The sequence below is a fragment of the Scylla paramamosain genome, chromosome 2 (assembly GCF_035594125.1).
Source record: "Scylla paramamosain isolate STU-SP2022 chromosome 2, ASM3559412v1, whole genome shotgun sequence".
Lineage (NCBI taxonomy): Eukaryota > Metazoa > Arthropoda > Malacostraca > Decapoda > Portunidae > Scylla > Scylla paramamosain.
The window spans coordinates 24,564,736-24,626,754 of NC_087152.1; the positions used below are offsets into that span (position 1 = coordinate 24,564,736).

The 62,019-nt window shown below is 43.0% G+C and overlaps 4 protein-coding genes across 4 annotated transcripts; 1 reads left to right on the forward strand and 3 right to left on the reverse strand.

Annotated features, from left to right (window-relative positions):
- Window positions 1-12,836: 12,836 nt before the first annotated feature.
- On the reverse strand, window positions 12,837-13,226 carry LOC135107279 (circumsporozoite protein-like). The gene has a single exon (XM_064016948.1). The coding sequence runs from the start codon at window positions 13,224-13,226 to the stop codon at window positions 12,837-12,839; it is 390 nt and encodes a 129-aa protein (XP_063873018.1).
- Window positions 13,227-35,932: 22,706 nt separating this feature from the next.
- On the reverse strand, window positions 35,933-42,373 carry LOC135106740 (CHRNA7-FAM7A fusion protein-like). The gene is made up of 2 exons (XM_064016009.1): window positions 41,878-42,373; window positions 35,933-36,277 (listed from the first exon to the last, which is right to left on the reverse strand). The coding sequence occupies exons 1-2, from the start codon at window positions 42,074-42,076 to the stop codon at window positions 36,234-36,236; spliced, it is 243 nt and encodes an 80-aa protein (XP_063872079.1). The 5' UTR covers window positions 42,077-42,373; the 3' UTR covers window positions 35,933-36,233.
- A 4,597-nt stretch (window positions 42,374-46,970) lies between these two features.
- LOC135107284 (uncharacterized) lies at window positions 46,971-57,898 on the forward strand. The gene is made up of 4 exons (XM_064016961.1): window positions 46,971-46,978; window positions 47,668-47,861; window positions 57,531-57,644; window positions 57,864-57,898. Exons 1-4 carry the CDS (start codon window positions 46,971-46,973, stop codon window positions 57,896-57,898), a joined length of 351 nt encoding a protein of 116 aa, XP_063873031.1.
- A 756-nt stretch (window positions 57,899-58,654) lies between these two features.
- LOC135107293 (RNA-binding protein 25-like) lies at window positions 58,655-59,804 on the reverse strand (the record flags this gene model as incomplete). Its single annotated transcript, XM_064016972.1, has 2 exons — window positions 58,655-58,732; window positions 59,049-59,804. Coding segments are annotated over 2 exons (834 nt in total), but the record flags the coding sequence as incomplete, so codon positions are not given.
- Window positions 59,805-62,019: the final 2,215 nt, after the last annotated feature.

Sequence of the window (62,019 nt, forward strand, 5' to 3'; positions counted from 1 at the left end):
TCACCATTATCTACTGCCTTGTACACCTTACTGTAAAAACTTAACAAGTTTGTCAGGCAAGACTTCCCCTTCGTGAAGCCATGCTGTGACTGATTTATCAAGTTATGTTTGTTTAAATGTTCCCTAATGTTCCTCCCTATTATTGACTCTAACATTTTACCTACAACTGAAGTTAAGCTGACAGGTCTATAATTAGACGCTAAAGTTTTATCTCCTTTCTTAAAGATGGGTACTACATTAGCCTGCCTCCACATTACTGGTACCTCACCCGACTCCAGTGATTTCCTAAAGACAGAAACTAACGGCTCACTAATAATCTCTTTACATTCCTTAAGTACTCTGGGATATATTTCATCAGGTCCTGGTGACTTAAACTTTTTTAGCCTATCTATCTCCTGTTCCACTATCTCCCTAGTTATGGAAATATCTATCAGCTTCTCATTCTCATCTGCTCTAAACACCTGTTCACTATCTGGCATATCCTGCATGTTTTCCTGGGTGAAAACAGTTAAAAAATAATCATTCAGAAGTTTACTAATCTCCTCCCCAGAACTAACCAGCTCCCCATCTGCTGCCTTTAATGGACCTACAGTATCCTTATTCTTCGTCCTGTATACCTGATAAAATCCCTTGGGGTCCGTCTTCGCCTGGCTGGCTACCTTTGATTCATAATTGTCCTTAGCTTTCCTCGTTAACTTCCTGACTGTTCTAACTAATTCATTATATTGTGTCCTTAAAACTTCTTCACCTGCCCTTAATCTCCTATATATACTTCTCTTAAGCCCTATATAATGCTTTAACCTAGCAGTCTTCCATTTAGGGTAATTTTTTTGTGATCTTATTGTTCTATACGGGATATTTGCTAACTGACCTGTATGAACTTTATCTACGAAATATTTATACAATTCATCTACATTTACTTCACCTAGTCCCCTCATCTCGTCCCCTACCATCCTCTCCACTCCCTCATCTACTCGCCTCGACCTCACCTCTTTCATTTCAGCATGACCTGACATTCCAACATACTCACACCTAGCTCCCCCCTTCCTCTTTCCTCCTTCCTTCCGGACACATCTTCCCTCCTCTTGTCCTACACCCTCACGCCTCACCTCTCCTCTCTCATCCTGCCTTATCTCTCCGAACTCCGTCCCGTATGCGCTTTAGCGTTTATGTACGAAAGAAGTTTAACAACACGCAGAAGACAGTTTTCATTAATTTGTTTTGTTTTCTAATATAGCACATTTTCCATGCTTTTGAGCGTTTTCGTAGGTAAGAATCTTAAAAGGACTCAAAAGACACGTTTTTGGTTTTGGCATAATGAACCCCTTGTGTCTGTCGGGTGATATGGGGTCGTGACACCCATTTTTGCTAATGTAAACTCCCTCTCTCTCTCTCTCTCTCTCTCTCTCTCTCTCTCTCTCTCTCTCTCTCTCTCTCTCTCTCTCTCTCTCCTCCTTCTCCTCCTCTTCCTCCTGCCTCGATTATTTCATTACTTTCTTTTAATTTTGTTTCCAGTGGAACGAGTAGGAAGGCAACCCCTTGTACTTTATTGGAGAGAGAGAGAGAGAGAGAGAGAGAGAGAGAGAGAGAGAGAGAGAGAGAGAGAGAGAGAGAGAGAGAGATTTACAGTAGGCAGGTATCTGCATTGCATATGGCACACGTCAAGTAATACATGACTGGGTTTAGCCTAGTAATATACTGAAAAAAATAAAAGTGTTGAATGTAACCTGTATGATTTATTTATTATGTAGTAGGTTAAAAAAAGCTACATTACATGGAAAATGTGTTTTCCCTTTATGTTACACCTCTGTCAGTCATTCTGGGTATCAAACATACACTTTTGTCATGGTCCAAGTTTTGGGCTGTTTCTCCGCTGTTTTTTTTTATATCGAGGTCGCGTTTTTGGGCTGGTTTTGGGACGGGATTCCGCGGGAACACACTTTACGACCTGGCAATTGAACAGCGTCTCAGGGACGCTGTTCAATTGCTGTGCTATCAAATAAAGGAAGAGACGTGTGCAGCCGTGCCTCCTTAACCTACCAGCCAAGCATCCTATATGGCGCAGTGATTCACGGACCTGCTGCAGCATCTCATCATGCCACTACCTCGCCGGTCCTCACGCTCGACACCAAGGGCATCAGCGTCAACGGTGCCCCGCAGCCTCATGCCGTTGCTCCAGCAGGCGAGGAAAACTATCACAGACCAGTAGCAGGCCATCACCACACTCCAAGTGGACACGGCTGCCCTCACCGCCCGCGCCGCCTCGGTACATACCCCGCGGGTACCTCCCTAGGCCGCCCCCGAAAAGTGCGACCTAGAAATGGCGCCAGCGGCCTTCAGGTCGTGGAGACGGTCCATGGAATGCTGGCTCTTTCTCTGCAGATGGTCACAACAGGAGGCAGTCCACCACGTACACCTCCACTGCACACCGGCATTACAGCGCGCCATCGACGCAAAATTCACCCTCGGTGAGTAAGGCGCCCTGACACAAGACGCGGCGTTAGACGCCATAAGTAAGCTAGTGCTTCGCTCCTCGAATGTAGCAGTGCAGTGGACAGAGTTCTTTGGTGATAGCCAGGGACAGGACGAGAGTGTCGGGGATTTTTTCGTTCGGTGCGCAGAGAAAAGCAGTGACTGCGCGTTTCAGTGTCCCCAGTGCAACCATGACCTCTCTGAGTACCTGCTCCTAAGAAAGTTGATGACAGGGGTCCGTGATACGGGCCTGAAACATCAAATCTATCACGTGTGATAGCATAGATAGTGTTGATACCTTAAAGGTCATGTGTTGCTCTTAAGAGGCAGCCCGCCGGTACGCTGCAAGCGGGAGCCTGTGGCGGGAAACGGGTCGTTCGTCTGGCACCGCCATCGAGCAGGAGGAAGACCAGCCATGCGACGGTGCCGCCGCTACAAAAGCTGTTAAAACACAAGCCCTCTGTGCCTGCTGGAACTGCGACGCCAAACAGGCAAGGGACAAAGCCTCTTGCCCTGCCAAGGAGGCAACTTGTCTCGGGTGCCGTAAACGAGGCCACTTCAAAAGGTGCTGCAGGAGCTCAAAGCGCTCCGACTGTACCTCACCCGGCAACGTTGTCTCAGGCTCAGTGACAACAGCGGGCACTCATCTTTCCCGCCAACCTACCGTACACGTGACGGTAACACCTGAAGGGGCCGGAGCCGAGCACCACACTGCGGCAGTCCCAGACACTGGAGCACAGGTGTGTGTCACCGGTACGACCCTGCTCTCCAGCCTCCACATCAAACCTGCTCGTGATGTGGCGGACCTTCCACTACAATGCATCGGCTCCCACCCGTGTAACATATCCTTGGGAGGCCTGGTAACGAAGCAAGACGTCTACTTCTTACCCTCAGCCAAGTCATTGTTTCTGTCACTGGGGGCGTGCGAAGAGCTGGATTTAATCCCAGAAGGCTTTCCCCGCCATCACAGGTTGGCAGTGCGGGCACTGGCCACCAACGCGGTGGCCGAGTCGTGCCCACACACCAAACCCTTAATTAAGGATGCCGTTACACCGCATGAAGAACACGCACACCGGCTGGAGGAGTGGCTTTTACAGCACTTCTCAGCCTCGACATTTAACACCGCCAGAAACCCACTACCGGCGATGGAAGGAAAACCTCATCATATCCACCTGCTAACGCCGTCCCCTACGCTTGCCACACACCAGCATCAGTGCCGAAACACTGGGAGGGCGAGGTGAAGGCTCAGCTGGAAGAGGACATCAAACGTGGCGTCATCGAGCCTGTGCCGGCAGGGGAGCCCAGTGGTCGTGGTGGCTAAGAAGTCCGGCCAGCCGCGGCGCACCGTGGATTACCAGCGTCTCAACGCCGCGTGCCAAAAGGAGACACACCACACCCCTGCCCCGTTTGATATGGTATCAAGCGTCCCCAAGCACTCCTTCAAAACTGTGGCCGACACCACAGGTGGAGCTACATGAGGAGAGCTGAAAGTTTACCACCTTCATCACTCCATGGGGAAGGTTCAGATACCCCCATGGGCCACTGCTCAGCCGGCGAAGCCTACACGAAACGCTTTGACGACGCTATTTAGGGCATAGCACGGAAACACAAGTGCGTGGAAACACAATGGCACCTTACTTTACGACAGCAGCATCGAGGAGGCCTTCTGGCATACCTACGATTTCTTAACGACGTGCACATCGAAAGGCATCACCCTAAAACCAGAGAAGTTCAAGTTCGCCCGGAGGGAAGTCAACTTCGTGGGGTTTCTGTCTCGTGTGGGACGAATACAAGCCTATAGACGAGCCTCTCGCGGTGGTTAAGAGCTTCAAGATGCCTGAAAAGTCCTCCATTTCAGACCTAAGGTCGTGGTACTTGTTTGTAAATCAGCTTGCGCCATTCCTCGCCACAGCACAGATTATGAATGACTTCAGGGAGCTCCTGAAAAAAAAAAAAAAAAAAAAAAAACAGTGGGAAGACCGTGTACTGGGACGAACAACTAAAGAAGTTTCATGAAGCTCAGGACACCATATGCCAACTCGCTCGGAAAGGCTTTGCATACTACGACAACACACGGCCCACAGCAGCCATCACAGATTGGAGCAAGGAGGGCATCTGATTCGTCATACTGCGGCAGTACTGTCACTGCTCTTCCGCTGCCGCAAGTCAGGGTGGCGCTTGGCTTTGTGCGGCAGCCGCCACCTCACCGCCGCCGAGGCCGGCTACGCTGCTGTGGAAGGAGAAATGTTGGCCCTAATGTGGTGTCTCCAAAAAGCCAGGCTGTTCCTGCTAGGATGCCCAAACCTCACCATCATCACCGATCATCGCCCGCTCACGAAACTCTTGGGGGACAGAGCTCTTATAGAAGTAATCAACCCGCGGCTCTTCCGTTTGAAGGAACGGACCCTGCAGTACCATTTCCAGGTGAAGTACTTGCCTGGAAAGAGACACACCGCAGCAGACTTCCTATCGCGATACCCAGAAGTCCCCCGGCGGACACCGACAAAATTGCACTGGCACTCCCTCAGTACCTGAAAACTCCGTTAAGGGGGATAAATAAGTCGCCCGCCCAACTCACCGCGGGGAGGCAGCTACACGACGTGGTGCCCACGGCCTGCTGGCACCTCAAGGTGAAGAGAAATACGGATGGGAGAGGAATGCAACACGCTGATGGTCAACAGTCTCGCTTCTCCTCCCTGGCATTCGTGTGCTGGTGCAAGACCAAACTTCGAAAGCGTGGGATCGGACCGGCCTGGTGGTGGAGGGGCTAGCGCACAGGCAATACACCGTCAGGCTCGATGGTAGTGGCTGTATCAGTCTCAGGAGCTGGAAGTACCTGAGGCCCGCCCTCGCCCCCACTCTACTAGCGGCAACACGCGTAGGTACGGGCCACACCGCAAGCCCTCCTCACCCCCAGTCCTCACCCTCACCAAAACCTGCAACCCACAGCCACCATGCCCCAGGAGACAAGCTAAACTCCCGAGGTAGCTGGCCGATTTTGTCTAAACACACACACACACACACACACACACACACACACACATATATTCACTGGTCACACGTCTCCAGTTTAGCGTTTTATTTCTCAGTTTTTGTTTGTCCTTGAACAGCTGCCTTTAGTTCCTTTGATATATGTACATCACCCATTCCACATGTCAGATCAATGTGTTAGTAGATACACATTCATCTTAAAGGGGAGATGTTGGAGATGTAATATGTACGATACTTTTTCCCAAGGGTGAGCGTCGCCTGAGGCGGGACGCCCCGCAGTTGCTACGTTATCAAATAAAGGAAGAGATGTGTGATGCCATGCCTCCTTGACCTACCAGCCAAGCATTCTGTTAGCAGGTTTTTTTTTTTTTTTTATTCTTCTTAAAGGAGATTTTATATGCATTTTATCGGTTTGGTCCATAACATGATGGTAATCACTAACAGTACATGTTTTTGGCAATGTCGTTCTCTTTCACTATGTAAAACAGTGGTTCCCAAACTGGGGGCCATGGCCCCCTGGGGGGCCATAATCTGAGGTTATGCATAAAATCAAAGGAGTTTAGCGGGTAGGTAGCCAGTGGAGGGAACTTACAGGTTCAGTACAGGTTTGTGCAATGCCTTGCTGCCAGACACAGTAATACGTCCCTTTTTTTTTTTTTTTTTATTTAATCTGATTCTGTGTTCTTGACATAAAACAAGACATGGGGATGTATTAGGGAAGCAAGATGATTTTAACTCAACATAATCCTAATCTAAGGCTTCCTAAGCTGTGTATTCTGTATGATGATAACCTGGTCTTGAATCTTACGTATCAGCAAGGATGTTCATATTATTCAGTTAACCAGACATTCATAGTTGCAACACTGATCACCGTGTGTGCCTCCCCATATAATCAGTTTCATCCCACCTGTGAATACTTCAGCATTATATGAACTTAAGCCAACATCAATACCACTTTAATGGTAAGTAAGCCCTGCATCATGAAGTATATTAAGAAGGTAAATAATATCTGCTGTATTTATGCACATTCTATAACTTTTTTGTAACGTAAAATCTAACTTCCTTTCAACCTCATATTTGCCATTTTATTATTCTAATCATGGGTGATGACATATGTTAGCGGTGTTAGAAATAGCAGTTTTTTGTTTGTGCATAGCAGGTACAGTGATGGCTTGTAATAAGAAACGTAACTATGATGACAACTACCTGGATTTTGGATTTACAAGTATCACTGATAAAGGTGTAGTGAAGCCTCAGTGTGTGATTTGTCACAAAATACTCACAGTTGAATCACTAAGGCCCAGTAAACTTAGATTACATCTGGAAACCAAGCATCCTCAACATGTTGGCAAAGATCGTTCCTTCTTTAGTCGACAAGAATTGAACATAAAGAGACAGCGACTTGATGCCAGTGGTTCCTTTCATCAACAAAATGCTGCCGTAGTAGAGGCATCATTTCTTGTATCCCTTGAAATAGCAAAGAAAAAGAAGCCTCACACAAATGGGGAGGAATTAATTTTGTCATGTGCCTAAACAATGGTAAAGCTTGTTTTGGGTGAGAAAAGTGCTGAAAAGCTGAATGCTATTTCACTCTCAAATAATACAGTGCAACGCCGAATCTCCCAAATATCTGATGACATCAAAGAGCAGGTGATACAGGAAATTAAAAGAGCTGGATTATTCATTATCCAACTCGATGAGTCCACTGACGCCCAGTCCTGCTCACAACTCCTGGCTTTTGTAAGGTATGTTCATGATGAGGATCTGAAGGAGGAATTCTTGTTTTGTGAGCCTCTTGAACAATCTACAAAAGGTGAAGATGTAAAGCAGAAACTTACTGAATTCTTTGAATCTGAAGGTCTTGACTGGGGCAATCTTTGTGGGATATGCACAGACGGGGCTCCAGCCATGTTGGGTTCTCAGTCAGGTTTTACATGAGTTATACAAAAAGCACCAAATGCCATCCCTCTTCACTGCATGATCCACAGGCAAGCTCTTGCATCAAAAGCGCTACCCTCAGAATTACAGGACACTCTGAATACAATTATAAAGACAGTTAACTTTGTAAAAGGTAGTGCTCTTAGCACGCCTTTTCAAGAGACTCTGCCAAGATATGGATGCAGCTCATGAGACCCTCCTATTTCATACAGCAGTTCGCTGGCTATCAAAAGGAAATGTAGTTCAGCGTGTATTTGAGCTCAGAGAAGAGATCAGCCTCTTTCTCAGAATACAGAACAAGCAAGATTTGCTGTCAGCATGGTCTGCAGATAGCTTCGAAATATGGCTAGCCTGTCTTGTTGACATATTTAGACAGTTGAACACACTGAACCTTGAACTCCAAGGGAAAGGAAGCTTGATAATCGATTTTGTGGACAAAATCAAAGTTTTCATTCGTAAGGTGGAGAATTGGAGGCACAAAGTTGGAATGGGAAACTTGGCAATGCTGGAGACAGTGTCAGAAATTGTAGAGGAGTGTGATGCTGCTACGCAGAACTTGATTACCCAACATTTTGAGGCCTTGGAAGGGGAATTTAAAAGATACTTCCCAGATATCCAAAGCCTAACTTCTCGGCTAGTAAGGGGCCCCTTCACTGTTCCAGTGACATGCATTCCTGATGACAATTATGATGGCCATACTCAGCTGTTGACACTTCAGGAGCATTCAGGAGCTAAAATGAAGTTTGAAACTGAATCTCTCACAGTATTTTGGTCATCAATGGCAGCTTCATACCCAAACTTATGTGACTTAGCTTTTCTCCACCTCCTCCCACTTTCATCAACTTATTCCTGTGAGGCTGCATTCTCTCAACGACTCCACATTAAAACGAAATATCGCAACAGAATTGAAGTGAAGTATGACCTACGGTGTGCTTTAAGTGAAACAAAACCAAGAATCAAAAAGCTTGCTGATAATCTGCAACATCACCCTTCACACTGAGTGGAATGGGGATTCAAAAGTGAAGGAAACATGAACCTGGCATGAACGTTCAGAAGCAAATGGTCTGGAAGGAGGTGGGTGTGTGGCCACTGAAGGCCATGGTTGTGGCAGTTATTTATGATTCCCTATGATAGCATTTCATTTCACAATTACAAAGTTATCAGATTTGTAAGATTCAAAGAGATCACATTGCGTGGGATTAATACACTTTTTCAATCCAGTGGAATTTGTTTGTTTGTTTGTTTCTTTTTTTTTTTTTTGCTTATTGCTGAAACAACTCTTCACAATAATGCAATCTTTAATTACTCTACGTATGAATTTTTTAATGTGCATTATATTACTTCTTTAGTATCATTTTAATAATTTTATGAGATTCAGCAAAGGCAAAATACAAATTTCTTTATTAATAATTAACAAAAGAAAAAAATAACAAATGGAATCAATAAAATTACAGGATTTGCTAGAGTGGTTTTTATGTGGACCTGAGTGTAGGACTGTAGACAGTCACGGTAGTCACGGGTTATGGTTGTGGGGGGGAGGGCATGGACAAGGATCATGTATGAAAAGTGGGTAACGACCAGAAAAAGTTTGGGAACCACTGATATAGAGTGATATTGATGTGTTTTAGCGTTTTGGTACCTATGAAGCTGAAAAAAAAAACACTCATAATACAGAAGCTCAAAAAAAACTCAAAGGACACTATTTTGATAAACATGTTTTATTTTCCAATATAGCGTTTTCCCATGTTTTTTTTTTCGATTTGGTACGTAAGAAGGTTTTTTTTTTTTTTTTTCCCACAAAGGATTTTCCCACATTAGTTTTACAACCTAACAAAAATTACAAAATTATCAAATTAGCTAAAAAGGTAAAAAAAAAAAAAAAAAACACTCTTATTACACGTTTCTGTTATTATCTATTGGTTTTCCAAATGTGACGTTTCTTGTAATAATGTCTTCCCATATGGGAAGACATTATTACATACCTAACAAGCACAAAAACACTCAAAACACACGTTTATGTTAATGTTCTTTTTTTTTTCTAGAAAAGGTGATTTGTATGCGTCTTAACGTTTTTATACGAAAGAAGCCCAAAAACACACACACACACACACACACAAATAATAATAATAAAACACTATTTTGATAAAGTTGCTTTGTTTTCCATTATAAAGTGTATTCCATGCTTTTAAGTGTTTTGTTACGTAAAACTAGATGTTTTAGAAATACAGTTTTCTTTTTCATTAAAAGTGCTTCGCATGCATGTCAACGTTTTGGTACCTAACAAGCTCAAAAACACTCATATTACAGGTTTTTAGTATTATTGTTCTGATACACTGCTTTGTATTCATTTTGCTGTTTTGGTCCCCAACATTGTGGTAATTGTTCATAATACACGATTTAAGTAAGGATATTCTGTTTATTCATATAAAATAGTATTCATGTGGTTTAGTGTTTTGGTAGCTAAGAAGGTGAAAATCACTTATAGTACATGTTTCTGTTAATATCGTTACATTTTCGAGAATGGGTACTTTGCATTCATTTCAATTTATTTATCAAAATACACGTTTCTTATAATGTTGTCCTGTTTCTTCAGAAAGGATATTTTGTATGTTTTTTAGTGCTATTCATGTCTTTTAACATTTTCATAATTAAGAATCCCAAAAACACTCATAATAGAAATTTCTGTTAAAATCTTTTCGTTTCACATATTGGTCACTTTGCATACACTTTTTTTATAGTTTTGGTGCCTAACAGGCTGTAAAACACTCAAAACACTCAGGTTTTCGATTTTTTTTTTTTTTTATATATTGTTTTTTTTTTTTTTCTTTCGTTTTGGTGCCTAATGCGCTCATAAACCCCCAAATGAAGCGTTTCAGGGATTATCGTGACTACTTCATGTGGGGAGATTTGCATGTATTTTGACGTTTTCATACCTAACAGGATAAAAAAAAAAGGTTTTTTTATATGTCTCCAGAAAAGATGTTTTGTGTGCCTTTTTTTCGTTTTTATTCAAAAGAAGCTCAAAAACACTTGAAAACACAAATAAAATTTGTTTTGTTTTTCAATATAACTCGTTTTTCATTTTTTTTAGCGTTTTGTAAGAAAATGAAAAAAAAAAAGAAATAAAACACATCTTTGGTAAGACTGTTTTCTTTTCCCATAAAAGGTGCTTTACATGCACCTTCGTGTTTTTATACATAATAAGCTCAAAAAACATTGATATTGTGCGTTGTTAGCAATGTTTTTTTTTTTTCGAATTCTTCTGATAGGGTATACTATATGCATTTTGTCGATTTGGTCCCTAAGATGGTGGTAATCGTTCATAATACACGTTTTAATGTTGTTCTATTTCTCCTTATAAGGTGGTATGTGTTTTAGCGTTGTGGTCGCTAAGAAGGTGAAAATTACTCTTATTAAACGTTTCTGGTAATATCGTTTCGTTTTCCTTAATGGATAATTTGCATATATTTCAGCGTTTTGGTAGCTGACATGGCCAAAAAACTCATATTACACGTTTTTTTTAGCATTGTTCTGAATATTTTTTATAGTGCTTTTCTATGCAATATTCCGTGCTGCTCCCAAACATTATATGTGATTACACATTATACATGTTTTTCTGTAATGTTCTCTTTCTCCACATAGAGTTACAATGATGTGTCTTAGTGTTTTGGTACCTAAGAAGCTAAAAAAAAAAAAAAAGAAAATCTTAACACGTTTCTTTTAACTTCTTTTCCTTTCCCATATTTGGCACTTTTATATGCAGTTTTACAGTTTTGGTACCTAAAAGACTATAAAACAATCATAAAGTACTTTTTTCTATAAAGCTATTTTATTTTCTGATATAAAGCCTTTTCAATGTTTTTAAGCGTTTTGGTGCCTAATGCATCGAAATTTAACGTGTTTGATAATATCGTCTCGTTACTCCATATAGAGTGATTTGGATGAATTTTCCCGTTTTGATAACTAACAAGATTAAAAACACTGAATACACTTTTTTTTTGTAATATATTTCTTTTCTCGAGTTTTTTTTTTTTTTTTTTTTACACGTTTTACAGTTTTTGTAAGATAGCATCTCAAAAACATTCAAAAGGCGATTTTTCATTAAGTTTTGTTTTTAAGTATGGAGTATTTTTCATGGAGAAAAAAAAAAAAAACACTGATAAGACACATTCCTGCTCATATCGTTTCCTTTTTCCCATATAGGGTGGTTTGCTCCCACTTTAGCTTTTTAGTACTTTTCAAGCCCAAAAACACTTGTATTAAACGATTTTTTTTGTCGTTACCATGGTCGTTCTGATTTTTCTTTTATGGTATACGTTTTGCCGTTTTGGTAAAAACAAAAACACTCAAAAGACACTTTTTCGGTAATGTTTTGTTTTCCCATATAGGATGTTTTTCATTTTTTTTTTTTTTTTTAGCTGAATATGCTCATAAGCACTGAGATGACATATCTCTGGTAATATTGTCTTGTTAGTCCATATGAATAGTTTTGCATGTAAGTTGGCGTCTTATAACCTAACAAGCTCAAGAACACTAAAAAAAAAAAAGATAATAATAATAATAAGAAGAAGAAAAATAAAAATAAAAATAAATGCTATTGTGCTTCCCTAGAAATGTATCATTGTATTGTTTCAGATTTTTGTACGAAAGCTCAAAAACATCCAAAAGACACGAATTAATTTTTTTTTTCCAATATAGCATAATTTCTATGCTTTTTAACGTTTTAATACGTAAGAAACAAAAAAAATCAAAACACACTTTTTTGGTATTTTTTTTCTTTTTCCATTTCCATACATATTAGCGTTCTGATATCTATCAATCTGAAAAACACTCAAATTACACGTTTTTAGCACTATTGTTTTGATTCTTCATATAGGGTGCTTTTGTAGCGGGACACAAGTCACCGCTCCTAGCACTCCGTTTTCTGTTATATTATCACCCTTCCGTTTTCACTCTCTCTACTGCACAGGCTTTTGTCTTTCATCTCTTCTTTCATCACTTTATACATATCTCTTACTTGTACACATTCTGTGCACGCTCTTTGACACATGTGTTACACATCTTCTCAATACATCATATTACTCCTTTCTTCACACAGACAGACATACACACACACATACACTCTCTTTTTCCATAATTTTGTATATATCATTAATTTTATTATGTTAAGTAATTTTTATATATATTGTTCATGTTTTTGCTGAATAAACAGAGAATACCCAGGCTAAGTTTCCTTTGCCAGAGCTACACTGTTATGACACTGGAAACTGTTACCCTTCAAGGACTAAACACTGCTATGACTAAGAGTCATAGTTGGGAGCCTACACTTCTCGCTTGAGCAACTTCCGGGCGGCCAAGTAGCACCTCACCTTCGCTACAATTGGTGACCCCGTTGTTTTTTTTTTCCGGAGTGAGCAGCCAAGTCCACCCTGCTGCTATCCTCCAACCACCTGGCGAAGGCGACGCGGTCGGCTACGGGCGAATCTTCCGGCAGCTGCCCCTTCGCCGGTGTCGCCGCCTCCAGCAGCAGACCCCGGCCCCCGCCCCGACCGCCGCCTCGACGCTGCCCGGCCGCCACCCCGCCGGCCGCCGCCCCCAGCCGCCCGTATGCCGCCCCCCGCCGCCCGGCCGCCCTCACGGCGCTCCCCCCCCGCGGCACTCTCCAGCTGGCCCTCGCCACTGGCCAGCAGTCTCTCCCAGTCGCGGACGCTCCTCCACGTAACTTCTGCCGGCCCCTCCAGTTTCCTGCTGTTACCTGGAGCCCTCCCACTGGCCTCGTCCCGCCTCCATCTACAGCTCTTCATTGGGGATTGCCTACGGTCCATCGCCCAGGATTAACACTGTCATCCGTGGATTACTTACAGTGCGGTGCCAAGGATAACGTACAGTTCGTTCAGTGGTGAGTGCAGTGCCAAGGATAACGTACAGTTCGTTCAGTGGTGAGTGAAGTGACATTGCCCCAATTCGGCATCTCTCACCGCTGTGGCACCCGGTCACACCGGCGCCTCACGCCTTCACTCCTCACCGCTGTGGCTCCCGGACTTTCCGGCGCCTGTAGTGTACTTTACACAGTCACGTGGTGGTCCACTCAGCACAATGCCTGATGACGTCGACTCCGTAGCCTCCATCTCAGCAGAAGACAGTACCAAGCTCGTCTCACAGCTTATACTTGAAGTGAGAGATCTTCGGAGAGAGGTCAGAGAACGCTCATGCTCACGTTCGCGTTCTTCCTCCAGACACCACTTCCGGCGCCGCCAGCGTTCAAAGAATAAGACGCCGGAGACTTCTAGTTTCTACTACTACCATGAAGAGTTCGGGAAAGACGCAAGAAATTGTAAGGCTCCCTGTACCTTCGCCAAGTCTTTAAACCCCAACAGCGAGCACTAGCGGCGCATAGTGTTCGCGACACCTCGTCTGCGCTACTGAAGTTGTATGACCCTCTCTCCCGGACCAAGTTCCTCATCGACTCTGGTGCAGACGTCAGTATCCTCCCTGCCCCTGGTGTACACCGGACGTTGCCTCCCCTCCTTCACCTTCACGCCGCCAATGGTACGGAGATTCCTGTGTACAAGCGACGCACCTTGCAACTTCACCTGAACCTCCGCCGTACCTTCGAGTGGACGTTCTACGTAGCAGCTGTCACGCAACCAATTCTAGGTGCTGACTTCCTCCGACACTTCGGTCTCCTAGTGGACATCAAGGGTCGGAAGCTGCTCGATCCTCTCACCTCAGTCACAACAAAGGGACAGGTCACTCATGGTGATAGCACACAGATCTCCCTCGTCAAGGCAGACCACCAGTTCTCCTCCCTGCTGAAGTCCTTCCCTACGCTGACGCAGCCGTACTCAGCCAGCAAGCCGGTCACACACCACGTCTCGCACCACATCGAGACCAAGGGACCTCCTACCCACGCCAAGGCCCGCCGCCTAGCTCCAGAACGCGCCAGACAAGCCAAGGCAGAGTTCGAGTCCCTCATTCAGCAAGGCATCATACGGCCCAGCTCCAGCAACTGGTCTTCCGCTCTCCACATCGTGCCTAAGAAAAATGGCGAACTACGACTATGTGGAGACTACCGCGCTCTCAACTCGCGCACCGTCGAGGACAGGTACCCAGTGCCTAACATCCAGGAGTTCTCTTCTCAGCTCTCCGGATGCACCTACTTCTCGAGGATCGACCTTGTGAAAGCTTTTCACCACATCCCCGTCCATCCAGCGGACATTCCGAAGACTACTCTCATCACACCCTTCGGATTGTTCGAGTACGTCAAGATGCCCTTTGGTTTGAGGAATGCCGCTCAAACCTTCCAACGCTTCATTGACGAAGTCCTACGAGGTCTCCCCTTCTGCTTCGCATACATCGACGACCTCCTCATCGCCAGTCCTGACGCAGAGACGCACCAACAGCACCTCCAGCAAGTACTCACCGGTTTGCAAGACTACGGGGTGCAAGTCAACGTCGACAAGTCTGTGTTTGGGGTCCCCTCCATCACCTTCCTTGGCCACACTGTCTCCTTGGAAGGCATCACTCCACTGCAAGAAAAGTGCGAGTCCATCCAGAACTTCCCCAAGCCTACAACACAGCGCCAACTCAAGCAATTCCTGGGGATGCTGAACTACTACAACCGCTTCATCCCCAGCTGCTCACTACTTCTTCAGCCCCTCTACGCGATGATCAAGCCTTGCAAGAGAGGACAGTCCATCTCCTTAGTCTGGACTCCAGCCACTGAGGAAGCTTTCACAGCAGCAAAACAAGCTCTCAGCTCCGTCTCACCTCTCAGCTTCCCAGCCCCAGATGGCATCATCTCTTTCGCCACAGACGCTTCTGACATCGGCATCGGAGCAATTCTACAGCAGTATGTCGCCGGAGGTTGGAAACCGCTCTCTCGCTCGTCCTCCTTGGCATTCGGACATCACTAAAGGAAGACCTACACCACTCCTCCGCCGAGCTCGTTTATGGTACCAAGCTCAGGTTACCTGGCGAACTCCTAACTCCTGCACCTCGCTCTACTCCTTGCAGCGTTCAGGACTTTGCTGCCAACCTCTCTGACTTCATGCAGCGTCTGCAGCCTGTCCAGCCTCGCACGTCTCCCTCCAAGACATTTGTCAGCCAGGATCTGGACACTTGTACGCACGTGTTCGTCAGGGTTGACGCTGTGAAGAAGCCCCTGCAGCAGCCCTACCAAGGCCCCTTCAAAGTCCTGAGCAGGAGGAGAAAGACGGTCACTGTGGACAAGGATGGTAAGGCTGACACCATCTCCATCGACCGAGTCAAGCCTGCCTACCTCCTTCACAGTGACCCGGCCGTCATCAACACTATCGGTCAGAACGTCGCCACCAACACCACTCGGCACCAGAAGACGGTTACGTTCCTCCTCCCTCGTCACTAGGGGGGGGAATACTGTAGCGGGACACAAGTCACCGCTCCTAGCACTCCGTTTTCTGTTATATTATCACCCTTCCGTTTTCACTCTCTCTACTGCACAGGCTTTTGTCTTTCATCTCTTCTTTCATCACTTTATACATATCTCTTACTTGTACACATTCTGTGCACGCTCTTTGACACATGTGTTACACATCTTCTCAATACATCATATTACTCCTTTCTTCACACAGACATACACACACACATACACTCTCTTTTTCCATAATTTTGTATATATCATTTATTATGTTAAGTAATTTATATATATATATATATATATATATATATATATATATATATATATATATATATATATATATATAAGCAAACTTATGCCGGCTGCATAGAGGCAACAATCTCGTTTTTGCATCCAGTCAACACCACCTCTTTTTGGCTGTATCGAGGCAGCAAGCTCTTTGTAGTTGTTTTCTGGCAACAAACTTGATCTGGCTGCAACGAGCCAACCCCCTGGTTGTGCCTGTTAGAGCGAACCTCTTCGTTGTGGCTTCATCGAGGCAACAATCTCGTTGTTTCCGCATCGAGGAGGCAATCTCGTTGTGGCTGCATTGAACCAACAAACACAATGTGACTGCATCGAGGCAAACTTTTCGTTATGGTTGCATTGAGGTAACAATATCGATGTTGCTGCATCGAGGCAGCAAGCTTGTTGTGGCTGTACCGAGGCTTCAATCTCGTTATGGCTGCATCTAACGACCTCTTTGTGGCTGCATCGATGCAACATTATCGTTGTGGCTGCATCGAGGCAACAACCTCGTTGTGGCAGTATCAATGCAACAATCTCGTTGTGTTTGCATTGAGGAAGCAATCTCGTTCTCTCTGCATCGAGGCATTAATCTCATCGTGGCTGCATGGAAATAACCTTCTTTTTGTGGCTGTATCTAGGCAACAATCTCGTTGCCAACCCCTTCCTTGTGGCAACAAATTCGTTCTAGCCTTATTGAGCCACCCCACTTGTTATGGCTGCATCGTGGCAATAATCTTTTTTGTGTCTGCATCAACCCTATCAACCCTATTGTTGTGGCTTCAAGGAGGCAACAATCTTGTTTGGCTGCATCGAACCAACAATCTCGTTGTGGCTACATAAAACCAACCCCCTCGTTGTGGTTGCATCGTAGCAGCAAATTCATTTGCCTGCATCGAGGCAACTATCTCGTTGTGGCTGCATCAAACCATTTCGTTGTGGAGTCAACAATCTCGTTGTGGCTCTACCGAGGCAGCAAGCTCATCGTGGCTGCATCGACGCAACATTCTCGTTGTGGCTGCATTGAGACAACAATCTCGTTGTGGCTGCATTGAGACAACAATCTCGTTGTTGTTGCATCGAGCCAACCTCCTCCTTGTGGTTGCGTCGATGAAACAATCTCGTTTTGGCTGCATCGAACCAACCCTTTCGTTGTTGTTGTATAGAGGCAACAATCTCGTTCTGGCTGCATCGAGGCAGCAAGCTCGTTGTGGCTGCATCGAAGAAACAATCTCCTTGTGATTTCATGAAATTAACCTCTTCGTTGTGGATATATCGAGGGAACACCCTTTTTTGTGGCTGCATCGAAGTAACACTTTTGTTCACGGTGCATCGAGGCAATAACTTCGTTGTGGCTGCATCGAGGCAAAAAATCTCATTGTGGCTGTATCGTACCAACCCCTTCATTGTTCCTGCATCGAGACAACGAGCTGGTTGTTCTTGCATCGAGGCAGGAAGCTCGTTGTGGCTGCATCGAGGCAACAATCTCTTTGTGGCTGCAATGAGCCAACCCTCTCGTTGTGGTTGCATCGTGGGAAAAATCTCCTTGTGGCTGCGTCGAGACAACCCATTCATTGTAGCTGCATCGAGATAACAATCTCAATGCAATCTCGATCACTGTAGAAAAACAAATTTTGCTACATTGAAAACACACATGTTTGTTAATGTTCTCCTGCTCTAGAAAAAGGTGTGTTTTTTTACGCTTTTGAATGTTTTAGTACGTAAGAAGCTCAAAAACAACCTAGAAATATAATTTTGATGAAGTTGTGTTTTCCTGTACAGGGTTTTTTTTTCAAGGTTTCGGTACGTAAAAACTGAAAAAAAATAAAATACTCGAAACAACGTTTTGGTATTGTATTTTTTTTTCTTTGCTTGCAGTGTTTTATTACCTGATAATACCAAAAACACCCATATTGCACGTTTTTTTTTTTTTTTTTTATCCTTATTAGGTGCTATCCATGCATTTTTGTCATTTTTGTTCCTAACATGGTAGTAATTACTCATAATAGATGCTTTTGGTAATGTCGTTCTGTTTCTCCATATTGAGTGCTATTCATGTATTTTACCGTTTTTATACCTAAGTTGAACAATACTCATTATACATGTTTTTGTTAATATCATTTCGTTTCCCATACTGGATACCTGCCATGTATTTTTTTTGCCGTTTTGGTAGCTAACGAGCTCAGTAACAATAAAAAATTTCGTTAATGTTAATTGGTTTCCCATGTAGAGTGCTTTACATGGTACTCGTATTTAGCTTTTTGGCGCCAAATACACTCATAAACACCCAAATGACACCTTCCTGGTAACATCGTTTTGTTACACTATCTCGGGTTCTTTACGTGTTTTTTTTTTTTAATGCTTGAGAAGATCAAGAACACTCAAAACACACTGTAAAGTTATTCTGTTAGGTCCAGAAAGGTGTTTAGTATTGGTTTTAACGTTTTTGTAAGTAAGATACTCAAAAGCCACGATTTACATTTTTTTTTCTTTTCTAATACAGAATTTTACATGCTTTTTAGCTTTTGGTATGTAAGAAGAAGAAAAGCACTCAATAGACATATTTTTGGTAGTTTGTTTTCTTTTAACATAAAAGATGATTTCCATGCACTTTAGAGTTTCGGTACTCTTAGACTACACGTTATTTATCATTGTTCTTTTTTTTCTTTTTCTTCTTCCAGGGTGCATTTTCTCGTTTTGGTCACTAATATTGTGGTAATCACTCAAAATACATGTTTTTGGTAATGTTGTTATAATTCTTCATATAGAATGCTATTCATGTGTTTTGGCGTTTTAGTACCAAACAAACAAAAAAATCTCATAATATACGTTCCTGTTAATAACGTCACTTTCGTTGTGGTTGCATCGAGGCAACAATCTTTTTGTGGATTTATCGAGACAGCAAGCTTATTGTGGATGCAATGAGGGAACATTCGCGTTGTGGTTGCAACCGCACTCTTTTTCGCTGCATCAAGGCATCAAGCTCGTTGTGGCTGCTTTGAGGCAACAATTTCATTTTGGCTATTTTGAGCCAACCCCCTTCTTATGGCTGCATCGAGCCAACCCTTTTGTTGGTACCAAACAAACAAAAGAAATCTCATAATATACGTTTCTGTTAATAACGTCACTTTGGTTGTGGTTGCATTGAGGCAACAATCTTTTTGTGGATTTATTGAGACAGCAAGCTTATTGTGGATGCATTGAGGGAACATTCGCGTTGTGGTTGCAACCGCACTCTTTTTCGCTGTATCAAGGCATCAAGCTCGTTGTGGCTGCTTTGAGGCAACAATTTCATTTCGGCTATTTTGAGCCAACCCCCTCCTTATGGCTGCATCGAGCCAACCCTTTTGTTGTGACCGCATCGATGCAACAATCTCGTTGTGATTGCATCAATGCAGCAATGCATTGCATCAATGCAATCGAATTAAGAATCTTGGTGTGACTGCCTAGAGGCAAATGTCTCATTTAGGCTGCATCGATGCAAAATCTCGTTGTAGCTGCATCGGGGAAGTAGGCTTGTTGTGCTTGCATCGAGGCAACATTCTAGCTGTGGCTGCAACGAGGCAACAATCTCCTCATGGCTGCATCGAGCCAACCACTTTGTTGTGGCTGCATCGGGGCAATAATCTCGTAGTAGCTACATAAAGGCAACAACCTCGTTGTGGTTGCCTCGAAGGAACTGTCTTGTTTTGGCTGCATCGAACCAACCCCTTCGATGTGGCTGCATCGAAACAACAATCTTGTTACTGCATCGAGGCAAGAACCTCGTTGTGTCTACATCGAGGCAGCAAGCTCATTATGTCTGCATCTTGTTGTGGCCGCATCGTGGCAACAATCTCGTTGTGGCTGAACCAACCAACACATTCGTTGTGTCTGTATCGAGGCAACAACCTCGTTATGGCTGCATCGAGGCAACAAAAACATTGTGTCTGTGTGTCAACATCGGGCAAACCCCTTCGTTTTTTTTTTTTTTTGCATCAAGGCAACATTCTCGTTCTGGATGCATCAAGCAAACTCATTCGCAAATTCATCGAGGTAACAATCTCTTTGTGGCTGCATCGAGACAGCAAACTCGTTGTAACTGCATCGAGGCAAGAATCTCGTTGTGTCTACATCGAGGCAGCAAGCTTATTGTGTCTTCATCGAGGCAACAACCTCGTTGTGTCTGAATTGAGCCAATCCCATATTTGTGGTTGTAGGCAAGCTTGTTGTGGCTGCAAAGACTTAACCCCCTCCTTGTGGCTGCGTGAAGGCAAAAAATTCGTTGTGGTTGCTTCAAAACAGCAAGCTTATTGTGTTTGCATCGAGGCGACAACCTCATTGTGGCTGCATGGAGCCAACCCCCTCTTTAATGATGTATATGACGGAACAATCATGTTGTGGCTGGCTCGAGTAAATCTCTTCGTTGTGGCTGCATCGAGGCAACAATCTCGTTGTGGCTGCATTTGACAAACACCCTCGTTGTGGCTGCATCGAGGCAAAAATCTCGTTTTGTCTGCATCGAGGCAACAACCTCGTTATGGGTGCATCGAGCCAACCCTCTCTTTGTGGCTGCATCGCGGAAACAATCGTTATGGCTGCATCAAAACACCAATATCGTTATAACTGCATTGAATTAAGAATGTGGCTGCATCGAGACATTAATCCATTTAAGCCGAAAAAAAATGGAAGTAAGAATTTGATGTTGCGGCTTTGATATATGCATAATGTAAACCTAAACAGCAGACATATGATGAAAAATACTCCATATGTACAATGGCTCTCATTTTATTGACGGAAATGTGTTGTTGCGTAAACGCAACGAGCAGCGTTTCGACCGCAATACATGTTGCGTAAATGCAACTATCGGCACACAAGGAGAACCATCAGAAAAAAAGAAACATACATAAATACATATATATGAGCATGATGGGAAGCAAATTTGCTCTTCTTCATATGAAAAACTAAAGGAGCCGACTAGGATAAGATTTTTAGCATGGAAGAATTTAAAAAATGCCATATGAAATTCACTTTTGATACATAATTAGAATTTCCTGACTAAAAAAGGAAACCTTGAATTTCTTGATTATAAATGAAAGAAAACCAAAAAATACAGTTCTCGAAGTGGGGAAATGTGGTGCATGTGATAATAAAAAAGAAAAATCTTGATAAAGAAATAGTACAATCTACCTTACATACATTTTCACAGGATTCTCCTGGCCTACATGGTATGGTACTGCACTGAACACTTTTGATGCAGGTATACTTTACATTTCTGGCATATAAATACAGTCTGATTGTTACACAACCTGCAACGACAGCGTTTTGGGGGATCCGATTTTACGATGTGATGCCCTACATTATCATAGCGCATTTGTGGAGATACACCTGCAACACTGAGAACTGATCGTGATCTTCCTAGATTACTTGGCTTTTTGCCGTGATTCTGTAGCCATTCAGTAGCAGCAGCACGTATCTTCTGAGAAGCAACATAGCGTTCAGCCTTCACTACTGGTGATACTTCATACTCAGATGATGCAATGGTAACAATGCCATTATCTTGCCAGCGTGCTGCAATTATCCCTGATTCAGCATCACAAAAACGTTCTTCAGATCCCCTAGGTAATTTCATAAACTTAGCAGGATTTGTAAATGGGCATTTTTCGATTCGGTTTTTTCTTAGTGTGCCAGTAGCATCATGAGCCATGCTCTTGATTTTTTTTCTACAATTTTGAGGGATGTAAAGAAGTTATCAAAGTAAAGGGATAACTTCTTTGTTGGATAATATTTTTCTATCACATCCAAAATATCAAGTACAACTTTTCCACCAAGTCCATAAGATGCATTAGCCTTATCCTTAGCACCATCTTTGCCTTGGTAAACAGATATATCAAAAACATAAGCATTTGGATCAGCTGCAACCCATGCTTTATAACCCCATCCCACAGGCTTTCCTCTGATGAACTGTTTTGTGGGATACCGACCAAAATAAGGTATCATATATTTCTTGGCCCAAATACTTCCCCGTACTTGAGGAAGTTGTCATTCAGGATTTCCATGAGGGGAGAAACTTTGCCATACTTGTCATTTTTGGGAAGCTTGAAAATACTTCATGATCTCATCAAAGCGATCCCGGCGCATGGAGTCAGCAATAAGCTCATTGTACACATCTGGTTGTCTCTGCCAATACAGTCTGCGACGTGGAACGCAACAGTAGCCTGACACTAACAAAATTCTTATGAAGGTTTTCATTTCATCACTTGTTAACGTAAATGAATGTTTACCGTTCTGTACAGCATAGTTTACAGTGATCAATAGCTAATACATCCAAGAAAAGCTCAAGGGTCTCACTAAGCTTACGTGGAATATCAGCAATTGTTGGTTTATATGGGTAACATGGAACATTTGTCTTTTCTGGGAGATCCTGTGCTTTCTTTTTCTGGGATGCTTGTCTTTCAACATTTTCATCTGCATCATCTTGCGACTCTGAGGAATCTAACACTGCAAAAGCAGTTAGTTGTGTACCGGGAAGATTAGGGATATCCACGCTTTCTTCTTCGCCAGAATCTTCATCCGTCACAGCACCATCATTTGCAGGCATGATGTAAACGTCATATGTTTCAGTTTGTTTTACCATTCCACTGGATTCATCTTCATCACCAACTTCACTCTCGTCAGACATAGTAGGTCTCTCTAGCTCGTCTAAGATGTCGTTCAAATTCATTTTTCTGAAAAAAAGGAAAATTATATATCGTAAAATGTTTGTAGACGATATGTATGCTTTCAACAAACAGGTTAGGCTACACAGATATATTCATTCACTGCAATTTTATGCGCAAAAAAAAAAAAAAAAAAAAAAAAAAATTATATATATATATATATATATATATATATATATATATATATATATATATATATATATATATATATATATATATATATATATATATATATATATATATATATATATATATATATATATATATATATATATATATATATATATATATATATATATGCGTTACAAAATAACTACTTCAATGAAGAGGCCTGTGCCGATGGTTGCGTTAGCGCAACTTTTTCTTTATAAAGTTTTTACACAACTGCTATCAGCATACTATCAAATAAAATATGGCTCAAAAGGGTTCTGTCATGAAAAGTAACACAGAAGATTCTTATGAAAAAGATATGAACAAATACTCGATGATAATTTTCCTTACTCACCTCTTTTTTTTTTTATGAAGACGTTGTATTTCAGAAAGTGGAGCTCCTTTCACTTGCTTTTCCCCTCAAATGATGAGACGTGTGACATCATATGAACCTTCCACTAGAAGTTCTAGGTGTCTACTGGCATCGGAAGCAGCTACAGGATACAGCATGCCGTCCTCTCGGTGTAGCTCGACATTATTTTGTAGCTTGTTTCACGTTGTGTTGACGCAACAAGCGGCGTAAATGGGCTAATCTCATTATGATTGCATCGAGGCAACAATTTCGTTCAAGCTTCATCGAGGCAAGAAGCTCGTTTTGTTTGCATCAAGGCAACAATATCTTTGTGCCTATATCGAACCAACCCCTTCGTTGTGGCTGCATGGAAGCGAAAATTTTGTTGTGGCTTCATCGAGTCAGCAAGCTCGTTGTGGCTGCATCAAGGCAACAATATTGTCGTGGATGCATTTAGCCAAACACTTCGTTGTGGCTGCATCGAAGCAACAATCTCGTTGTGGCTGCATCCAGCCAACCCCGTGTTGTGGCTGTATCGAGGCAGCTACCTCGTTGAGGCTCTCGTGTCTGTACTGACCCACCATATTCGATGTGGCTGCATCGAGGCAACAGTCTCGTTCTGGCTGCTTTCAGGCAACAATCTCGTTGTTGCTGTATCGATGCAACAGTATTGTTGCAATAGTCTAATTGAGACAATAGTCTAATTGTGGCTGCATCGAGGCAACAATCTCGTTGTGACTGCACCGAAGACAGGCAATGTGGATCGGGGCAACAATCTCCTTGTGGCTGTATTGAGGCAATAATATCTTGTGAATGCGTCGAGGCAGCAACCACGTTCTAGCTTCATCGATCCAACCCCCTATTTGTATCTGCATCGAAGCCGCAAGCTAGTTGTGGTAAACATCGTTATTGCTGCATCGAACCAATCCTCTCCTTGTAACTGCATCGAGCCAACAATCTAGTTGTTACTACATCGAGGCTACAGTCTCCCTGTGGCTGCATCGAGGTAACAATCTCGTTATGGTTGCATCAAGGCAAAAATCTCGTTGTGGCTGTAACAAGCTAACCCTTTCCTTATTGCTGTACGGAGGTAACAATTTCATTGTTGCTACATCAATCACACCTCCGTGTTGTGGCTGCATCAAGGAAACAATGTCGTTGTGTCTTCATCGGGGCCTGTATCGAGCCAAGCCCGTCGTTGTGGCTGCATCGGGGAACAACCTTGCTGCAGCTGCATCGTAGCACCAGTCTCGTTATAATTGCATCGAATAAAAAATCTCGTTGTGGCTGCATCGAAGCAAAAATATCATTTGGCTGAAAGGAGGGATCAATCTCTTTGTGGCTGTATCGTTGAAACAGGCTCGTTATGCTTGCTTTGAGGCAACAATTACGTTGTGGCTGCATCGAGGCAACAATACCTTTGTGGCTTCATCGAGGCAGGAAGCTTGTTGTGGTTGTATCAAGGCAACAATCTCGTTTTCGCTTCATCGACCCAACCACTTTTTTTATGGCTGCATCAGTGCAACAACCTCGTTATGGCTGCATAGAGGCAACAATCTCGTTGTGGCTGCATCGAAGGAACAGTCTCGTTGTGGCTGCATCGAGGCAATAATCTCGTTATGGCTGCATCGATACAACAATGTCGTTTTGGCTGCATCGAGACAAGAATCTCGTTTCATCGAAGAAACAGTCTCGTTGTGGATCCATCGGGGCAATAATCTCGTTTTCGTAGCATTGAGGCAACAATGTCGTTGTGGCTGCATCAAAGCAAAAACCTCATTCTGGATCCATCGAGCCAACCACCTCTTTTTGGATGCATCGAGGCTCATGGCCTCCATGCATGCAAGCAACGCAAGCAAACACAACAAAGCGAAAACCTCGTTGTGGCTACATCGAGGCAAGAAGTTCTTTTTGGTTGCATCAAATCTCGATGCAGCTACAGCGAGGCAACAATCTCACTCTGGCTCCATCGAAGCAACAATCTCATTGTGGATGTATCAAGTCAATCCCCTCGTTGTGGCTGCATCGAAGCAACAATCTTGTTGTCGCTGCATCAAGCCAATCCCTTTGGTGTGGTTACATCGAGGCAACAATCTCCTTATGGCTGCATGGGGGGAGAAAACTCGTTGTGGTTGCATCGAGGGATAAAATCTTCTTATGGCTACATCAAGCAAAGCCCCTTCGTTGTGGCTGCATCAAGGCAACAATCTCGTTGTGGCTTCATCAAGGCAAGATCGTACTGGCACTATCGGAGCAACAATCTCGTTTTTGCTGCATCGAGGTAACAATGTCGTTGCGGTTGCATCGCGGTAACAACCTATTTGCGGCTGTATCGAAGCACCAGTCTCGTTGTAAATGCAACAAGTTAAGAATCTCCTTTTGACTACATTGAAGCAAAAACCTCATTATGGCTCATTCGAGGCCAGAACAAAGTGGTTGGCTCAATGCAGTCACAACGAGATTGTTTGTTGCCTCGTTGTAGCTGCATCGAGGAAATTGGCTGGTTCTGCTTACATCGAGGAAATAATATCGTTTTCGCTGCATCGAGGCAACAAACAATCATCGAAACAACAGATTCGTTGTGGCTGCATCGAAGACACAATCTCGTTGTGGTTGCATCGAGGCATAAAGTTCGATGTGGCTGCATCGAGTCAACCGTCGCTCTGGCTGCATTAACCCAACACATTCGTTGTTGCTGCATTAAGTTAACAGCCTCATTCTAGTTGCATCGAGGCAGCAAGCACTCCATGGAGGCAACAATCTAGCTGTGGCTCCACCAAACCAACCCCCCTCGCTGTGGCTACATCAAAGCAACAATCTTGTTGTGGCTGCATCGAGGCAGCAAGCTCGTTGTGGCTGCATCGAGGCAACAAACTCGTTGTGGCTGCATCGAGGCAACAATCTCTTTGGGGCAACATCGAGGCAATAATCTCGTTGTAACTGCATCAAGACAACAATATCGAGCTAACCCCCTTGTTATGGCTGCATCAAGACCACAATCTCGTTGTGATGGCATCTAGACAACAATCTTGTTCTGCCTGCATCGATGCAAAATTCTCATTGTGGCTGAATCGAAAGAAACAATCTCATTGTGGCTTCATCGAGCCAATAGTCTCGTTGTGGCAACACTGAGGCAAAAATCTCGTTTTGGCTCTATCGAGGCAACAACCTTGTTGGCTGCATCGATCCAACCCCCTCTTTGTGGCTGCATCGAGGCAGCAAGCTCGTTGTGACTACATCGAGGTAACAATCTCTTTCTGGTTACATCGAGGCAACATCTTAGTTGTGGCTGCATCGAGGCAACAATCTCATTGTGGCTGCATTGTTTCTGCATCGAGGAGGCAATCTCGTTGTGGCTGCATTGAACCAACAAACACGATGTGACTGCATCGAGGCAAACCTTTCGTTATGGTTGCATCGAGGCAACAATATCGATGTTGCTGCATCGAGGCAGCAAACTTGTTATGGCTGTATCGAGGCTTCAATCTCGTTATGGCTGCATCTAACGCCCTCTTTGTGGCTGCATCGATGAAACATTATCGTTGTGGCTGCATCGAGGCAACAACCTCGTTCTGACTGCATCGAGGCAACAACCTCGTTGTGGATGCATCAATGCAACAATCTCGTTGTGTTTGCATCGAGGAAGCAATCCTGTTCCCTCTGCATCGAGGAATTAATCTCATCGTGGCTGCATGGAAATAACCTTTTTTTTTGTGGCTCTATCGAGGCAACAATCTCGTTTTCAACCCCTTCCTCGTGGCAACAAATTCGTTTTAGCCGTATTGAGCCACCCCACTTGTTATGGCTGCATCGTGGCAATAATCCTTTTATGTCAGCATCGAACCAACCCTATTGTTGTGGCTCCATCAAGGCAACACTCTCTATGTGGTTGCATCAGACCAACCCGTTTGTTGTAGCTTCATGGAGGCAACAAATTTGTTTGGCTGCATCGAACCAACAATCTCGTTGTGGCTACATCAGACCAACCCTCTTGTTGTTGTGGTTGCATCGTAGCAGCAAATTAATTTGCCTGCATCGAGGCAACTATCTCCTTGTGGCTGCATCAAACGAAGCATTTCGTTGTGGCTGCATCAAGGCAACAATCTCGCTGTGGCTCCACCGAGGCAGCAAGCTCATTGTGGCTGCATCGAGGCAACATCCTCGTTGTGGCTGCATTGAGGCAACAATCTCGTTGTTGCATCGAGCCAACCTCCTCCTTGTGGTTGCATCGATGAAACAATCTCGTTTTGGCTGCATCGAACCAACCCTTTCGTTGTTGCTGTATTGAGGCAACAATCTCGTTCTGGCTGCATCAAGGCAGCAAGATCGTTGTGGCTGCATCGAAGAATCGAAACAATCTTCTTGTGGCTTCATCAAATTAACCTCTTCGTTGTGGCTATATCGAGGCAACAATCTTTCTGTGGCTGCATCGAGGCAGCAAACTCGTTTTGGCTACATCAAAACAACACCCATTTTTGTGGTTGCATCGAAGTAACATTTTTGTTCACGGTGCATCGAGGCAACAACTTCGTTGTGGCTGCATCGAGGCAAAAATCTCATTGTGGCTGTACCGTACCAACCCCTTCTTTGTGCCTGCATCGAGACAACGAACTGGTTGTTCCTGCATCGAGGCAGGAAGCTCGTTGTGGCTGCATCGAGGCAACAATCTCTTTGTGGCTGCATTGAGCCAACCCTCTCGTCGTGGTTGCATCGTGGGAAAAATCTTGTGGCTGCGTCGAGACAACCCATTCGTTGTAGCTGCATCGAGATAACAGTCTCTTTGTGGTTACATCGAGGCAACAACTTAGTTGTGGCTGCATCGAGGCAACAATCTTGTTGTGTTTACATTGAGGTACCAATCTCCTTGTGGCTGCATCTAGGCAACAACCTCGTTTTTGTTCCACTGAGGCAACAATTATGTTGTGTATACATCGATGTTCCAATCTCGCTGTGGCTGCATCTAGGCAACTCCGTTGTTGCTGCATCGAGGCATCAATTTCGTTGTTGCTGCAGCGAGGCACCAAGCTCGTTGTGTCTGCATCGATGCAACAATCTCGTTGTGGTTGCATCGAGCCAACTCCTCTTTGTCGCTGCATCGAGGTTGCAAGCTCGTTTTGTCTGCTTTTAGCCAACAATCTCGTTGTGGCTTCATCGACCCAACCCCCTCATTGTTGTTGCATTGAGGCAACTATCTCCTTGTGGCTGCGTCGAGTTAACCCCTTCGTTGTAGCCAAATCGAGGTAACAATCTCTTTGTGGCTGCACAGAGGCAATAATCTCTTTATGGGTGCATCGAGGCATTCACGTCGTTGTTGCTGCATCGAGGCAATAATCTCGTTGTGGTTGCATTGAGGCTGTCTTTGCGGCTGGATCGAGGCATTTTGACGTCGTTATACCTAACAAGCTCAAAAACACTGAAAACACTTTTTTTGATAATATTGTTCTCTTTAATACCTAATTCACTCACGAAACTCCAAATGACACGTTTCTGGTAATGTCTTGTTACCCAATATATGGTGCTTTGCTTTCATTTTCGCGTTTTGCTATAGTCAAAACACACATGTTTGTTAATGTTCTGCTCCAGATGTGTTTTCCAGTACAACGTTTTGGTACTGTAGTTTTTTTTTTCTTTGCTTGCAGTGTTTTATTACCTGATATACCCAAAAACACCCATATTACACGTTTTTTGCATTTTTTATATCCTTATTAGGTGCTATCCATGCATTTTGTCATTTTTATTCCTAACATGATGATAATTACTCATAATAGATGTTTTCGGTAATGTCGTTCTGTTTCTCCATATTGAGTAGTATTCATGTATTTTACCGTTGCTTGTTGTATCTGGATCGAAGCAACAATATCTTTGTCGTTGCATCGAGCCAACCCTCTCGTTTAGACTTAATCGAGGCAACAATCTCGTTGTGTCTTAATCGAGGCACCAATCTCATTGTGGCTGCATCGAGGCATTAATCTCGTCGTGGCTGCATCGAGCCAACCTTTTCGTTGTGGTTGTATTGAGGCAAACATATCCTTGAGGTTGTCGCGTCATTCCCTTCGTTGTAGGTGCATCGACGCAACAAACTCGTTGTGGCTGCAGTGGGGCAGCAAGCTTGTTGTGCTTGCATCAAGTGAACCCCCTCGTTGTGGCTGCATAGAGGAAAAAAGTTCGTTGTAGCTGTTGTTGTGTATCGAAACAACAACAATGTTGTTGTGGCTGCTTCGAGCCAACCCTTTCGTTGTGACTGCATGGAAGCAACCACCCTCTTTTTGGCTGCATCGAGCAACAATATCGCTGTAACCGTTTTTGAGGTTGTGCCTGCATCGAGCTAACCCCCTCCTTGTGGATGCATCGAGGCAACCCGTTCGTTGTGGCTGCATTGAAGAAACAATTTCTTTGTGCATCCATCGAAAGAACCACTTCTTGTTGTGCTTGTTGTGGCTGCACTGAGGCAACAATATCATTGTTGATGCATCGAGCCAATCATCTCTTTGTAGCTGAATCTATGCAACAATCTCACTGTGTCTGCATCAATGCACCAATCTTGTTATGGCTGCATCGATGCATTAATCTCGTCGTGGCTGTATCGAAACAACCTTCTCGCTGTGGCTGCATTGCATCCCTTTAGCCTCTTCGATGTGGCTGTATTGTGGCAACAAACTCGTTGTAGCTGCTTCGGGGCAACAACCTTGTTGTGGCTACATCGAGGCAACAGTCCTGCTTTGACTGCATCGAACCAACATCTTTAAGGATTCATCAAGACAGCATGCTCGTTGTGGCTGCATAGAGCCAAAAGATTTTTTGTAGCTGAATCCTTGTGTCTGCTATGAGGCAACAGTCTCTTTGTAGCTGCATTGAGGCAACAAGAGGCATCAATGTAACAATCTCTTTGTAGCTACATCCGTGTTGTGGCTGCATCAAGGAAACGATGTCGTTTTGTCTTCATCGGGGCCTGTATCGAGCCAAATCCTTCGTTGTGGCTCCATTGGCGAACAACCTTGCTGCGGCTGTATCGTAGCACCAGTCTCGATGTAATTGCATCGAATAAAAAATCTCGTTGTGGCTGCATCGAAGCAAAAATATAATTTGGCTGAAAAGAGGGAACAATCTCTTTGTGGCTGCACCATTGAAACAGGCTCGTTATGCTTGCTTTGAGGCAACAATCCCGTAGTGGCTGCATCAAGGTAACAATACCTTTGTGGCTTCATCGAGGCAGGAAGCTTGTTGATATATATATATATATATATATATATATATATATATATATATATATATATATATATATATATATATATATATATATATATATATATATATATATATATATATATATATATCCACCTAAGCTTCCTTCACATATTGCTCACTTCGCGCTAAGGTTGCAGCTCAAATACAAATAATCTCGTTTCGGTAATAGGCGTCAAGTATGAAGAGGGGAGCATAACGCGCGTGTATTGTATTTCATTAGTAGCTTAATAGCGGGACTCAAAACCATCTTGCACTCCGCTCGTATTGAGGTCAAGCAGCGTACTTACCATCACCATCATCAGTAGTAGTAGTAGTAGTAGTAGTAGTAGTAGTAGTAATATCATTATTATTATTATTAGTAGTAGTAGTAGTAGTAGTAGTAGTAGTAGTAGTAGTAGTAGTAGTAGTAGTAGTAGTAGTAGTAGTAGTAGTAGTAGTTGTTGTTGTTGTTGTTGTAGTGAGTTTTTGTATGTAATATTTAGTAGTTTAAAACTAATATAACAGACCATTGATGAAAGGATATTTGTTTCTATTAAGTTTAATTCTCAGCATGTAATATTAAACAATTTAGAAAATTAGGATTTAGCAGTGAGTTAAAGCCTAATTAATATTGTGGCAGCAGTTGCGGTTATACTCTAAGGTTGAATGACAATATATTGTTTATTGTTAAATGAACATATATTTTTTTTAAGATAACCTGAAAAAAAAAAAAAGTGCGCAAAGGTTGTTTCTTGCCTCTTTATCAAAACATGTCTAGTTCACGATATTTAGAGTCTAGCCTACTCACTGACAAAAATGTTAAATAGCCGTGGTATCTTCACCGTGCAAAGGAGTAGTAGTAGTAGTAGTAGTAGTAGTAGTAGTAGTAGTAGTAGTAGTAGTAGTAGTAGTAGACAATAGAAGGAAGAAAACTTTCGAGAATTTTTTTTTTGTTCTTTTTTTTCTCTCTCTCTCTCTCTCTCTCTCTCTCTCTCTCTCTCTCTCTCTCTCTCTCTCTCTCTCTCTCGTCGTGTATATATTTTTGCTGTTCTTATTCTTTAGTATCTTCTATTCATGGTAACCCTTTTACTTCCAGCACGTCGTAACGCTCAGCACAAAAGCATCATTCATCCATTCCCTCTCCCTTCCCACTCACTCACTTCACTCAAACAACAACCACCAAGTCACGGACATGCTGAGCTTCGACTAATTATTCCGACCTCTCGCTTCCTAGAAAGTAAATCTACAGTGTGAATTTTCTGGTAACAAGCTTTTCTCTTTGCTCTTAATTCTCAATGAGTGTTTTGCTCCTCGCCTGCCCATGACCTTGTAATGAATGCAGGTGAGGCAGGAATGTTTAGAGACGTCGCAGTGAGCGTTTTGATACCAGATAGCGCCAGAATTTTTAATTCTCGCCGGAAAATAAATACTTTTTGGGGCAAGGTTTTACAAGCTTACAAAGGTGTATCGTTGCACAGTAATGCGTCTGAATTTTAAGTCAATTAATTTCGTGATAACTGACAGCACATGACATTGTTTGAGCCTCTATTCATAATTTCAGATGATATTCTTAAAAGAGCCTACAAGTGTATCAAGGCAGGCAATCTGTAATTTTCTACTGACCTCAATGGAAGTATACTAATATATACTTGCATTTTCATGTACTAAACAACAGGCAAATCCATTTAATGTAAAGAAAATATAATTTTGTATCAGAGACTTTATTTTTGCGGTACGATCACTATCCTCGGGTACTTGGGCAGCGAGCAAACCAAAACACAGGACCACGCTTACTCGACTACCCTGCACAATGGATACATCACCGCCACAATCATGGACTACAGCGGAATTAAGAAAATTACTGAAAGAACGAGCTATACCCTATTCTGGATATAGTAAAGCAAAGTAAAGGCCTTTGTATCGGCAAAACTGAGAGGCTATTGTTTACACTTTACACTCCTTCCTAATGGCGCGCGGCGCTTTCTTTAACTGAAGAATCATGATCAAGATAAGTACGTCGTACGTCCGCCAGTGGTGCTGTTCTTTTTTTTTATTTCACTGATTACTTTCATATACAGGACGTGTCAGTGATATCTGATATTTTTCAACATTCCCAGATAAAATGCACAAGCCGAAATCAACATCCTTTTATTTTTACTGTTCATACTTACTTAAAAAAAAAATCATTACCTATTTTTTAGTTTTATCTTATAATTCAATTAACAAAGCCTTATCATACACCAGTAAGTATGAATATTAATATTAAGGGTTATGTTTTTAATTTTAGATACACTTGTGCAGCAATTCATGCTGTACTTTTCCTGCACATCGATTTCAAATTTAGCTAAGACACCCCTTTGCCCCAGGAAATCGGAGACAATTAAAAATGCTGGCGCTGATAGGTATCAACCAGCCTCACTGCCACGTCTCTATCTGCATGGATATCTGCATGGAAATGAAATCCACGTGAGAATCGGGTGACTTCAATTTTCGGAGCCATTAATCAAGATAGGGTTAAAGCTTGATGGAGAGAGAGAGAGAGAGAGAGAGAGAGAGAGAGAGAGAGAGAGAGAGAGAGAGAGAGAGAGAGAGAGAGAGAGAGAGATTTAAATCATCCTTTTATGAGGCGAAGAGACACAAGCCTTTGTTTTTCCTTACTTGATATAGAAATAACGTTCCTGAGAGCGAGAGAGAGAGAGAGAGAGAGAGAGAGAGAGAGAGAGAGAGAGAAAGTCTGCTAAGTTGAGTATTGTTGTTACTCTTATTAGTATCCTAATAATCACTGAAATGACAAATACAAGAATAATAATCGTCATCATAACGTGCATCATTCTTTTTCATGCCTGCAATTCATGAGGCACACACACACACACACACACACACACACACACACACACACACACACACACACACACCCTCCCCTGGACCCCCACCCTCTCCCCCTCCATTCCTCCACCCGCCGTTCCTCCTCCTGGTCGGAAGCTTTCATCCTGCTAGGTAAATCCCCTATAAAGGACAAATATTAGCTTGAGAAATCTTTGCTTATAATTAGCATCGTCAAGTATCATGACAAAGAAAACAAATAATTTGGTTCAACACATCGGCAGTTCAATGACCGATATAGTTCTTGCTTTAGCTAAAATAAAAGAAAAAAATAATAACCGTAATTCTTTTGTGCCCCTTTACAATAAACTGATCTCTTGCAGCATAACAGGATACAGTACAACACAACGCTGCACAACACAAACAAACACAACACATATCACAATACAAGCCTCTTACAACACAACACAAAACAACATACTGCCTTCTTACGACACAATACAACACAGTACAGTACACTTCCCTCACACAACACAACTCAACACAACACACTGCCCAAACACAACACAACAACACAAAACAACACACGCCCTCTGACTACACACCACAACCCAACACACGCCCCCTTATAACACATGTCCATTACAACACAACACAACACAACTGCACTTCCCTCTGTACATTTTCAGTTTGTTAACTGCCTAAATAATAAACCGTTTATTATTATTATTATTATTATTATTATTATTATTATTATTATTATTATTATTATTATTATTATTAAATAACAAAGCACACACACACACACACACACACACACACAGAAATGATCCGTGCTAATGAACACACAGGGCAAGTCAGCATACAAGCAACAAATGAACAGCACGTCACGGGATTCAGAGCAACACGTGAGGAAGGATTTGAACAGAATAGATAAAACTGTTGTAGTAAGTGATGAACGCGCAGTGAAGAGAAAAAAAAATATTGCAGGGATTAACTTGGTGCTTTACCCTCGCCATTGCTGTCAACAACACGAGCAGTAACAGCAGCGACACGTGGCATTAAATAACAACTATAACAAATGAATGATAGGTCAAGGTACTGCATTCACTTGCTAAATAGATATGTACAGTGCATGACCGTGAATAAGTTTGAGTAATTGATTAATATGATTGGCTGAGTGGGTGAGACAAGTGACTCATTAAAAAACAAAACGTAGCAGCCGACGTGAATGAATGAATGAATGAATGAATGAATGAATGAATAAATGAATGAATAAGAAAATAATAAATAAATAAGACAATTAAGGACTAACTTAATAGAATTTATGGTGGCATCGTTACTTACAAGACAAACAACAACAACAAAAACAACAACAACAACAACAACGCAATATTCTAGAAACATGAAAAAAAAAAAAACAGACCGAGAGACAGACACGCAGGCAGGCAGTCAGACAAACACAGTGGCAGGCAGACAAGCAAACACGTATTGACACAAACATACATAAGGATAACAAAAAAAACGGAAAAACAGACAAAAAAAAAAAAAACAGACAAAAAAAACAGGCAGAAAAAAACAAAACGAACACACACACACACACACACACACACACACACACACACACACACACACACACACACACACACACACACACACACACACATGATAAAGGAGGCTAACAGGACACTCAGTAATAAAGAAGAATACTGCAAATTACAACGTAAGTTTGAGGCAAAATTGGTCAGCTTCAGGCAGCAAGACTTGTGGTGGTGTGATAAAAAATGGACTTTCATAGCTTCTCTCTCTCTCTCTCTCTCTCTCTCTCTCTCTCTCTCTCTCTCTCTGGTTATGTTTGTTAGTACTGGGAAAGTGATAGTCTCTCTCTCTCTCTCTCTCTCTCTCTCTCTCTCTCTCTCTCTCTCTCTCTCTCTCTCTCTCTCTCTCTCTCTCTCTCTCTCTCTATCTATCTATCTATCTATCTATCTATCTATCTATCTATCTATCTATCTTTTTATCTATCTCTATTTCTGCCTATCTCTATCTATCTACCTATCTATCTACCTATCTATCAATCAATCTAAAAATTAACCTCACACAAGTGCATTATTATTACTGTCCAGCTCGCCAGCACAGTACGTGTCTGTACATTCGCAGCATGTTGTGAAAGGCCACTAAAGGGGAAGGGGCGAGGTGGTAGCAACGCCTTTTCTCTGTGCTTATTCCCGTAGTGAGGAAAGTAGAGACAGACGAGGGGGGATTTTACAGAGTCCTCGCTGAACCCTGATGGATGAGCCTGGTCTTGTCAATACCTACTTTGTTTGATAGGAATGACTGGGTTAGGTTAGATTAGTGTTGTTGCTGGTGTTGTTGTTGTTGTTGTTGTTGTTGTTGTTAATGGTGGGATTGTGGTGTTTTTACTGGGCTGATTGTTGCAGTTGTGGTGGTGGTAATGATGGTGAGTAGTAGTAGTAGTAGTAGTAGTAGTAGTAGTAGTAGCAGTAGTAGTCGCACCACGATCACCACCACCACCACCACAACCAGTAACAGCAGAAGTAACAGTAAAAGTCAGATCATATCAGGTTAACTTATACCAATATTAAGTTGAGTCCCACGAGACCAAGATGGGATAACAATAAATGGTAAAGCGCAGTACAAGAAAGTCAATATTGTAAGGCACAGTACAGGGAGGGCAGTGTATCGTGAGGCGCATTACTAAGAGGAGCTGTGTATTATAAGGCACAGAACAAGAAAGGCAGTATATTGTAAGGCACAGTACAGGGAGGGCAGTGAGAGGCGAGGCGTAGTACTCACTGACGAGCGGTGTCTTCTCAGCTGGCGGCAGGGACTCTGATGGTCATGAGGAAGACAGTCATGGAGAGCAGCGCCGAGATGCCCTGAGTCACCTTCTCCCCGGATCGCTCGGCACGTGGAACACCAAAAGGGCTGCAGAGAACAGAGGGAAGGTACATGTAGGTCAAGAGTGAAGCTGATGGAGATGTTTAAGTGGCATAAGGGAGATGGCAACTAGAGGAAAGGTGTATATAGGTTAAAAGTGGTGATGATGGAGGTATTCAAGTGGCATAAGGGATATAACAAGGTGACAAACAAAATATTCAGGGTTAGTAATCAGGAGATGTAGGTTTTCTACAGGGACTGCCACTTGTAGGCCTCATCACTTCATGCACCAACCCATATTTTGTCGCGTTATGTTCCTGTGGTTCTGATGGAGGTGTGCAAGTGGCATAGGGGAGACAACACGGTGATGTAGACAAGATTCTATATGGTCAATAATCAGGATGGGGCTAGAAGATGCTATAATTTTCTCAAGGAGTGACGAGGCTGGACCAAATCATGAAGGAATACATCAGCAGGAGACATTTCCTCGTCTGTTTGAGAACTATTCCTAACTACCTAACTAAGAAATCAACAAACTCTTACAAGCTAATTGAGAAATTAACTAACTCTAACAAGCTAGGAAATCAATTAATTCCAACGAGGTAACTAAGAAATAAACAAATTCTAACAAGCTGACTAACAAATCAATGAATTCCAACGAGATAAACTAATTTTAACAAGCTAATTAAGAACTCCAGCTTATCCTAACAAACTACCTAAGAAATAAGATCATTCTTAAAAAAAAACTAACCAAGAAAATGAATCAAGTAATTCTATGTTTCCACGCCAGACAAGTTCTTCCCCCGCTGTTAGAGGAAGGGGAGATGGTAATCCATCCACCACGCCCCTCTGGCTCAGGGCGTCTCGGCAATACTGGCGGGGTGCAAGGTCACAACTCCTTGGCTTACGTCCAAATTGTCTTCACCAAGCCGGAAATTCGAACCCCGGACCCTAGTATTGTGTGTCGGGCGCGCTAACCACTGCACCACCCCACCAATCTTACGCCTCGAAATCTTTGACTTCTAATAACAAAGTAACGCTGGTGGGCAATTCTACTTAGCGAAAATTAAACCGAGTACAGTAGAATGTTTTACTATTTGTGTTGCAGATAACGAGTGTCACAAACATACTGCCCCAGGGAAGTAATCAGAACAGGGCAAGAAATAATGGATTTAAGCTTGATAAAGTTTGGTTTTTTGATAGAGATACGCAGAAGTACACAAAAAAAATAAAGAAATGAAAGAAACGTAAAATAGGACAAAAAATAAATAAAAAGCAATCAGTAATACAAAAGAATAACAAAAAAATCAACACAATAAAAGGAAAATAGAACACAAAAGACAATTAAGAAAAAAATAACACAAACTACAAATAGATATATCAACCACACGGAAAAAAAAAAAAAACAATACAAGGAAATACGCAAGGAACGTAGAGGAAGAGTACAAGGGAAAGACAGCCAGCGAGGAACACTTTGTCCTTAAAGAGGCAATTTGTGGCCACCGCAGGAACCACACGATCTCATGTACCCGTCATGGAAGCCAGGCAGGAGGAGGAGGAGGAGCAAAAGGGGGACTTGTACGTAGAAGAGATCAGGAAACGATGAGAAACGAGGTCACTGAGTACAAGGAGGAGAAAGAGGAGGAGGAGGAGGAGGAGGAGGAGGAGGAGGAGGAGGAGGAGGAGGAGAAGGAGGGTAGCGTAGGATGATGGGAAACCCCAGAGGTGAATATACAAAGGAATACAAAGGAAAGAGCAGACAGCAACAGCCCTACTGGGCCTAACGAGGCTGTCTGTGTGTCTATTTTACCACTACCACTACAGATTCTAAGAGCTAGAGGATGGAGGACACTAGGGGTCAAGGAAGGAAAAACAGGAGAGCAGTAACGGAATATTGAAAGACAAATACTTGTAGAAAACAGCGGAAATATTATACAGAAAGATGGTCATTATTTTTGTTTAGCTACATAATAAAAACGTGAACGAGTAACAGCCAGCAGTAAGGATACATTGGCTTGGGAACAAAGCTAGACAGGTGAGACTGAAGTGGTCTGGACGTGTCAGGAGGAGAGACGAGGAATATGTGGGAAGGAGGATGCTGGAGATGAATGTACCAGGCGGGAGAAACTCAACTGGTGTGAGTGAAAAGAGAAAGACATACGAGAATGTTTACTGATGTAATGAAAGAAGACATGCTCGTAGTGAGTGTGACTGAGGAAGGGCAGAAGACCAGGCGCTGGAGGTTGCTTCTCTCTGTGGTGACCCCTGACGGAAGCAACCCACAAAAGAAGTAGGGACATAAATAAGCAGACTGGAACACAACTAGACGAGAGACTATTAACTCCTTACTTCCTTTCTTCCCTGCAATACAAATTGTGAGGAACAGTGAGGAACAAATAAGGAGAAGGGAAAATGGCAAACAATAAATGTAAACAATAGCAGACTGGAAATGGAAAGAGAAAAGAAAAATGATAACACACACAAAGCAAAACACTGAAATGTAACCACAAAAAAATACAACAACGAAACAAAATAAACCACAAAAGGAAACTCAAACGAAAGAAGGCAAACACACACACACACACACACACACACACACACACACACACACACACACACACACACACACACACACACACGAAGTAAAACACGAAATCTAAATTACACGAATTAAAAAAAAAAAAAAACAAGACGAAAACAACGTAAAAACAAAATTTAAATCAAACAAAAGAAAAAAAAACACTGAAAGAAAACAAACACACAAAAAAATAAAACAAAAAGAAAAAAAAGAAAAGAAAAACCAAAAAAATATAAAACAAAAATAAACAGAAAACCCAAAAATCTAAAGCAAGCGAACGAGAGAGAATAAAAGAAGAAAAAATCGCACGAAAGACAAAATGACGAAAATAAAATAAAATAAAACCCTAAACTCGAAACACACACACACACACACACACACACACACACACACACACACACACACACACACACAAATAAAATAAAATAAAATAAAATAAAATAAATAAATAAATAAATAGATAAAAAACACAAGAGCAATTCATTGACCTCGCCTCGCCTCTCGTCGCCTGGCCTGTTACCTTAATGAAAGCACACCTAATAAAAAGAAGACAGGTAGGTACAAATGGAAACACACCTGAGAGTGACACCTGAGCATGTGTATGTACCTGCGCGTCGCTCACTCTCCTGACACTCACCGGTAACACGTCAAGATGAAGTACAGATGAGGAAAAGAGCAATAAAAGTGGGAACTGAAGGGCTTGTTCGCTAACCACTTCCATTAACGACGGGGAGGGAGGGAGGGAGGGAGGAGAGGAGGAAGGGCAGGAAAGAGAAGGAGGAGTAACATAAAAGAACACACACACAAAAAAAGTGATGACTCGTACGATAAAGTAAACACTGTCATCCAAAGTAAGAGACGCAGGAGAGTAAAGAAACAATGGAAGAAAATAGAGATAGAAGTATGAAGAACAAATACAAGAATATAATGGTCTATAGGAAGGATAGCTGCTGAAACTACGCAATACTACTACAAATATGCATGCGAAAGAATAGGATAGAATAATGGCAAGGCTTCCCCCCCACCACCATCCTTCTCCTCTGATATTGCACATGAAAGAAAAGGAGTTAGAGGAGAATATTATGTACCTCGTAGTAAAGGAACCCATGGAAATATGAAAAATAAAAAAAAAGTAATAATAATAATATCAATAAACACACAGGATGATACTGGTTTGTATTTTTAGATGTTTTAGTGTTTTACATCGACTAATATTAACAGCGACTATTGAAGTTATGACAGTTTTCAGTTTTTTATTTATTTATTTATTTTTATTTTTTTTTATTTATTTATTATTTATTTTTTTTTTTTATTTTTTTTTTTTACTTTTGTGTGTGTGACAGGTTAACGAGAATTGAGCATCGCCAATATGCTAACATCCATGAGGTCACGAATAATGGTCTCTGTGTGCGACTCTTCAAAGTATTCCTGATGAGAGAGCAAAGCCTTTAAGAACATGTGCAGTGTGTCACAATAGCAACACTCTGACATACTGCACATATTGTCTTCTTTTTACAATTTCAACTACTTTTCTGTTAGTTATTCTAGTATTTTGTAATAAGTATGACTGTTACCTTATTAATATTGTTTCATCTTATTGTATCATTTTTCTTCTAGTTAACATATTTACAAGGAATTCATTTCTTCTTTATTTTTTTTATAAAATATTTTGGTCCTCTAAAGGCTGGCCTTAATCCAACACCTGACATGACTGTAACACATTTGTTTGGCCAGTAATAAATGTTTGAAAAGTTTGAAATGTTTGGAACATCAGAACATAAGAGCACAAGACAACCAGCAAAGAGCCAGTTGACCTACACGAGGCATTCCCTGTATGAAAGACACTTGTGTACACCTGTCATTCCTGGCCATAACTCTGTCTCTTTTAAAACTCCCCATTGCCTCACCACCACCACCAGCCTCATTAATGAGTCATTTAACCAGTCATTTATCAACCTGTTTTAAAGTCTTTTTTTTTTCTTTTTTTCTCTCCTTAAATCTATCTTCAGTGAGCTTGGGCCGCCTGTTGAGAACATAGGATGGCCAGTCCCTTTCTGCACCGCCTTTATATTCCCAGTGTTAGCTGACAGTAGCCATATTAAGGGTGGGCGAACCTTGGAGTGGGCAGTGGCGACCCTGTCAGGATGCTAATTGTTCATGTATCATCCATTAAGCGCAAGGGATATCAAGTTGCTTTAACTACAACTATCAACTTGAGTCTGCTTCATGTAAGGACCTCTACTTATCTTATTTCGTATCAAGACGGGGTGAACCAAAGAGCTCCCAACAGCGACTCTGCTAGGGTATTATTTTGCCTCTTATATAAGGTTTCCAGCTCCTTTAACTACAAGTATCTTCAACTTCAGTCTGCTTCATATGCCACAGCAAGGCCGGGTATCCTAGGAGCGGGCAAAAGCCACTCTGCCAGGACACTGATTGTCTACTGTTATCTAATAAACGCAAAAGGATGTCCAGCTCCTTTAACCACAAATAAAATCTCATCAACTTTGGTCTCTTCACATGAGAACACACGAGAAGAACAGATACCAGAAGGTTTATCGGTCTGCATCGAGAGTGTGTCCATCTATTTACTAATGGCAGTGAAGTACTTGTGGAAGAACAGGAGGGATACATAACAAGGCTCTCTTCACGTCCACCTGTCCCTCCAGCACCTCTACCTGTCTTTTGTCCCCGTCTAGTCTTCAATAAAACGTGCATTTTTTTTTTTACCCCAAGCCCTTTACCACAATAAACAAATGACACTCACCTATGCCACTGATGAAAACACAGGGCAAGGTGAGATTAAACACGAAGGACATGGGTCGCCACCATAAAGTTTGTTTCCTTTTACCTTCATCTCTTCACCACATTGAGCAAACACACTGAATACACAACACACTAACCTATACCGCTGATAAGCACGCAGAGTAGGATGAGACTGAACACGTACACTATAGATCACCGCTTCTATAAACATACCTTCTTTTACCCTAAGCTCTCCACCACACGGAGCAAAACATTCACCCTAAGGTCTCTACAATACAAAACAAGCAACACACAACACACTCACCCTTGCCATTGATAAGCACGCAGGGCAGGATGAGACTGAACACGTAGAACATTGGTCGCCGCCTGAGCTTGATGGTGAAGGTTATGTCCGGGTAAGGCTCTGGGCAGCACGAGCAGTAAGTGACGTTCTTAGCTGCCGTGAACTCCACCAGGTCAAACTCTCCGTTGGACTGATAGTTGGACATGTCCCCTGTGTCCATTTACTTTATGAGGTCCAGCTGGGAAGAGGTAGTGAGAGGGAGAGAGTGAGCGGGTGGTGAGTGTGTGTGGGAGGGTACTGAGTGCTAGGATGGATGGATGGATGAGTGGAGGCAAGAGGTATTGAAGGAGAGGTGGACAGGAGAGAGGAGAAGGGATAAAAAAAAAAGATGGAATACGGAAGGATGGAAGGAGGAATGAAAAAAGAGGGTAAGAGAGTGAGTGGTGTCTGTGTGTGTGTGTGTGTGTGTGTGTGTGTGTGTGTGTGTGTGCTGAGCATGTGGGAATGTGTGTGGGAGGATGCATAGAGGTAAGAGAGATTGAAGGAAAATTGGAGAAGAGAGAGATGATGAGGAAAAAGATGTGAAAGACAAGGAGAGAGAGAGAGAGAGAGAGAGAGAGAGAGAGAGAGAGAGAGAGAGAGAGAGAGAGAGAGAGAGAGAGAGAGAAGGGCGAGGGCAGGTGGAGAAAACAAATAAAAGTCCACAAATCAACGAAGATCAGGCGGCCACGACAAGGTTACAGGTGGGTGTTGGGACTCGAACCCCGGCACACAGTTGGGGCGGCAAGGTGTTCACCAGTGAGCCACCTTGGGGAAGATGTAGAAGGAGAAACAGGAGGGAAAACGACAGGAGGGGAGGGATTTAGAAGAGGAAAGAGAAGGGGCAGGTGAAGAAGTTTTAAGGACACAATATAATTAATTAGTTAGAACAGTCAGGAAGTTAACGAGGAAAGCTAAGGACAATTATGAATTAAAGGTAGCCAGCCAGGCGAAGACGGACCCCAAGGGATTTTATCAGGTATACAGGACGAAAAATAAGGATACTGTAGGTTCATTAAAGGCAGCAGATGGGGAGCTGGTTAGTTCTGGGGAGGAGATAAGTAAACTTCTGAATGATTATTTTTTAACTGTCTTCACCCAGGAAAACATGCAGGATATGCCAGATAGTGAACAGGTGTTTAGAGCAGATGAGAATGAGAAGTTGACAGATATTTCCATAACTAGGGAGATAGTGGAGCAGGAGATAGATAGGTTAAAAAAGTTCAAGTCACCAGGACCTGATGAAATATATCCCAGAGTACTTAAGGAATGTAAAGAGATTATTAGTGAGCCGTTAGTTTCTGTCTTTAGGAAATCACTGGAGTCGGGTGAGGTACCAGTAATGTGGAGGCAGGCTAATGTAGTACCCATCTTTAAGAAAGGAGATTAAACTTTAGCGTCTAATTATAGACCTGTCAGCTTAACTTCAGTTGTAGGTAAAATGTTAGAGTCAATAATAGCGAGGAACATTAAGGAACATTTAGACAAACATAACTTGATAAATCAGTCACAGCATGGCTTCACGAAGGGGAAGTCTTGCCTGACAAACTTGTTAAGTTTTTACAGTAAGGTGTACGAGGCAGTAGATAATGGCGATAGTTATGATATCTTATATCTGGACTTTAGTAAAGCATTCGACAAGGTGCCTCATCAAAGGCTCCTTTAAGGTTAGGGCACACAGGATAGATGGGAAGGTGTTAGGCTGGATAGGGTCATGGCTTGGTAACAGGCGACAGAGAGTGGTAATAAACAGTTCGAAATCCGAGTGGGGTCATGTAATTAGTGGGATGCCACAGGGATCAGTATTAGGGCCATTGTTATTTCTAATATATATCAATGACTTGGATAGTGGAATTAGTAGTGATGTTAGTAAATTTGCGGATGACACAAAGATAGGTAGATTAATTAAGTCAGATTCGGATGCCATCGCCTTGCAGACAGACTTAGATAAAATGAATGAATGGACGGATAGATGGCAAATGCAATTTAATATCAATAAATGCAAAGTGCTTAGCGTAGGTAGAGGAAACCCACACAATAGGTACACATTAAACAACCAAACTGTGGTAGGTACAGGGTACGAGAAAGATTTAGGAGTTATAGTTAGCTCTGAACTCCGTCTAGGGAAACAATGCATAGAAGCCAGAAACAAGGCAAATAGGGTACTAGGATTAATTTTTAGGAGTGTTAAAAGTAGAAGGCCGGAAGTAATATTAAAGTTATACTTGGCGCTGGTCAAACCTCATCTAGACTACGCTGTGCAGTTCTGGTCCCCACATTACAGGAAAGATATAGGTCTATTAGAATCAGTACACATGAAAATGACTAAAAGGATACAGGGGATGAGGAGTATTCCTTAATAATAATAATTAATAAGTGTTTTGAAGAAGGCACTTTTCCTAAACATCTCCAGATGACCAAAATTGTTCCAGTGTTTAAAAAAGGTGATAAACTACTTCATACAAATTATAGACCCATAGCTATCTTAACAACTTTTAGCAAAATATTTGAAAAGGTAATGGCCTCAAGACTCATGGATTATCTCACTCAAAATTCAATATTAACAGACCAACAGTTTGGATGTAGACCTCAATATAGTACAGAATTGGCCTTGCAACAGTTATGTCAATATATTTATGATGCAATGGACGAAAAGTCTTACAGTATTACAGTATTTTGTGATTTAACCAAAGCTTTTGATACCATTTCTCATCCAATACTGCTAGAAAAACTTAAAAACTATGGAAATAGAGGCACAGCTAATAATTGGTTTAATAGTTACCTTAGTCACAGACAACAGTTCACTATAAATAATAATCAGTCATCTTCTCGTAAAGCAATTAAATCTGGTGTTCCTCAAGGCTCAATATTAGGACCTTACTATTTTTGGTATACATTAATGATTTACCACGCTGTAGTGAAGTACTACAATTTTTACTTTACGCTGACGACACATCAATACAACTAAAAAAAAAAAAAATATTAAGGATTTGGAGAAAATTGCAAATGAAGAGATGGTCAAGGTTGCAAACTGGTTAAAAAGTAATAAGCTCACACTAAATATTAAAAAAAAAACAGTTGTATGATGAATCGACCACTGATGTCTCAGCCACCCTTATTAACTATCAAAATTGACAATATTCCTATAAGCCAGCTCAGCGAAGTGAAATTTCTTGGAATTACTATTGATAATACCCTCAAATGGAACTCTCATATTGATACTTTGAAAACCAAACGGATCACCTGAAGATCCGCCACCCCAGCCGCACTCGGGGTGGCAGATCTTCAGGTGAGACAATCTGGGGTGGCGGATCTTCAGGTGATCCCATACTTTTAATGAAGTAAACTTTTTTCTGCATTTTTTTATGTCCACTCAGTTTTTTAATGCGTTCATGTTGTTAGGTTAGGTTAGGTTAGGTTAGGCTAACCTAACCTAACCTTTCCTAACCTAACCTAACCTAACCAAGTGAGAGAGTCTGGGGTGGCGGATCTTCAGGTGAGACAATCTGGGGTGGCGGATCTTCAGGTGAGACAATCTGGGGTGGCGGATCTTCAGGTGATCCCTGTGGGGTGGCGGATCTTCAGGTGATCCAACCAAACTTAGTAAAATAACAGGTCTATTGTATAGAATAAGGAATCAGCTGCCCATTGAATGTATAAAATTGATTTACATATCAACGGTATATCTACATTTGTTGTATTGTTGTGCTGTGTGGGGTGGAGCATTTAAAACTTTAATTAACAGTCTTTTTCTCACACAGAAGAAAATGCTTCGTATTATGTTCTACCGTCACCGTTATGATCACACTTCTCCTCTCTTCACTGAACACAAAATACTTAAGCTCCATGACATCATAACATTACAGACCATTTCATTTGTACATGCATCGCTAAATTCCTTCCCTGTACACTGTGGCTTCCAAGAAACAGACAAAACCTCCGTATTCCGCTGTGCCGCTGTGCCGCACCGACCATGCACAGCAGAGTGTCCTGGTGCGGGGCAGCAGGCTCTGGAACACACTGCCACAAGATATTAAAGGCATCACCCAACAGGACACTTTTAACAAAAAACTGAAAACAACACTTCTTCATAACACCCAGCAATGGCAGCTATAACTTGTGTCTAGTAATTTCTGTGCACTACACTTATTCATTTGTTATTACCCTATATATCAATATATGTTGTTAGTATTATTGTTAATACTATTATTGTTATTAATAATACTTTTATGGTATTATTATTATTATTATTATTATTATTATTATTATTATTATTATTATTATTATTATTATTATTATTTATATTATTATTATTATTATTTATCTTATTATTATTATTATTTATATTATTATTATTATTATTATTATTATTATTATTATTTATATTATTATTATTATTATTATTATTTATATTATTATTATTATTATTTATATCATTATTATTATTATTATTATTATTTATATTATTATTATTATTATTATTATTATTATTATTATTATTATTATTATTATTTATATTATTATTATTATTACTATTATTATTATTATTATTATCATTTTCTACAATTTATATTATTTTAATAGACAATGACCCACATCACATGTACCTGCTCAGTTTACAAATAGTAGATGGTCCGTAGTAAAGCTTCGGCTTATCGGACCATAGGCTATAAAATTGTACATATTTGTATATAAATGTTTTTCTAAGGGGCCAATAAAATATCTTGTATCTTGTATCTCTCTCTCTCTCTCTCTCTCTCTCTCTCTCTCTCTCTCTCCCAATGGACTGTTGAGATTACAATTTTAATTATCGTGGTGCATTTCAAAGTCTCACTTGCTCTTTTTCTCATTTTTATCCCCACAAACCATTAATTCTGACAACGACACAGCACTGACACTTGACTCAGGCAATACCCAAAGCTGTCCTGGGTGTTGCGTGGTGTGCTGCCTCCTTCAGGGCCACCACCACCACCACCACCACCACCACCACCACCACCACCACACTGCTGGTGCCTGGGCGGGGGGCGATGTCTAGCTGAGTAATGAGTGACCAGAGTGATGGATGGCGAGGGAACATGGCGGTGTGAGATCTGCCACGTCCACTCACTGCACTGCACAAAGCTGGTGTGGCAACAGTTATGGCACAAAAAAAGCAAAACATCTATCCGAAATGTTTATGAGTTTAGGAAGTGTTGAGGAAACGCCTTGTTTAGTTGAGTAATTTGGTGACGAGTTGTAATTTGTGTGGCCGCGCATACTCAAGTGGGTGGGTGGGAGGGGAGGCGGTCATTCCCACGCCCGCGACCTTATCGTGGAATTATTATTTTTTGTAAAGCTACAACACAGATCCTCTTTTACCTTCGCGAATTGTGAAAAAAATATCTCGATTTATATGTTTGTGTGTGTGTGTGTGTGTGTGTGTGTGTGTGTGTGTGTGTGTGTGTGTGTGTGTGTGTGTGTGTGTGTGTGTGTATTGTAGACCCATAACCATCCTCTTAAGCATAACAAAAACTTATTCTTCAAAATTTCTTGAACTTTTAAAGTGTAACTAAGATTGCGGTAACAAAGATGCTCAAATGTTTTCCCAGGCGATAGTCCACGATTCTCAGGGGACGTTTTAGAGAGAGAGAGACAGAGAGAGAGAGAGAGAGAGAGAGAGAGAGAGAGAGAGAGAGAGAGAGAGAGAGAGAGAGAGAGCGCCCCAGTGTTTTGCGTGGTGTAGCAGTATAGCAGTGGCTGGAGGTGAAGTGTTTCCTTTGGTGTCTTTGACAGACAGGACCTGAGGGAGGGTGAAGAGCGCAAGGAGATGACTGATCCCAGCACGCGGACGTGCCTGAAGCCTGACCCGAGCGGGGCGCGTCTCACTCTTGACCCAGCGCAAGGCTCCGACACCGCCACCTACAAGTGCCGGGTGGACTTTGAAATGTCGTCCACCCGCTCCACCCTCGTCACCCTCACTGTGTACGGTAAGGAGAGCAAGACTAGTTCCTTCCTCCTCTTATCTCTATGTATTTATTGATTGATTGATTGATTGATTGGCCGAAGGTCTCTCGGTGATGTCCTGGGAGTATTCTGTCAAATTAGGATATTTATGATACCATTAGAGGCCTTTCAAGAGATGTGTGTGTGTGTGTGTGTGTGTGTGTGTGTGTGTGTGTGTGTGTGTGTCTGTGAGTGTGTGTGTGTGTGTGTGTGTGTGTGTGTGTGTGTGTGTGTGTGTGTGTGTGTGTGTGCGTGCGTGTGTGTCTGTGTGTTTGTGTGTGTGTGTGTGTGTGTGTGTGTGTGTGTGTGTGTGTGTGTGTGTGTGCGTGTATGTGTGTGTGTGTTTGTGTGTGTGTGTGTGTGTGTGTGTGTGTGTGTGTGTGTGTGTGTGTGTGTGTGTGTGTGTGTGTGTGTGTGTGTAAGGAGAGGTGTTCTTTCATTCCCAAAAACTTTGTCGCTTCCACCAGCACTGGCAAAAAATCTTTATTAGATGACCTTTAGCATCACCATCAGGGTAAATATCCTGTCATTCACCTTGCGTGTTGATATACATGATGATTTAGCCGAATACCAAAAGCTGCAGGCGCCCACCACCACCGGCGCATTCCGCAACACCCTTGCGTTTTATCACCAACGTCTTATTCAAAGCTTGTGCGTTGAGCGGCAGGAGGCGGCGAGGCGTGACATAGCGACGCCTGATGACCCGTGGCACGAATGTTAACGTGGTGAATGGCAGCGGCAGTAGGGGCATGGGAGGGGGCGAGGGGCCTGGGAGGTGATTTGCTCCTCCACTCATCGCCAAGTTATCGGAAACGTGTGCCGGAGACATATGGCTTTAAGATACTCCAGCTAGAGGTGCGATATGAAGCAGAATATACTGCCCCGCCAGCCGGCCAGGATGTCAATAGATGCGCCGCCAAACCCTCAAGCTTCCTCGCTAATATTATGTGAAGACGCTGGCCAGCCGAGGCGTGGGAGAGTGTGAGGCAGAGGGAGGGTCTCTGCCACCGCCCACCACAGACCTCATTTCATCTTCCACACCAAGACAGTTTGTTTATTCATATGTCTGGCTGTGATCACTACCGGGATTTGTAATAGATGGCATCTGGAGCTTCCACATCTTCCTCTCTTACTTTTACTGGGTGCAAGTGTAGCAAACTCGCGCAATTGTGTCCTTGACTTGCTTCTGCGTGGGAGGAAGATATGAAGGGAAACTTTGTGCACGAACGTATTCCAATCTTGCTTCTTTTATCCTTGCTGTGTTCTAGGAGTGCGTACGTTGCAAATATAAATAGGTGACACACAACAAACATTACTGAGACCCCAAACTAATCAATGCATAATATAATAATGTATATAATATTTATTCTTTTTTTTTTATAAAATATACTAGTAGATGAAGTTAACGCATCCCTGTTTGTCAGAAGGCACCGATGGTCAGCTGTGTGGCCGAGGCGTTCTTGATTTACGCAGCACGACGCTCCATAATTTAAGTGCTGTCTCTCTCTTAGGCGAAATCGCTCATAACAAGTAAAATAAAAATAAAGAAAAGTTTTAGTCGCCTTAACTTAATTTTTACTTTTCTTTCCTGAAATGAGGATAAGGAAAGATACTCGAGTTGCTTGAACACTCTTAAGACCGTGCCAGCATTTGAAGACACTTTAATGTCTCCCCTGAGCAGCGTTTCTCTTAAAAGAAAATAATACATTTTTTTCCGCTGCGTTAATCTCTCCTCTTTTGGACCCGGGCGGTGCAAGTGGAGAGCGAGGCCGGAACAAAGGGAGAATAGACCTGGAATAGTTACTGCTGCCGCGAGAGGTAATTTTTGACTCAGTTTCCCCACCACTTTAATGCCTCGACTCCAGGGTGATTTTAAAGGTTTTCGTATTGTTTTGCTACATTGCTTTGTACTCTTTTATCTTTCATCCGTCACATTTGTTAGGTTTATGATGTTTTGTGGTTCAGGTTCTCAGTTGTTTCTTTCTTAAGACTCTCTCTCTCTCTCTCTCTCTCTCTCTCTCTCTCTCTCTCTCTCTCTCTCTCTCTGGAAAAAAAGATCTTCACAATGCATACAGATTTCCCGTCACTTCATGAGTGTATTTTATGTTATTTCCATGTTAGTCTTTTTTTGTAGCAAAGGGAAAACATGTAACCTGCCTCCAATGCGGGTTGCGCAACTGACGGTCACGTGGCTGCGTGGGTCGCGTGTGGCTCGTTCAGGGAGCACAGTGAGGACATCGGGGCACATTCACGGCTTGCTGGGGCAGGACACGTGCTGCACATCTCCGTGTAGCTCAAAATGGCGCGTCTTGGTGCCAGTGTCTCGAGGATGAGGCGGCCACCAGGCGGCATTGTGGGTCAGAGGGAATCATCACCATTACTGCCGCCCACACACTCCAGCACGGGCTTCATGTGTGCCACCCACGCAACACACGCATCAGCACTTGACAGCACAACGCACACATTCCTCCACGTACACAGTGTACTATTGCGTTTAAACATGTAATTGAAGTAGCACTGCGTCGCCAGTGCATTCCTATGCATTGAGAGGGAAAGGTATGACAGTATGTAATTAAATCAAGAACGTAAGAGGTGATATCGATTCAGTAAATAACTAGGTGTGCAGTGCGCGTGGGAGGGCGTAGGGTGGGGCGTGGGAGAGCGTGGCGCGGCTGTTGGTGCATTCGCCGCCTGGGTTCACCTGGAAGGGGATGACCCATGCAGGTATTTCCCCAGCCCGCCCTCATCACTTGGCTTACCCTTAGAGGCTCAAGGAGGGAGCTGGTCATAACGACAACTGGAGCACAGTATGGATGGACACCCCAGTTTATTCCCGCATATTTCCTGAGGAGCGGCCGCGCTGTAGTGTAGTGTGGACAACAACACATGGTAAGGGCTTATGATTTATTTTTATATATATCACATCCACACATTTTGTCAAAGACCGTGGATAAGGAGAGAGATGGACATGTGAGAATAAGAGTGAGAGTAAGAGGGGAGTGAGTAGATGACAGATTTGCATTAAAAAGTCGGAAGAAAGAGAGAGAAAGGGAGAAGTGAGAGAGGTGTGAGAGAGGAAGAGAGATGGAGATGTGAGAGTGAGAGTGAGTGGGTAGGTCACGGATTTGGATAAAAAAAAAATGACAGAGAGAGAGACAAGGGGAGAAGTAAGAGGTGTGAGAGAGGAGAAGTGGAGATGTGGCAGTGAGGGTGATAGTGAGAGGGAGAGTGAGAGGGGAGTGGGTCCTCTACACCTCCTTCCTTCCTCCTCTTCCTCCTCCTCCTCCTTCTCCTCCTCCTTCTCCTCCTCCTCCTCCTCCTCCTCCTCCTAAGTATACACTATCAAACGTTGTATTAGTTAAATTATCATGCCTTGGTTTACTCAAACATCCCGCTAGCATTGATAAATACCATAGCATTGTATGAAGAATGTTGTTCAAGCAGTGAGTATTATGAGATAAATAAGCTGCAGCAAAGCTCTAATGCAACGACCCAGGAACAGCAAATATAATGAACAGCCAACTGGAATAATGCACCACGATTTCGAGAACATTATAGAAAGCCACTGCAATTTGCTCCTTCTTTGTGTCGGCGTGTAACATTGTGTGCATGACAAGAGTGGTGACTCAAAGAGTGGAGTCTTATGCAGCTCTCATTCGTTGCACCGCGATGCCATGTAACGCTGAGGCAGTGTGTAATCTTGCTGGGTAGGGCGGAGTGCGTGGCGCCAGACCAGTGTGAGAGTGTTCACCTGCAGATGGCTGCGGTTAGTGTGGCCGAATGCGAAGTTTATCACGATTTTGGTTTCAATTACTCATAATTAAAAACTCTGCCATGATTGAACAGTCCCTGACGCAGCCATTCATCCCACTGGCTGCACGCCACTCACCTTAGTGTGCGTGCATTCTTGTATGTAAAGCACTCCATCTACGCCTGTGGTCTCTGAAGTCTGCCGAAAATCACATTATCACAGCGCTCCAGTCTAGGAAGGCAGGCTCTGCGTTGCCTCGCTCCCTGCCTCACCTGCACAGAACAAATAGCGACTTTCGTGTTGCGATACAGACACACAGTGGCGACACACACACACACACACACACACACACACTTCTATAAAGCAAGAGATGGACAGAGAGCGAGGGAGGAACTTGACATAGATCTCTGTGACTTACGTTGTGGCAAAACAATTGTTGAGGCACAGTATCCACGTCAGCTGGAGTGGAATACCAACACGTGATACGCACCCACTCCTCGCCCCTGCCATTCCTCCCTCGACACACCCACCGCTTTAAGGGTCACGCGTGGAGGAGGAGGAGGAATGCACCGCCACCATCGCCACCACCACCACCACCACCACAACCACCACCAACAGCAACAACAACAACAACAACAACAACAAGACCTCTTCGACAAGTTCTTTCGTACCACCTGAAGACATACACGTCCCCCATGTCTGTCCTGCTGCCACCACTCGCCTCCCGAGGACACACGCTCCTCTCACTCACCTCTCGCTAATCCTTCACTCAGGGAAGGAATCCCTCGTCTGTCCCGGAGACTGCCTGGCCAGGAAGAGTCTGTCACCTCCCAAAAGATCCCGACAGGATGGGAAGGGAATTCCTTGTGAAAGTGATGGGCCTTCACGAGGCCTCGTCGAGTGTTCTGTGGACGCTTAGCTCGTCAAAGGTCCCGGTGTGTCTGTGGCTTACTCAGGTTTCCTTCAATTCCGTGTGGTGCTTTCCCTCACAAAGGAAACTTTCGGTATTCGCCAAGTAGAAAATGTATCGTTTTGATGCTACTGGATGTATATGAGGGAAATATGAACGTTGCTATGTGATGAATCTTAAATTCAAAGCAGTAGGGAAGTTGCTGGATTTTAAAGCTCCCTGTCGATCGGGATACATGCTTGTACACCACAGCACAACCTGGCCCCGCCTTTTGCCTTGTCTGAGGCAATAAATCAATATTGCTCTTTCTCTCAAGCCTTCCTTCTTTCCTTTGCCTGCCTCTTACCTCTGAGCTGGAGGGTTGGATCCTGGTTCATCATAGTTTTTTTGTTTCTTCTCCTTCTGCTCTTCCCTCTCACTCTTCTCTCCTCATTCCCCTTAGAGCTGGTGAGGGATGAATGAAGGTGATGCCAACAGTTCACAGAGAGGATAAATAAATCACACACGTTTTAAGTTGGCAGTTGTTTTGGCAGGCGGGACTTGTTACCCACGCTTGGTCTGACGTTAGGGCGGGTGGAGGGGGGAGGACTGCGTGCATTAGGCGTGCACTCAGGCGGTGTATTGCCTTGTATTGTGTTTTGTATCATGGTATTTTAAAGTGTTCTTTCTTAACTTTCATGAGCTGCAAAAGACGCTGATTAATAGTTAGAAATGTAAATATTGGTAAATAATAACTCTCTCTCTCTCTCTCTCTCTCTCTCTCTCTCTCTCTCTCTCTCTCTCTCTCTCTCTCTCTCTCTCTCTCTCTCTCTCTCTCTCGTACCATCCCGTCAAGTGGAGTTTTTCTTCACTGTTCCCTCTCCCATCGCTCGTCCAACCTGCCAACGCGTCGTCGTGGCCTCCCTGCTCTTCACAGCGTCTCTCGCTGAACCCTGAAGCACCGCCATGAATTCTCTCAAACTCGTCTGGCGCCTCCTTCATCCATTCAGCAGAGCCTTCGCCTTGAGGCCGCACGTCGCTAAGGCCCACTTGTGGCCAGGCTGCTCACCCCTCCGCACCTCACCCTCACGCTTTTCTCAGCTGCCGCTTTTTTTCACTCCAGACAAACATTAATCTTTTCTTAGACTGTAAGCGTGAAAATGCTTTGAGATTTCGTAAGCAAACGTTTACTGTGTGAGTACGTACGTGTGGATGGATGAATTATGGATGCAATATGTAGCCAGGTAAAGAAGTAGACGGGTCACATTTTAAGTACTAGATATGAATATGTGCGTCCGTACTGCGGCCATGGTGATAGCTATCTCGTGGAGCCACAGGAAGGCGTGAAGGGAACACCACCAAATGATCCCAGACGCACTCGTCCGCAGCTCTCCACAGCGCTGTGTTATGATCGTGACGTGTCGAGTTCCTTTGAAACAATACGCAGCTAAAAGTTGTAATGAAACAGACAATACTTTTGGAATTTATATTTGAGTGGCATTTTCTATAAACTTTTTTTCTCTGGTGTCATTGTGAATATAATGTGTGTGTGTGTGTGTGTGTGTGTGTGTGTGTGTGTTTCGTTGTTTTAAACATAACTGATGTTACATTTTATAAGTATAGGAATGAAATACGGATTTATGGTGACCGACATGTTTTCTCTATGATAAGTTAAAGGACAAAAATGTGCCAATAAGTAGTAATTTGGGGATCACAACTCACGGAGCCGGTCTGCCAGGACACTCACTGTCGTCGTCGTTGTTGTTGTTGTTGTTGTTTGTTGTTGTGGTGGTGGTGGTGGTGGTGATGGTGATAGTGGTGGTGGTGATGGTGTAGCTGCTGGTGGTGTCGTCGTTGTCATTGTTGTTGTTGTTGTTGTTGTTGTTGTTGTTGTTAGTGGTGGTGGTGGTGGTGGTGGTGGTGATGATGGTGATAGTGGTGGTGGTGATGGTGGTAGTGGTGGTGTTTGCAGCTGCTGGTGGTGTCGTCGGTGTCATTGTTTTTTCATCATTATTTAAATATAAGCACACACAAGAATTACTGCACCGTGATTCGCGTAGGAGGAAAGGCGTAGCTGGGAGCATGCACGAGGGGGAGAGGGCGGCCAGCGAGCGGAAGGGCCAGAGAGGGAAACGAGATTCTGAAATAGAAAATTAATATGAGAACTTGAGACGCAGTCAGAAGGGAAGCATTTGTTTATGGCGCCATTATGCTGCGTGCTTCACTCTGAAATTATTAAAGAAATTGACCTGGGGATGCACACCTTCCTGTTTGGTGGCGTGCTGTGGAGAGGCTCCATTTATTACTTGGTGCACGTGTGTACTCTCTCTCTCTCTCTCTCTCTCTCTCTCTCTCTCTCTCTCTCTCTCTCTCTCTCTCTCTCTCTCTCTCTCTCTCTCTCTCTCTCTCTCTCTCTCTCATTAAACAAAAAGATCACACACACACTACTCAGTAGCAGCATTATATGGTCATTAGTACATGCAGGCTCTGAATAAACAGCAGCAGACGAAGGTAAACATGTGATACATCTCCGCCACCCGGGATGTCTGTCTGATTGGAGGTGCTAATGAACGGGTGTGTTACAACGCCGGTTTTGTTTAATCGCGCGTCACCGTTGGTACATAGTTTACAGAAAGACAGACAGAGAGAGAGACAGAGACAGAGAGAGAGAGAGAGAGAGAGAGAGAGAGAGAGAGAGAGAGAGAGAGAGAGAGAGAGAGAGAGAGAGAGAGATGACAGACTACAAACACACACACACACACACACACACACACACACACACAGGCTTTCTGGCTGGGATAAAGAGAGGGAGAGTCTCAAAAGAAATATAGTTATGCCTCATTCAGTTTTCTTTTCTTTATGAGGTAGAATAATGTGTCCTCGAAGCCAGGTGGCTTTAGCGCTGAGCTGGAAAGTGTTCAAGTTTTAAAGAAAGGATAGAAAGTGTTGAAATTCTGACTGTAAGCAGAGGAGACCAGACCGCGGAGGGTTTGTGGTGGTGAGAGGCTGCTGGTGTGGCGCCAGGAAAGGAGGGGAGGTGGAGGCACTGAAAGTGGAGAAGTGATAGACACGGACAGGAGTACAAGAGGTCAGAAGTGGTGGTGGAGGTGGAGGAGGCGGAAGAAGATTTTTTTATTTTCCGTTAATTTCCTTTTTCTCGATCTGTTTCTTCTCCTTTCTAAGACTGTGTACAACGTCTTCTTTGCCTCTTTAGTGAAGCTGAATATCTGTTTGCGAGGAAATTCACTGGCCAAGGATACTAAACTGGCAGAAAAAAAAAAATTTTATCCGGGAATTTGTGCCTCATGAGTTTATGCATTGCTTATTTATTTGTGTATTTATTATTTATCTGTTATCTACGTAGGCTGCGTTGTTTCCTTGACGTCCTGCTCGCCGCGGGTTTCCTCACGCACCGCTGCGCTCATCCGTTCACATGTAGGGGGGTGCGCGACACTTTAAAGGTGTTTGGTCGCCGCTGCTCTGCGGCAGGAAGGCGTGTTTGTTTGGAATGTTTGCCACTTGTTGGCTGCATCAGTTTGGCCTTGATGCGCGGGTGGCCTCATTCATTCGTCCAACTTGCCGCCTCGGTGAGTCACGAAGCCGATGATATTACTAAGGGAGTTTAGGGAGCTGGTTCTCAGTATGTCTTGAATTAAGTTGATTTCCTGATTGTCTTGGTGTTTTTCCGGGAACAATTAGAAGCTGGTGATGACTGCCACGCCTCGACCACTAATGCCTTGTCTGGTACTTGCTGCCTGTTGCTGGGGGTGTTGCTGTGCCTTACACTGAACATGTCCTCGTCATAGCTTTTGTGTGTGTTAATAGAACTTTTATGAAATCTCCAGTCAAATTGTTTTACTATTCCAACTAAATATGGAATAAAAATAAAAATATGCTGGTAAACATTCTTGTGTGTGTGTGTGTGTGTGTGTGTGTGTGTGTGTGTGTGTGTGTGTGTGTGTGTGTGTGTGTGTGTGTGTGTGTAATAATAATAATAATAATAATAATAATAATAATAATAATAATAATAATAATAATAATAATAATAATAATAAACGGTTCACTATTCAGGCATTTAACAAACAGAAAATGTAGAGGGGAGTGGGGAAATACTTAACATTAATCCAAAAGGTAAGTCTAATCTAGAAAGGAAATGCTATTGATTGATTTCTCGCACCATGGTGGGAATCGCGCTGAGTCTGTACCGCTCTGTGCGCGGCACCTTTAGGCGTATCTTGTTGTGGTGTCTGGTGGCACGGACCGAGCGAGGCGCGTGGCCGTGTGTGTGTGTGTGTGTGTGTGTGTGTGTGTGTGTGTGTGTGTGTGTGTGTGTGTGTGTGTAAGTGTTTGTGTGTGTGTGTGTGTGTGTGTGTGTGTGTGTGTGTGTGTGTGTGTGTGTGTGTGTGTGTGTGTGTGTGTTTGTTTGTTTGTTTGTTTGTTTGTGTGTGTGTGCATTGGTATTATCAACAAAGATAACTCTACTAATAGCAATACTTGACCCGACACACTGAAATACCGTAATGCCAGTACACTGGTACAGTACACTCCTAAATGGCAGCGCCGCCCTCGCTCCCCCGATCTTCCTCCTCCTTTCAATCCTGACCACCAGCGGACGCACAAATCACCAATAGATTCTTTATGCATATTACTTGCCTTTTGGGAGATTTTTTAGTAGTTAGCATTCATAAACATACTGCGATGATTTATGCGGGGTTTGAAATTCCTGTGTGTGTGTGTGTGTGTGTGTGTGTGTGTGTGTGTGTGTGTGTGTGTGTGTTTACGTATAACAAACAATGTGTCTATCATACAACAGTAAGGTGTTCCCACAAAAGCACTCAGCACATTCACCATCCCCATCACCACCTGCCTTTACACATGCTGCACACACCACATGGCAGACCACGTCCACACAAAGTCTGCAGCACTCTGCACCCACTCACTCCACCACACACCACCCCCGCAATGGCCACACACCGCCACACGCCACCAGTAACCAAGCTCTTCCCTCCACAGTCGTGCCGTCGTGCCTGGTGCTCCTGGACACTGGATGGAGTCCTGTCCACGGCGGGGTGCTGAGGTCACTGATCGAGGGTGACCCGCTGACCCTGCAGTGCACCGCATCGGGGTGTGAGTACTTACTGGGTGTACTAAGTGTGTGTTGGGTGTGTTAGGTGTGTATTGGGTGTAGGGTCAGTGTTGGCTGCTGTACCTAATATTGCATCACATCTGAGGGTCAGTACAATGTAACATGTATACTGGGTGCATTAAATGTGTGTTGTGTGTAAGGTCAGTGTTGCACCTTTACCTGGCCACACGCGCCCTTACCCTCCCTCACTTTCCCTCCAGCTCCTATCGGGGTCAATAGTGGCGAGTTGCCTTAATTTCAGAGGTTATCTTTTTTCCTGTTATTTCTGCCCCTGACAATTACTCCTCCAGCACGAGCAAAGTAAGCTTGGCGTCCTCCTAAGTCCTGCATAATAACACTTTATGTTCGCTTTCTGCTCCCCCTCATCTCTAACGCGTCCTTCTCCTTTCACTTTTCTTCTCCCTCTTTCTTCTCCGTTTTTCCTCCTATATTCTCTCCTCAACTTTTCAGATTTTTTCCTTCCCATTAATTGATTTTTTTTTTATTCCTTTCTCTTCTTAGCCGTCTCCTGCATCCATTTTTTTCTCCTTTTTCTCCTTATTTTCTTTCACCTCTTAATGTTTCTTGTTTCACTGACACTCTCTCTCTCTCTCTCTCTCTCTCTCTCTCTCTCTCTCTCTCTCTCTCTCTCTCTCTCTCTCTCTCTCTCTCTCTCTCTCACTAAAACGAAAATCTATTTCCCGCCAGGAGTGATCAGCCAGGAGTACCAACATGACGTACGCTTCATAAAACACTAAATCAACGGTAAACGCAAAGAAATCTACAAATATTAATACACAAAGCAATAATACTTACTTAACTATATTTATTGTCAATTTCAACAAAGTTACACGGGCTGATTTAGAATCTTATTATGATGTTGACGAATCGCATAAGTTGGCACCCCTGAGACCCCGCCCCCCTACTCCTCCCCCGTCACGTGAGGTACAGAGTGAGTAGTGTTGAAGTCCCGCGGTGGCGATTATCGTAATATTTCCCATCCTTCCGTGCGTCAGGAGGGCTGCGGGTGGTGTGGTGAGTACTTGAGGGCGTGGGGGAGGCGAGGCTGTGAAGCAGTAATAAGGGAACACTGGATAAAAGGACAAAAATTGAGACAAGATAAGGTGTTTCCTGTCTGCTGGTCTTCATACTGATTTCTCCCGTGGTCATCTTTACTCTCTCCCTCTCTCTCTCTCTCTTGATTTTAATGTCTCCTCCTCCTCCTCTCTCTCTCTCTCTCTCTCTCTCTCTCTCTCTCTCTCTCTCTCTCTCTCTCTCTCTCTCTCTCTCTCTCGATTTTAATGTCTCTCTCTCTCTCTCTCTCTCTCTCTCTCTCTCTCTCTCTCTCTCTCTCTCTCTCTCTCTCTCTCTCGATTTTAATGTCTCCTCTCTCTCTCTCTCTCTCTCTCTCTCTCTCTCTCTCTCTCTCTCTCTCTCTCTCTCTCTCTCGATTTTAATGTCTCTCTCTCTCTCTCTCTCTCTCTCTCTCTCTCTCTCTCTCTCTCTCTCTCTCTCTCTCTCTCTCTCTCGATTTTAATGTCTCTCTCTCTCTCTCTCTCTCTCTCTCTCTCTCTCTCTCTCTCTCTCTCTCTCTCTCTCTCTCTCTCTCTCTTGATTTTAATGTCTCTCTCTCTCTCTCTCTCTCTCTCTCTCTCTCTCTCTCTCTCTCTCTCTCTCTCTCTCTCTCTCTCTCTCTCTCTCTCTCTCTCTCTCTTGATTTTAATGTCTCTTCTCTCTCTCTCTCTCTCTCTCTCTCTCTCTCTCTCTCTCTCTCTCTCTCTCTCTCTCTCTCTCTCTCTCTCTCTCTCTCTCTCTCTCTCTCTTGATTTTAATGTCTCTCTCTCTCTCTCTCTCTCTCTCTCTCTCTCTCTCTCTCTCTCTCTCTCTCTCTCTCTCTCTCTCTCTCTCTCTCTCTCTCTCTTGATTTTAATGTCTCCTCTCTCTCTCTCTCTCTCTCTCTCTCTCTCTCTCTCTCTCTCTCTCTCTCTCTCTCTCTCTCTCTCTCTCTCTCTCTTGATTTTAATGTCTCCTCTCTCTCTCTCTCTCTCTCTCTCTCTCTCTCTCTCTCTCTCTCTCTCTCTCTCTCTCTCTCTCTCTCTCTCTCTCTCTCTCTCTCTCTCTCTCTTGATTTTAATGTCTCTCTCTCTCTCTCTCTCTCTCTCTCTCTCTCTCTCTCTCTCTCTCTCTCTCTCTCTCTCTCTCTCTCTTGATTTTAATGTCTCTCTCTCTCTCTCTCTCTCTCTCTCTCTCTCTCTCTCTCTCTCTCTCTCTCTCTCTCTCTCTCTCTCTCTCTCTCTCTCTCTCTCTCTTGATTTTAATGTCTCTTCTCTCTCTCTCTCTCTCTCTCTCTCTCTCTCTCTCTCTCTCTCTCTCTCTCTCTCTCTCTCTCTCTCTCTCTCTCTCTCTCTCTCTCTCTTGATTTTAATGTCTCCTCTCTCTCTCTCTCTCTCTCTCTCTCTCTCTCTCTCTCTCTCTCTCTCTCTCTCTCTCTCTCTCTCTCTCTCTCTCTCTCTCTCTCTCTCTTGATTTTAATGTCTCCTCCTCTCTCTCTCTCTCTCTCTCTCTCTCTCTCTCTCTCTCTCTCTCTCTCTCTCTCTTGATTTTAATGTCTCTCTCTCTCTCTCTCTCTCTCTCTCTCTCTCTCTCTCTCTCTCTCTCTCTCTCTCTCTCTCTCTCTCTCTCTCTCTCTCTTGATTTTAATGTCTCCTCCTCTTTTGGATGGGAAGGTAATTAGGGTTTAATTGGTTTAAGCTTGTCAGGTGTGGTAGTTATGCGTATCCGGTCAGTCCTCTCGGGGGAAACACTGCGAGTGAGTGTTGCTGCTGTGTTACTTGTCTGTCATGACGGAGCTAACTTTTTTCAGGTAGATTTAGGTCTGTTTTTGTATTAACCCTTTGACTGCCACTCGGTGCACCTCTCCCTAATTGCCAGTCACGCTCAGGACTTGTCCTCCAGCCACATTCAATATTTGGACTGGGAAGAAATTGCAAAATGTGTTCTTTTCATCGCTAACTTTCTTGTAGATGCTTATAAAGAGTTGACACACTGCTGCTGGTGGTGCTGGTTGTGTCCTGTTGCAGTGAAAGGGTTAATCTGAGAGTAATGCGTGATCGAGGGAAGGCTGTGGTAAAAACTAATCGTTTGCAACAAGTACATTAATTCTAAACAGACACAAAACTGCAAGGAAAAAAAAAATCGTCCAGAATAGAGAGAAAGAGTCAAGTGAAGAAAAATGAACATTTACCATTGTTACACGTGTGCTTGTGACGGAGGTGTGTGTGTGTGTGTGTGTGTGTGTGTGTACGTGTGTGTGTACACGTGTATGTACGAATGATATCTCTCTCTCTCTCTCTCTCTCTCTCTCTCTCTCTCTCTCTCTCTCTCTCTCTCTCTCTCTCTCTCTCTCTCTCTCTCTCTCTCTCTCTCTCTCTCTCTCTCTCTCTCTCTCTCTCCCCCTTTGCATCTTTGCTGATGTGTGTGTGTGTGTGTGTGTGTGTGTGTGTGTGTGTGTGTGTGTGTGTGTGTGTGTTTGCAGGTCACTGGAGTGCAAGGAAGGCCTTAAGTGTAGAATTCTGATGAATAAATAAGTGCCTTGATAGAAAGATGTATAGATAGATAGAAAGATAGGTAGGTAGTGTATATATATATATATATATATAGAGAGAGAGAGAGAGAGAGAGAGAGAGAGAGAGAGAGAGAGAGAGAGAGAGAGAGAGAGAGAGAGAGATAAATAGATAGATAGATAGATAGATAGATAGATAGGCAGATTGAGAGACAGACAGAAAGACAGACAGACAGACAGACAGACAGATGGCATGAATGTCCTTACATCAGTAACGAGTCACTTTGAAATCCAGACCATAAGTGGAGAATACTGAATCCGCTTGAGAAAGGGGATTATTATTATCTATTATTATTATTATTATTATTATTATTATTATTATTATTATTATTATTATTATTATTATTATTGCTACTACTACTACTACTACTACTACTACTACTACTAATAATAATAATAATAATAATAATAATAATAATAATAATAATAATAATAATTTTGTTAAAAATTTACATTCATCTTACCTTCTCAGACTTTAGTGATGACTAGCGTAACAACAACAACAACAACAAAGTGTCCTATATAAATAACCCAAAGATTTACCTGTGCTCTATAAATACACAAATCAGCTTTACCTGTCCTGCCTGTCTCCTGTTATCTGTCTTTTTCATTCTTACTTGTTACCTGTTTTTTTTTTTAATTAACCACCTGTCCTCTATAAATACCCCGAAATGTTTACCTGTCCTTAATAAACACACGAGACAATTTACCTGCCCTACCTGTACTTTTACTTAGGTGAGAATTTGCACCAATCA

Excerpts from the sequence above, each read along its gene's own strand:
- LOC135107284 (XM_064016961.1), top strand. Across the intron at positions 47,862-57,530 it reads CGTCACCCTCACTGTGTACG|TCGTGCCGTCGTGCCTGGTG; the intron begins GTAAGGAGAGCA and ends TTCCCTCCACAG. Across the intron at positions 57,645-57,863 it reads GCAGTGCACCGCATCGGGGT|CTCCTATCGGGGTCAATAGT; the intron begins GTGAGTACTTAC and ends CTTTCCCTCCAG.
- LOC135107279 (XM_064016948.1), bottom strand. The coding sequence starts at position 13,226 with ATGGACCGTAGGCAATCCCCAATGAAGAGCTGTAGATGGAGGCGGGAC.
- LOC135106740 (XM_064016009.1), bottom strand. The coding sequence starts at position 42,076 with ATGGACACAGGGGACATGTCCAACTATCAGTCCAACGGAGAGTTTGAC. Across the intron at positions 36,278-41,877 it reads CGTGCTTATCAATGGCAAGG|CCCTTTTGGTGTTCCACGTG; the intron begins GTGAGTGTGTTG and ends TGTTCTCTGCAG.